This window comes from Muntiacus reevesi, chromosome 2 (assembly GCF_963930625.1).
Source record: "Muntiacus reevesi chromosome 2, mMunRee1.1, whole genome shotgun sequence".
NCBI lineage: Eukaryota > Metazoa > Chordata > Mammalia > Artiodactyla > Cervidae > Muntiacus > Muntiacus reevesi.
Window position 1 is genome coordinate 181,147,186 of NC_089250.1, and position 66,523 is coordinate 181,213,708.

Below are 66,523 nucleotides of genomic sequence, written 5' to 3' on the forward strand. Positions count from 1 at the left end.
ACAACCAAAAATAAATAAATGATCTAAATTATATTTGAAACTACCAATAGCCATTAAGTCTGTGTTTTCACAGATGTTCTCCTTTCTAATGAGCTAAGCAAAAAAAAAAGGGGGGGGGGGCATTGAAAAAGGACTGAAGGGAATTCCCTGGCAGTCCAGCAGTTAGAACTACAAGACTTCCTTGCCAAGGGTGTGGGTTTAATCCCTGGTTGGGGAGCAAAGATCCCACAAGATGCACCTGCGGCCAAAACAAACAAAAACTCTTTAAAACAAAAAAAAGGACTGAAGTGGCAAAAAAAAAAAAAGGAAAAAAAAAGAATGCAACTTAAATAATTCTCAACGTGGGATTGGTTAAGTAAATATAAGTACATCCGAGGACTGGAGATTAGCTGCCATCATGGAGGGTGATGGATTTCCCTGGTGGCTCTCGGCAAAAGATCTGTCTGCCAATGTAGGAGATGCAGGATTGACCCCTAGGTCAGGAAGATCCCCTGGATCTTCCAGGGGATACTGGCAACCCACTCCAGTATCCTTGCCTGGAGAATTCCGTGGACAGAGGAGCCTGGTGGGCTACAGTGCATGGGGTTGCAAAGAGTCCAACCCGACTTAGCAACTAACACTTTCACTTTCACTTTGGAGGATGATGGAGTTTTTGTCAGGGTCTGGCCATAGAGAGGCTGGTGTTGACTATCAAACACACAGTGTGCAGCTGGAGCCCATGTGAGGGCAGGCTGGGAAAGGAGGCCACCTGGGGGAAGGGAGACTTTGGGGAAGGGAGAAGTCTTGCCCTGGCCACTCTGCCTTCCAGGAACTTCAGGCCCATCCACTCCTGTGTCCGCTGCCTGCCTAGGCTTCAGCTGAAGTGGGGCCCAGAGCTGACCCGGTCGGGTTTCCCTTTCTGACCCCCAGGGAGTAACTAGGCAGGAGCCCTGGCCTGTTGCTGAGAACTCTGTCGAACAGGCTCTGGAGCACGGAGCATGGCAGGTTGTCGGTCTCCTCTGGGCCAACTCCTTCTCATGTCCACCCACACCCAGGCTGTGCTCTGTCTTTGAAGTCCGCCCCCATTCCATTCCTCTGGGGGTCTCCCTCTACCTCTCTGCTGCTGGCTTTCCCATCACTCCCCAGAACATCTTCAAGAGAAGTGTCCTGGTCCTTTCTTCCCGGGTGCTTCCCAGATGCCTCCTGCAGCAGAAGCACCCACCTGCTCCTCCTCCTGTTTGTCCCTCTCAGAGACGTCTTTCTTCCTTGCCCAGCAGTCAGAAGGATCCTTCTGAAACACTGTCACTCCCTCTGCTTAAACCCCTGCAATGGTAAGCAAGCCCTTTGCAGAAAGCAGCCCCATTGTTACCTTGGCCTGACCTCTGGGGATCTAACCTGTGTCTCACACATCCCAGCTCCTGCCAGGTGAAGAAGGGTCCTCTGTTCCTTAGCTGGGCAGCCTCAGAATGGAGATGTCTCTGCTGGTGCCCTTCCTGGGGCAGAGCTGCCCACTCTCTGCCCGGGCCCTTGTGTCTGTGCTTGGTTTTCCCCAGAGACTGGCATTCCTGGAGGGAATGGGGTCTGACTCACCTGAGTCTCGAATCCAGCACTGAGCTGAGCCATGGAGAATAACTAAGCTGAGAGGACACACCCTCTGAGTTTCTAGCCCATGACTCTGGACAGACCTCTGGCCAGCAGTTGGGCAAGTGTTCCATCAGTTCTGCGCCTTAGTTTCTTCATCTTCAAAATGGGGATGATTGGTATCTTCAATGAGAAAATCCTGTAAAACACTTAGCTTCAAAAAACTAAATACTACCTTAAAAAGAATTTTAAAAACATGTATACTTATGTTCACAGCAGCACCATTTACAGTCATAGAAAAGGTGGAAACAACCCAAATAGGCAAAATGAAAATTGGTCTATTCATATAATGGAGTATTATTCACCCATCAAAAGAAACAAGTACTGCTGCATGCTACAACCTGAATGAACCTCAAAAACATCATGCTAAGTAAAGGCCACCGGATGCAAAAGATTACCATATGTAAAATTCCAATTACACGAAATGTCCAGAAAATGCAAATCCACAGAGAAAGAGGTTTGCTAAGGACTGAGGGAAGTGACAATGAGGGGTGACTGCCAGTGGGTACAGCTTTTCTTTTGGAATAAAGACACCGTTCTGGAACTACATGTTGGTGATAGTTGCACAACATTGTGAAGGTACTGTCACTAACGGTAAATTTTATGTGTACTTATCACAACTTGAAAACTATACAAATGAATGAAAGAGTTAGTGAAGCTATCACCAATTCGGGTTTTGAACTTGGGCTGAGTCAACCAGTAAGGGAGGCTCTGGCATCCGAGAAGGTCGGAGGCGGGCAGCGAGCACCACTCTACCGGTCCGATCTGGGGCAGTGTCCCGGCAGCGGCTCTCTAGAGCTCGAATCCCGGCCGCGGAACGCGCTCAGGGCCGAGCAGGACGCGCCGCCAGCCAAACTGGCCGTCTCAGGCTCTAGCGCCTAAACGCCGCTGGCGGACCGCAGCCCCAGCATGTCAATCCTCAGGCGTGGCCCCGCCCCTCCGCCTGTCAGTCCTCTGCACCGTAACCACACCTCTCCCGGCAGTTCCGCCCGCTGTTCTGTCTCAGAGCGCGGTCCCGCCTCTGCGCCTCTAGGCCACACCCTCGCACGGCGCCCCGCCGCCTGCCCGTCAAACCCGTCCTGGCCCCGCCCCGTCGTCCTCCTCTCGTCTTCTCGCTCGCTCGCCTTGGCGCGGCCCGTTGTTATGACGACACGGTCGTAAATCCGCCATCTTCCTGCGGCGCGTTGCGACATGGAGGGCGCGATGGCAGTGCGGGTGACGGCCGCGCATACGGCAGAAGCCCGGGCCGAAGCCGGGCGGGAAGCGGGTGAGGGCGGGGTCGCGGCGGCGGCGGCGGCCTTGGCTCCTGGTGGCTTTCTCGGCCTCCCGGCGCCCTTCAGCGAGGAAGGTAACAGGGCCGCACGGGGCTGGGCGCGGCCGGGGTGGGGGCGGCTCAGCCTGGCTGGTGGAGGCCCCGACGGCCTGAGCTGCGGGCGCGACACATCCACCCGGACCAACTTCCTTGCAGACCTCGTGGGTCTCCGCGGGACGCCTCAGAGCTTTCCACGAGCCCTCTGGTTTTCTCAGGGCTCCTGCGCCCACCGCGGATACTCACTGGTGTCCGAGCCACACGGGGTGTCCGTGGAGACTTTGGCAATCGACTCCACCGCCTGCCGGTCCCGCTCTGTCTCTGCGTCTAGACAGGGCCCTACCCTCCGCTGCGCCCCCTCCCACCTCACCTGACAGGCCACCAGGGCCCTGACCGGGGTGTGGCTGAGGCTCCAGGAGGGCGGGGCCTCGGGTCTCTCCCGCACCCACAGGGAGGTGGCAGAGCCCAGTGCTGCAAAGCAGCAGGCCGCCCTGCCCCAGCCCTGCCACGTTCTAGCTGTTTGATCCTGCGCAGATGACCACATACCTCTCTGAGCCTCCATTTCCGCTTACAGAATGGAGATACCGGTGTTGATAATGTATGGAGCACTCATCATACCTCAGCCTTTTTCATTCTCAAGCCAGCCCTAGATGCCGTTATTGTTATTGTTGTTATTCCCATTTCGTGGATGAGGAAAATTGAGGTTCAAAGATGTGAAAGTGACCAGGCCACCCAGTTATTTAATACCAAGTATTATTTTGATGCCAGGATTATGTGACCCCTCAACACACTCCCTTAAATTCTGGGACTCTGTCTTCTGGTAGGATGGTGGTGAGACTCAAAGGAGAGCATGCACGTGCATCTCTGAGAGCAGTTCTGGGGACCCATGAGGGCTGCATTCACAGGGGCGCTGATGACTTTTGGAGCCAGAACTCTGGTCTCTGCCCTCTGAGCCTGTCCCAGGAGACTCTAGACTGGGCCAGGCAGGCGTGGGTGGGATGGTGATACTGGGATGGTGGTCTTTGCTCCCACAGGGTTTGTATTCTCAGTATGTCTTTCCTTGCTCCTTCTTATTCCAGCGTGCGTAGGGGCAGTACCACCCACCCACGGGTCTCTTTGGAGGTTGCTGTGCCCTGCTGGACTTGCCCAGGGCTTTCTCTCAGGGTTTCAGGGCTGGGAGTGTTCCCCTTTGCGGTGGGGATTTCTTTAATGGCAACACGCTGGTGCCGAGTCAGACTCGGTGAGTGGGCTGGGAGGATTAGGAGGGTGGAGGCACCTCAGTGCTTGGCCAGTGACTGTGTGCCATCTGGGGGTGACCGCCCTTGCCAGGTGGCCTTCTGTGTGCGAGTCTTGGCTGTGGTTTGGCCCTTTGTTCATTAATCCAGTAGGCATCAGCTGGGCTCCTTCTGTGCTCCAGCCTGGGTTTGACCTTGATGTGGGATTGCACATGAGGTGGTGGGAATGGACAGACTCTTACAAAAGCAGAAGGAACATCTCCCATTCCTTGGTGCAAACAGCAGGGTGTCTGGGGTAGACCCTCAGGTTTATGTTCTGGCCCCAACACTCACCAGCAGGGTAGCCTTGATCTCAACTTGTTCTTCCGGAGTGGGAATAGTCATTTCCATTTCTTCAGGGTGCTGGTCGGATTGGGTGATATCCCCAGGGAGGTGCCTGGCACACTGTAGGGAACTCAGTGAGCCAGAAGTCCTGCAGGACCTGGGGCGGGGACTGGCTGGTCAGCTTAGATGGTGAGGGGCTCAGGGGCAATGGCCCCTGGCCCTGGAGTGTGGAGCCCCTCTGGGAAGCCCCACCAGGCGTCTTTACCAGGGTAGGGAGGTGTTGCCTGCTTGGAACCAGTGAAGCGTCAGGTCAGAGTGAGAAAAGAGTGAGCATGGGTCATGGGGCCTGACCTCTCCCATGTTTGCTGGGTGCTGGCCTCTCAGCTGGAACTGTACACACACCAAATCGGCCCATTTTACAGATGACGAAACAGACCCAGACATGGCTGCTGAGGTGCCCAAGGGCACATGTGAACCCCGGGTCCTCCTCAGTTCCCAAACCAGCATGGCTGAATCCCCCTGCCTCCCAGCTGCTCCCTGGGCCTCTCTGCCCTCCTCTCTGAAGTAGGGCCTTTGGACCCTGGTGCCAAAGTGGATGGTCAGGGCTGCCCCCTCCCGTGTGCACTTCTCCCTGGGGTGGGCATCTGGTTCTGATGCCACCCCTGGCTGGGTGTGCCTAGGACCAGAGCCCCCCCCCCAGTCCCCCTGACCGTGGGCTCCTTGCAGATGAGGACGACGTGCACAGATGTGGCCGCTGCCAGGCAGAGTTCACCGCCCTGGAGGACTTTGTTCAGCATAAGCTCCAAAAAGCCTGCCAGCGGGCGCCTCAGGAGGCCCTGCCCGCCACCCCAGCGGCCGCGCTGCTGGGTCGGGAGGTGAGCCCCCCCACCCCCCTGCATCGCACACAGGTGTGCACACACACGTCCCCGCCCCTCATCTGACAGCAGGATGAGGAGGTGGTGGCATGACAGGACACACCCGTGCAGCTGGGTCCTTCTAACACGGGGACAGGCAGAGGGTGGCATCCGGTCATGGGTGGGGGGTGCCCTGGGCTCCCTTGGTCGGCCTGGGATGCCAGCCTGCTCAGCAGCCTCTGTATGGAGCCTGCGCTTTGGGGCCTGGGGTCTCTCCTTCCTTGGGGCCCATCCTGACTGAGAGACGTCACGATGGCTATTGTTCTCTGTCTGCCCTCCTGGCCTATACATGAGGTTCCCGGGGATCCCACAGACGAAGTGTGGCTCTGTCATGAAAACGGCCACTTTTGTGCATAGCATGTGTACTGGAGCTGTGCACGGCACCCTCGTGGGCTTGGCACTTTCGACACCCTAAGCCTATGAAGTGGGCGAGGACACTCCGAGAGAAGTTGGTGCCTCCGGTCACCCCGGGGGGCCCGAGGACGGGGCCCAGAGTCATCTTGCTCTGCCCTGTGGTCTCTCCTGCCCCTCCCAGGGGTATCCTCATCTTCGGGAGGGCCCCCAGCCCCACATCCCTGGGAGCCCTTTTCCTGACCCCCTGGCTGGGCCAGTGGGTGAAGGTCCTCACTTCCTCTCTGTAGAGGCTGTGCTGGAGCTTCTGTTCACTTCATCCTGGAGTCCTTCCCGGGCTGCTCAGGGCTTTGCGTGGGGCCCTTGTGGCTGGAGGCATTGGAGTGATGGGGTTGACTGCTGGGCCCAGGGTGAGGGGTTCAGGCTGGGAGCAGACTGGGAGCAGTGCTCTGCGGGGGAGATGCGAGCCCTCGGGTGGAATCACAGCTGAGCCCCAGAGCCCTGAAGATGGGTCTCCTCCATCCCCCCGCCCCATGGCAGGTGGCAGCAGGAGTGGCGGGCTCAGAGGAGCCCATCACTGTGGCCCACATCGTGGTGGAGGCGGCGGCACTCGCGGGAGACATCAGCCACTCGCCTGACATAGTTGGTAAGCCGGTCTGGCCCCCCGTGGCTGTGCACGCGCAGCTTTCTCAGCACTGACCTGGTAGTCGTCCGTGGGCAGGGCTGGGACCTCTGCTGCCCGTGGCCGCCTGCTGTCCCGGGAGCAGGGCCTGGCCGAGGAGGGGCTGGGGCCCTGTGTGCGCCTTCCCAGGGCAGTGCCTGCTGGAGGAGCGAGCATTGGGCACCAGGCCCCGCCATGCCCAGAAAGGGGGAGCCAGAGTCTGGCAGCCCAGGGGGATTGCTGGGCCTCGGGGCATCTTCGCTTTGTGCACAGACCACGAGCTGGCTGCTCTCCCCTGCTGTATCCCCAGATTCTCTGCCCTGATTCTTCTCGAATCTTCCCCACTTTTCTCCCAGCCCCCACCCTGGCCCCGGTTCCTACTCCCCACCCACCGTTGGCTCTGGAGGATCGACTGGGGTGCGTGTGGGCGCCCTGGCTCAGCCCCAACCTGCTACCTGACCCTGGCCGTCACCTCCCCAGCGCTCCATCCCTCCGGCAATTCCTACCCTGATTCCCACAAGGCTATGGCTTTTAAGAGCGTGCAACGCCAAGTCAGGCTCTTTGATGGCTTTTTTAAAGCTGAAGTGCCTCATTGATGTGCAGGAGGAGAGGGGGCGTTGAGAGGTCTGGATGGGGTCACGTGCCCCTTTACAGGGGACAGTGAGCGTGCCGCTGGGCCATTGAAAGGGGCCTGGTGGCTGGGTGTGAGCGTGGCAGCGGAGAGGCTGGGTTGGCCTGATGCCATTGGAGGTGGGGAAGGGAACCGGTAGGGGCTGCGGCAGGGATGCAAGTTGGTAGCTGGCCAGGAAGGTTTGGGTGACAGGGAGAACTTGGCCTTGGGAAGCCCTGGGGACCAGCTGGGGCAGGAAGAGGGGTGGAGGTGGCCTGGGGGATGGGGACCTCAGAGTAGGCAACCTCCCTCTCCCCAGGGAGGCCGTGGGACCCGTCCCTGTCTCCACGCCGCCTTTCCCCCAACCTTCCTGTGGACGAGGACGCTTGCCTGCCCCTCCTCCAGGACAGGAGTGTGGATGTGTTGGGCAGGGCTGCGCTCCAGCTCTGATGTGGCATTTGGTTTCTGGGTGGGAGGGTGTCATGTGGAGAAACGCATGCCCTAGATTCAGGTAGCACCTCCAGGCTCTAGCACCCTGGAGGCCCTGCCTGCCACCCAGCCTCCAGCTAGCCCACCCTATGCTCCAGAGGCTCCTCTCTGGGCACCCCCTGCCTCTCTTGCCCCCTGGGAGTTTCCCTTCTGCAGACGTCCTGGGTGGCCCAGATGTCCCCCTGGCTCAGTGATCTGGAGCCCAGGCCAGAGTCCTGAACCGCCAGCTGCTGGCATCATGCCAGGATGGTTCTCAGCCCTCGCAGGGCCGGTGCACAATTCACAGGGACCACACAGGTTCCACCAGATACCCACTCCAGGCCCCCTGCCTCTTCCCTGAGACCAAACTTGCTTTTCATCTCTGGCCCTGGGGCAACCGTGATCCCTTCTCTCCAACCCTTCCGTCTGCTGTGTGACACTCAGACTCGGGTCAGAGCCCGGTGGAAGGCCTTGTTCTTTTAGGAATTCGCATCTGGGGTGGAGGGAGGCTGTCAGTCCCGCAGGAGCGACAGATGCCTTAATTGTTTCTGAGTCACAGAGCTTCCATTCTGTTTTGGAAGAATGGCTTGTCAAAACACGACGCTGGCCTGAATGAGATGGTTTCTAAGAAGCGCCTCATAGCCGTTTTCCACACGTCATCTTCATGAGCAGAAATAGTGAAGTGTGTTTACAGCTTAGTTTTGCACATTGTCACATTTCTTCAACACCCACAAGAGCTGCAAAAGCCCAGCTTCCTCACCCTGACTGTCCCAGGCATGTCTGGAGCGATCGCTCTCCAGGCGGGTCCCTGGCCTGCCTGCCTCGAAACCCATGCTGGTGGGCAGTCCCAGGGGCATTTCCTCTTCACGTTAGCAGGAGCCAGGGTGGCAGGCTGGCCTGTCCACTGCCTCTGCACCGGCAGATGGCCGCCCTTGGGGACGGCAGGAAGCCTGTGCAAATCTTGCCCTGCGTGCCTCTTGGCTGGGGGCAGAGCGTCTGTGTTCACATCCTGGCTAACTGTTTCTGGAGGCCTGGAGCTCCTCTTGGCTGCCCCGTGGAGTCGGAGCACCCCTTCCCACCATCCCTTCTGGCCAAGCAGGTGCCGCATGCCAGGTTGGGGTCGGTCGAGATGACCCCCCCTGGCCCCAGCAGGGTCCTTGGGCTCCATCCGAGTGTGGCAGGGCCAGTGGATCCCAGGGTTCAGGCCGCTCTCCCTCTCCTCAGGAGGCGGACACATCAAAGAGGTCATCGTGGCCTCAGAGGCGGAGCCGGGGGACAGCGAGGTGGCTGAGGACCCAGGCAGCCCCAGCCGGCGGGGACCCGGGCTCTCTGCGGAGGGTGAACAGCCCCAGGTCAAGCTGCTGGTGAACAAGGACGGCCGCTACGTGTGCATGCTCTGCCACAAGACCTTCAAGACGGTGAGGCCCCGGGCCTGGGGGCGCCGGTGGGGAGCCGGGCCTCCAGCCCCTCCCTCGCTGGGCGGTGCTGAGCCTCGCCGCCCCTCCCTCACAGGGTAGCATCCTCAAGGCCCACATGGTCACGCACAGCAGCCGCAAAGACCACGAGTGCAAACTGTGCGGGGCCTCCTTCCGCACCAAAGGCTCGCTCATCCGGCACCACCGGAGGCACACAGGTGAGCCGGCCCCAGTGCCCTGCCGCTGGCCCCGGGGCTCAGCTCCTGGGCTTTGTGGCCCCCGACTCCTGGAGGTGTGAAGCCGGGCCTGACACCGTTCTCTCCGCAGACGAGCGCCCCTATAAGTGTGCCAAGTGTGGGAAGAGCTTCCGGGAGTCGGGGGCACTAACCCGGCACCTGAAGTCTCTCACTCCATGTACAGAAAAAATCCGCTTCAGCATGAGCAAAGACATGGTTGTCGGCAAAGAGGACGTGCCTGCAGGTCAGCCGGGGGCTCCCCAGCCGGCCTTGGTTGCTCTCGGTACCACCCTCCTCCGTGTGTCCTCACGGGCTCTCTTGGTTCTGCCTTAAAGGGTCCAGCGCCTCCACTGTGGGGGCTGTTACCCCATCATCGGTGGCAGGCGAGCCCATGGAGACGTCGCCAGTGATTCACCTAGTGACAGATGCCAAGGGCACCGTCATCCATGAAGTCCACGTCCAGATGCAAGAGCTTCCCCTGGACATGAAGGCCCTCGCCCCGGAGGTGGGGGCAGGTCAGGGGTGGTCCTTGTCTGCTCAGTCCAGGCCCTGTTCTGGGCTCCGGCTCTGCTGGGAGTGGGACTGACCTGGGCCTGCCTTCCTGGCGCTCTGTCTGGTTGCGGGGGAAGGGAGATGAGAGACCAAGGTCATAGCAGGGAGGGGTGAGGGGGAGTGGGCTGGGGACGAGGGCAGGTGCGGGGGGGCCTTCCTGAGTGTGCACAGGGCCCAGGGAGAGCCCGCTGTGGAGCTAGCAGGTGTTGTCGAGTGTTGGACCGCCTGGCCAGCCCCCTCCCTCTGCCTCCCCTGCAGCCCCCTGGCCCCCAGGAGCTTCCCTGCTCCAGTGAGGGCGGCCGCGAGAACCTTCTGCACCAGGCCATGCAGAACTCCGGCATCGTGCTCGAGCGGGCCCCCGGGGAGGAGGGGACCCTGGGGCCAGCCACCCCCACCGTGTCCAGTCCCCAGCCGCCTGGAGACACTGCCCCGGAACTGCCACTGCTGGAGGTGGAGCAGGTGGAGACAGTAGGTCCCTGCCCCACGGTGGGCTCCTTCTGGGAGGCTGGACCTGGGGTGCCAAGTCACACGCTAATCCAGCCGCTGCTGGCTGCCTGGCCATCCCTGGCGGTGGGAAGCTCCTCACCGTGTGCAGTGACTCATCCCCTGACCTGCTTACTGCCTCCCAGGGTGGGGGTGCCTTGGTGTGGCTCCAGCCCTGCTGATGGGGTACAGCCACGATAGGTGCTGGAGGGGTGCTGTGGTCCCCCAGCAGGTGGCTGGCGAGGCCTCGTCTGTGCCCAGGACCCACCCGTGCCCTCAGTGCAGTGAGACCTTCCCAACGGCGGCCACCCTGGAGGCCCACAAAAGAGGCCATGCAGGTGGGTGGCAGGGGTGCCGGTCCTGGACAGCTGTGGGCAGCCAGGATGGGCCTCTGGGTGGGCGGCAGGCAGCCAGGGTGGCCAGTGGCTAGGGTGGGGCCCTCGGGTGGTTGTCCCAGCCTGATGTGGAGCATGGCCGTAGGGCCGAGGCCCTTCACCTGCCCGCAGTGCGGCAAGGCCTTCCCCAAGGCCTACCTGCTCAAGAAGCACCAGGAGGTCCATGTGCATGAGCGCCGCTTCCGCTGCGGGGACTGTGGGAAGCTCTACAAGACCATCGCCCATGTCCGTGGCCACCGGCGTGTCCACTCGGACGAGCGGCCCTACCCCTGTCCTGAGTGTGGCAAGCGCTACAAGACCAAGGTGGGCCCTGGACCCCTGCCTGTGCTCCCTGAGCCCGCTCTGTCCCTGGTTTCCTGCCCCCTCGCCCTGGCCTGGGCCCTCAGGGGGCTGGCTGAGCCGAGGCCAGGCCAGCCCTGATGGGGGGCGGTCTTCGCAGAATGCCCAGCAGGTGCACTTCCGGACGCACCTGGAAGAGAAGCCGCACGTGTGCCCGTTCTGCAGCCGCGGCTTCCGGGAGAAGGGCTCACTGGTGCGGCACGTGCGGCACCACACTGGCGAGAAGCCCTTCAAGTGCTACAAGTGTGGCCGTGGTTTCGCTGAGCACGGCACGCTCAACCGCCACCTGCGGACCAAGGGTAGGGCTGGGAGCTGGCAGGTGGGGTTGGCGGGGGGGTCCATAACCAGCGCTGACTGAGCTCCCCGTCGCAGGGGGCTGCCTGCTGGAGGTGGAGGAGCTGCTGGTGTCTGAGGAGAGCCCCGCTGCGGCTGCCGCCGTCCTGACCGAGGACCCGCATACCGTGTTGGTCGAGTTCTCGTCCGTGGTAGCTGACACGCAGGAGTACATCATCGAGGTGGGCGGGGGCCCGCTGGGCTGGGGTGAGGACTGGGGTGGGCAGGGCTGACCTCTGACCCCCATCCAGGCCACCGCAGATGATGCAGAGACCAGTGAAGCCACAGAGATCATCGAGGGCACCCAGACGGAGGTGAGAGGCTGGGGGACGGGCGGAGGGGCGGCCTGGCATGCTCACTGGACTCGGGCTGAGCCGTGGGCCGCCCGCAGGTGGACAGTCACATCATGAAGGTGGTGCAGCAGATAGTGCACCAGGCCAGCGCTGGGCACCAAATCATCGTGCAGAATGTGACCATGGACCAGGAGGCGCGGCTGGGCCCGGAGGCGGCGGCGGCTGACACCATCACCATCGCCACCCCCGAGAGCCTTACGGAGCAGGTGGCCATGACGCTGGCCTCGGCCATCAGCGAGGGCACTGTGCTCACTGCCCGCTCGGGCACCAGTGGCGCTGAGCAGGCCACTGTGACCATGGTTTCGTCGGAGGACATTGAGATCCTGGAGCATGCCGGCGAGCTGGTTATCGCCTCCCCGGAGGGCCAGCTTGAGGTGCAGACGGTCATTGTCTAAGCACGGCCACCTGCAGAGGCTGGCGGGCCGGTCTGGGGCAGGAGCTGAGGATCTTGGGTTCCCTGCCCATGCTTGCCTGGCTGAGTACAGGCAAGAGGGGCTTAGAACTCAGACTTTGAGAGGCGACGTGGGAGTGTAAATAGAATTTTTGGTTGCTTTACAATAAAATGTGAAAATCCGCCGCTTGTGATGTTGCGGCATTAGCAGCCTCAGGGACTGGTGTCTGGCAGTGCCCCTCTGGGGCAGTCCCCGCCTGCCCAGGCCACCCTCGAGGCTCTGGTGCCTGGCCGGTCCACCCAGGGCTCCCACGGGGCTGGCGGCACCTTGGTGATGTGTGGGTGTCATTGGCATGTGGACAGGCAACCTCCTGCCTCTGCCCTGCTCAGCTGGAGCCGTGACCCCCGCTTCCTGTGGCCCGTCAAAGTGGGTGGGTGGGGGTGCTGTTTGCCAGCTTCTGATCCTGGGGCTGGGAAATGAGGCCGGGAGAGCCAGGAGTCTCGGCTTTGTCCTTGAAGTGATGACGTGGAGAAGCAGCAGAAGATGCTGGGCTGTAAACAGGGCTGGTCTTTCCTGATTGGGTGGCCTTAGTTTCCCTGCAGGGATGCAGCTTGAGGGAGATTCTGGGTGACCTAGTTTCTCGGGGGTGGGGACAAGAACAAGCCCTGGACTGTGGGCATGGCTGGCCCTCTTCCAGTCTCGATGCAGCTCTTGGGCTGGCAGAGCCGTCTAAGCCCCTGTTCTGATAGGTATGGGGGCCCCAGATCAGTTTCAGGGTGGTCGTCCTGCCTCCCTGTCCCCACCACCCCTGTGTGTGGGGGGAGGTCCTCTGTAGGATGAGAGGTGAGAGCCAGGAGTACAGCCACCAGCTTCATGGATGGGGCGGGACGCAGCGCAGTCTGGCCCCTCCCTGGGCCAGGGCTACAAATACCCCTGGAGCCAGGGCGCCAGCGCTGCTGTTGCACCAGCCCTTGCAGTCTGTCTCACAGGCACACCCCCAGCCTGGACCTCAGACCTCTACTGGGACGCAGATCCTGAGCCTATCCACACCCCTCAGGTGCGTTCAGTGTGGGAGTGATGAGTGGGGGCTGGATGGGAATGGACTCTCAATATTTGGGCCTCAGTTTCGCCATGGAGGAGGAGAATGGACAAGGCTGTGAGCCCAGCAGCAACCTGGAAAAGCAGTAGGGGGCGGAGGTGCCTAGCGGCCGGCAGACTGTGGGAGGCAGGACCTGCCCGGCCCTGGGTCCCCGCGGCCAAGATGAAGAGTGGGCTGGTGTGTCCCACTTCAGGTCCGCGCTCACGCCTGGCCGTGTTTGTCCCTCTACGATCGTCCACTCCACGCCATGGGCGGGCCCCTGACATTATTGGCCGCGCTCTGGGCGCTGGGGGTTGCCGGAGCCCAGGCGCTGCGCATCGGAGCTTTCAACATCCAGAGCTTCGGCGACAGCAAAGTGTCAGACCCGGGCTGCGGCGGCCTCATCGCGCAAGTGAGGTTGGGGGCCCGGGGCGGGGTCGCGGCTGGGCTCCTGGGCTGATCTGCGGCGCGCCTGACCCTGCACTCGCTGGCTCCTCCCCCAGATCCTGGCTGGCTATGACATCATGCTCGTGCAGGAGGTGCGAGACCCCGACCTGAGCGCCGTGTCTGCGCTCATGGAGCAGATCAACAGGTGCGGCTGGCAGGGTCCAGCGTGGGAAGCCCCGGCCCGGACCCCAGGTCTCGGAGCGATGCCTTGACCCCAGGCCCGGCCCGTATCTCCGCAGTGTGTCCAGGCACGAGTACAGCTTCGTGAGCAGTGAGCCCCTGGGTCGGGACCAGTATAAGGAAATGTACCTGTTCGTCTACAGGTGAGGGGAGGGGCCACGGGGCGCGCGGAGCAGGGGTCCCGCTCACGGCGCCCACCCGTCTTTTACCCCCTGCCTCCAGGAAGGACACGGTGTCGGTCGTGGACACGTACCAGTACCCGGACACCGAGGACGCCTTCAGCCGGGAGCCGTTCGTGGTCAAGTTCTCGGCACCCGGCTGCGGTGAGGCCCCGCGCCCCGCCCCCGCCGCCGGCCCCGCCCCTGCCGCCGGCCCCTGACACCCAGCCCCTCTTGCAGCAGCCAAGGAGTTGGTGTTGATTCCGCTGCACGCTACTCCGCACCACGCTGTGACCGAGATCGACGCGCTCTACGACGTGTACCTGGACGTGATTGACAAGTGGGGCACCGATGTAAGTGCCCCCTGTTCGGAAGGCCCCTCCCCGCCCCCACGACCCCCCCGGGAGGCGTGCTCCTGGGTCGGCCACAAAGCCTCAGTCCCGGCCCCGCCGTGACCCACAGGACATCCTGTTTCTGGGCGACTTCAATGCCGACTGCAAATACGTGCGGGCACAGGACTGGCCGGCCATTCGCCTGCGCAGCAGCGAAGTCTTCAAATGGCTCATCCCAGACAGCGCTGACACCACGGTGGGCAACTCGGACTGCGCCTACGACCGCATCGTGGTCTGTGGCTCCCGCCTGCGCAAGAGCCTGAAGCATCAGTCAGCCACTGTGCACGACTTCCAGGAGGAATTCGGCCTGGACCAGACTCAGGCAAGTGCTGAGGCCGGGGTGGGGCCAGGGGCGAGGGGAGTGCTGGACCCAGATCCCAACCTCAGGGAACCAGGCACTTCCCTCTTTGCACTAGTGTTTCTAGAAAAGGCCCTTAGAGGTTCAGGTCTGGCCGAATGGAACAAACCTGGGGTGGCAGTACAGGAAGCTCTCTACACTGCTGGAGTGGGGTCCTGAGGACTGTGCTCCCAGCCCACCCACAGGCCACAGCTGGCATAGACGCCAACGCCTCCCCCCAGGTGCAGCGGTTTGTTTGGACCCCCAGTGGGCCCCTCCCTGGGTGGGGGGCAGTTTCCCGGGGTGGCTGCTCAGCAGGGTCTCAGGCTGGCCCCTTCTCCCTCCAGGCCCTGGCCATCAGTGACCATTTTCCTGTGGAGGTGACCCTCAAGTCCCACTGACAGCCCCGGGCCCTGGCTGGGGCAGAGCCTACAGACTCTGGCGACAGGAGCAAGCCCCACAGGACTCCTCCAGTGTGGCCAGCCAACCCCCAGCGAGGCTGCAGGGCATGGGCAGCTGGGCCTGGACAAGTGATGGGACCACTCAGAGCCCGTTTCCCCATCTGTGAAATGGGCTGCCACCACCTACCTCATAAGGTTGTGAGAAACACCTTCCAGTATGCTGGGCACGCAGCTGAGCTCAATAAATAGCACACACTCAGCCAGGGCCCCACACACATGTGGGCTTTGACTCCTCCAGGTCCCTTCTTAGGGCTCAGCCCTTCTGGGACACAGAACTTGGTCCGGCCACCCAGCAGATCCCTGGTCCCAGCCCACCTAGGGGACAAGGACAGCCTGGCCTGCCCACACCAGGGAACTGGTGTTCTTTTCTGCTGGGAACCAACCATGTCCAGACTGGGCTGGCTCCAGAAGACAGTGCCTGTGCTCACTGGCAGAAGCTTCTTGCTCTTTGTGTAAACTAAGTGCTTCCAAGCACCTGAACTGAGTGCACATGGGGTAAGTGCTCTCACACACACGCTGTGTGGATGTGCAAGGCCAACCTCCCAATCCTCAGTGATCCTCCTCCAGCCCTAGTTCCCAGGTCTGCAGGCCTCTAGCAGCACTTGTGGGTATGAGGGTCCTGTCCCACCCAGCACTGCAGTTGGTGGGGGGAGGTCAGGAAGGTTGTTCCCCTGTCCCAAGCTGGTTGGCAGCCCTAGGACTTGTGGAGAGCCCCTCACTGGTGAGCAGGCAGGTTGGGTGAGGGTTCCACCCATAGAACCCCAACAACTCACTGTGGTACAGCCCCTTCAAAGGTGCCTTCCTGGTAGCTTCCTCCTCAGGAGCCCTGTGCTGGGCAAAGGCTCGCCAGGGAGGGCACTGGTCTGCGCCTCGGGTAAGCCCATCCCAAGGGTGGGGGACACGCAGAACTGGGGTACACAGTGTAACTGACAGGGACCCGATGAGGTTGCTGATTTTCGAAGCATCTCACCTTTGGCAGGATTTAATTGGCCTGAATTATACTGAAGGGTAAAACCTTTGTTTCAAAGAGTCTGGACTTTTTCTTGCTAGATCTTTCTAAAATAAGATATAGGACACTTGCAATGTAAAATGCCTCCCTTCTTCCTCTCCAAGTTACCCAGTTTCTCTGAAATTTGTACAGGTTTTCTATCCAAACAAACATGGTGGCCCAAGGTCTTTTCCCATTTCCTTCTCTTGTGGGGCTCGTCAGGACCCACCAACTACCTGGCCTTATGCCTCTAGCAATCAAGCGTCCCACCAGCCAGGAACGGGAAACTTGAGGATTTTATTCTGCTCTGGGAAAAAACAGCACATGCACTCAATGGTGATGTTGCCAAGGTCCAGGAGGGGCCCACCTGCCAGTTTATTATCCCCAGTCAAGACACTGCTTGCCAGCTGTGCCCCTGCCCGCCCGCCAGGCACAAAGGGTACTCGGGAGTGGCAGCAGGCCTCAGGACTATGGCTGTGAGGATCAGGGCCTTCTAGGGAGATGGGTAAAACAAAGAGCTGGAAGTAATTTTAAATTGGAAAAGACCGGACTTAAGTCCTCTAGAGCCACGGTGCCCGTTAGGGTGGGTTCGGCTAGAACCCTGGTGGGCAGCCCTGCCCTCAACCTTTCCTCTGTTGGAGCTTCTCCAAGTACACCTGCAGCGACTTCTGGATGGAGTCTCTGCAGATGAAGCTGACGAAGTTCTGAATGTCAGTGTCCCGCTGCCTCAGCAGGCGGTCTGCCGTGGCCTTTCGCATCATGTTCTTGGTCAGCTGGCGCGTGTGATCTGAAGAAGACAGGGCCCGCCTGTGAGGACCTGGGCTCTGCGCTGGGACAGTGGTATTGCCGATCTGCCCCAGATGGTTCCAGCCGAAACTCCGGCAGAAAACTCAAGTGAGCAAAGGGAAGAAAAGGAAAACCACCCGTCCCCTGCTGTCCACGGACTGCTTTTAAAACCTTACAGGATGATACTGTGAAAACTGCCTTGTCAGCTCGTTATTTTCCCTCAGCTATATCGTCAGGAACATCTTCTATATCGCTAACTATTCCTTTACCACCTCACTAACGGCTGGCTGTGCGGTATTCGGGCATCAGCAAACTTGGCCCCCCACAGCTCAAGAGCTGAGAATGGTGGTTGCATTTTTATATATGGTGGCAAAAAAATTTTAAAGGCTAGTATTTTGTCACATGTAAAAATCACCTGAAATTCAGAATTCAGTGGCTTGGTGTTCCAATAACACTAGATACACTTCCTAGTTCACACACCCTGAGGCTGCCCTCACTCCAGTGCTGTGGTTATGGCAGTGACCGTGTGACCAGCAAAGCCGGACATCTCCCTGGCCCTTTAGAGTCTGCTGACCCCTGGTTTCTACTGTCGTTGACATAAGCACTCCTATTGCCAGATGTAGAACCTGCAAGCTGTTTCCAGTTGTCTGTGTAGTGGGTTGAATAGTGGACGCTGGAAAGGTATGTGTAAGTGGCCTGTTAAGAAAGAGGTTTTTGCAGAGGTAACTAAGATGAGATCATCTTGGATTTAGGGCGGGCCCTAAATCCAGGGAGGGCTTCCCTGCTGGCTCAGTTGGTAAAGAATCCGCCTACAATGCAGGAGACCCAGGTAGGATCCCTAGGAAGATTTCCCCCGGAGAAGAAAATGGCAACCCACTCCAGTATTCTTGACTAGGAAATCCCATGGACAGAGGAGCACGTAAAGTCGGGCACGACTTAGCAACTAAACCACCATAACCACTGCCTGAATCCAGGGACAGGTGTCCTTAGAAGGAACAGGAAGTCTGAGATATAGAAACATGTAGAAGAGAAGGTGTGTGAAGACACAGGCAGGGGCTGGAGTGATGCAGCCACAGCCCAGGAATATCTGGAGCCCCTGAAGATGCAAGAGGCAGGAAGGCATCTCCCCAGGGCCTCTGCAGGGAGCAAGGCCCTGCTCACACCCTGATTTTACTCTGGCCTCCAGACTGTGCAAGAATGCATTTCCGTTGTTTTAAGCACCTAAGCGCCCTCACCCCTCAATTCCCCGTCTTGTCACTTGTTACACCAGTCTCAGGACACGAGGTCAGTCTGCTACTGTGAGCAGCTCATCTGTGTATGGCTTGAGAACTCTGGGGAGGGGGCCCTGCTGGCCCACCGGTACCCACAGCTGCTCCCCCAGCCCCACTCGCCCCTCACCTGGAATGGTCAGCCACCGGGCCATCGCCGAGAGCGCCACACTCAGCACCTGGTCCTCCGGCACCACCTGGTCCACCAGGCCCACCTGGAGAGCCTCTGCTGGCGGGAAGAGCAATCCCAGCTGCAGGGCCTGCTCCGAGGCACGGTGCCCGATGGTGTTCACACATGTGTCTTTGAGCCTGGAAACAGACACCCGACTCGGAGTCGGGACTCGGGGCTCCAGGCCAGGGGGTGGGAGCGGTGGGCCTGGTCCCCGGCCTTACCAGAAGGGGGCGACGATGCCCAGCAAGGTCTAGTTCAGCCCTATGTGGTACTTGGGGTTGTCAGCCAGAACCCGGCAGTCACAGGCAGGGCGATGACACAGCCCCCCGCGGGGCAGGCTCCCTGCAGGGAGAGCCAGACCGCTGGTCCCTGTAGCGTTCTGGAGGGCCGGGCCCAGGCACGCCCCGGGGCGGCGGTGAGCTCCAGGGTGCCTCTCCACGCCGCCCCCCCCCCCCCCCCGCCAGCCTGGTGCTGCACCAACCCCATCTGGGGAGTGTGCGCAGCAGGACCCGCACACCCGTCTTCCCTCAGGCTCACATCGGGCCACGAGCAGCTTCTCTCTCGGCTCTTGTCTGGTCCCTCAGACGCCAATCGCCCATCGGGCCTGGGCTGTTACCTCACGTCCTGCCCCAGACAGCCTGGGGCCACCCCTGTTCTCACCTCCTGCACCCACTGTCCCCTTGGAGGTGGCCGGCCGCCCAGCCCCACGCATCCTCCCAAGCCCGGCCCCCCTCCTCTCCAGCCGGCTCAGGCCCCTGGCCTCCGCCCCACCCTTGCCTTAGGCCAGAGCAATGTCCCCTAGAGGTGACCACAGGCCCTGGCTTCCGTCCCCACACACAGCCCCACCACATGGCCCTCTCTTCTCACCTCGTCTGTAAAGGCAAGCTGACCTCTGTGGGTCTCCCTGACTGCCCCCTTCCTTTCTGAGGGATTTCTAATGGAGGGCTATGTCCACCCACCCCAAGGTCTGGCCCACAGTGAGCAACCCAGGCGGCCCCCGGGGAGGAACACGCACGTTGATGGCGGCAACCAGCACCAGGCTGGACAGGTATGTCCGCAGCCACAGCTCCTGCATGGCCTTCCAGTACTCAGCGTAGTGAGCCGGGTTCCTCCCACACATCTCTGTCAGGTCCAGGTCCGCAGAGAAGACCCTGGGGCAGTCCTGGGGGGGCAGGGGCGCCGTCAGAGTCTGCCCTGGGGGCCTGGCAGTGCACAGGCGCTCAAGGGCCGGAGGAGCTGAGGTCATGCTCAGCAGCAGGATGGTGCCCCCAGGTGCCCTGAGCTGGGGGCTCCGGGGACTCAGCCAGGACCCCCTGGACTGTTCCCACTGCATTCTGCCATATTCTTTTCCTTCCAGCTTCAAATGGGAAAGGCAGGCGGCAGGGCCAGGTGCTCCCCAGGGACATAAAACACGGGCCCTTTTACATGTGCACACGGCCGGGGCAGAGGAGTCAGAGGCCGGGGAAGCTCCTGATGGCAGAGAGGACATGTGTTCTGGCTAACCCCAAAGGGCCAGCAAACCACAGACCCACCAGGGAAGGAGGGAGCGGCGAGCGGTCAAGAAGGCACCCCTCCCCTCCGCCCTGGGCCATCACTCGTGAGGCTGAAGGCTGGGGTGGGAGTGCAGACCAAGACAGAAGGGGACCAGTGCTCCCAGTGTGGACACCAGGTTCTGGGCGCTCAGTGAAGAACGCAGGCCGGGGCAGGAGGGGACCCCCGGCCGTCACATGGGAACCCTGCGCCCGGGTTTCCTGCAAGCCCTTGCTGGAGTGTGTCCGGTTCCCAAGGCTGCTGTGAGGTTGCTGACCATTAAACAGAACTGGCTACGGTCGCCATGGGCTGCTGCAGATGACAGCCACCCCCGCCCGCCCCCTAGTGTCCGTGAGGAGGGGTGGCCACACTCGACATGCCCTACATCCTCATACAAAGTGACTGAGGCCAAGTGCAGGGCAGGTGTAGATGCACCCCGTGCTTCTCACACACGCGGTGCATGTGTGCACAGCACCTGCAGACTGGCCTTGTTTGCTTGGAACGCGTTCCACTCTTGCCTCTAAAAAGCACCCCAGGGGATGGGAAGCTGGGCCGTCAGTATGCGTGTCCTACTGCCTCACTGGCTGGAATCTTGTGGGGGGTGGTGGTGAGCCGCCCTGCTCCGAGGACGTGGCAGGATAGTCGTCCAGCTTTCCAGCCTTCCTCCTTAACCTCTTCCCACCACCAGTGCCTGGCTGCTCCTCACCGCCGCCCCCCAAATTCAACACACTTTCTCAGCATAGAAGTGGACGGGCCGTCAGTGCAGCCCACGGTCCTGGTACCGGAGGGAAGCCAAGGCAGAGAGTTCTATTCTGGATGCGAGAGAAGCAACTGCATTGATGCCAGCCAGGGCGACTTCTGCCAGACAGAAGGCATGGGGGCTGGCCTGTTTCTGCGACTTCCGACCTCAGTGACTCTTGTGCAGTGGGTCGAGGTCAGGAGTGAGGGAGCAAGGGAACCTGCTGTCTGTTCTCCCTCCCTCCCCCGACCCTGCTGCAGCAGGGGCCCCAGTAAAGCCGTGCCTGAATTTCTTGTCGGGCCTCTAGTCAATTTCTATTGGATGAGCAAGGCCAAGAACCCTGGTCATTATCAGATTTATGGCCCCCAGCGTGTGGCTCGTCCCCTTCTGCGGAGGGGATCTGGGCACCTCTGGGATTCCCGAACGCAGCTTCCCAGTGGGCAGCAAGTGGCCACCTGAAGCCCTGCCTTCCTGACCCCGGGGGCTCAAGTCCCTCATCTAGGCAACACTGCCCCTGCCTCCTCGTCCTTCCCCCTCTCCTGCTGTCTCTCTACTACTCTCTGTCCTCTCCTCCCGTCTTCTCCTTTCCAGAGTGGATGTGGGGCAGCCACAGTCTCACTGCTCTTGGCTGGCTAGACCTTTGGCCGCCCACGGTGCACCTCGTCCGGAGGCCAGCAGAGGCCTGAGAGGCAAGCCTCACCCGTGCAGACCCTGGCCCAGTGGGCCATCCCTGCCTGGAGATTTACAGGAGCGACAGAGGTTCAGTCCCCATGTCGGGTAAGGGCTGGAAGACCGATCGTTCCCGCGTTGACTCACCTTTGTTTTTCTGTTCTCATTCTCTGTCCCTCCCCTGTTTTACCTCTCCCTTGATCCTTAGACCTGCACTCCCATCCTTTTTTATCTGGAATACTTGCCCATGTCTACAAGGTTTTGTCATTGGTAGCTTTGTCTTATGTCATTGTCTGTCCAGCTGCCCTGTTGATGTTGTGGGCACGGTGGAGGACTTAAACCTTGAAATACAAAGGCAGCCCTTGTATTCTATATCTCAAACACTGCTTGAGACTCCAACCTTGGGTTACTTGGTGGGATTTTAAAGAACAGAAAAGAAAGGAGCTTTCGTTTCTCACTCCTCTGCCTTTGCAACGGAACTGTTCTGACTGTGCTCAGAAATATCGGATTCATCCGTAGTCCCTCAGAATGAAGGAAAAAAGTGTGAGGGGAGGGCATTTTAAAATTCGAGTGGGAAAACTATGAGGCCTCTGGCTCTGTCTTTATGTAAAAATTAACTTGTAAATGGGCTGTATTCAATTAGCTTAAAGGCAATTGAGCCCTTATATATTCTCAGAAACATAGAAGAGGCTCATCAGAATACATTTTGGGCTCCTGTGATCTGGGAAAATAGTCAATATTTAATTAATATCTGGTATTAGCGCTGGCTTAGACTTGTGGGTTTAATTAACACAGACCTGTACCCACATTAAATATAATACTTTCATTGTACCTAGGGTTACTGAAAGGAGGTGCATACTGTTCCTGTTATAAAATTTGTCACCAGGGAAACAACCTGACATGATGAAATTTTTAAGTAAATGTAAGTGGGATTAGAGCTTTTTGGTAAACTCTAGAGGAATAGCTTTGTGTTGAAAAAATCCATCTAAAGCAGTCCCTCCCAATGTTGGTAACTTAAAAACTAAGACAAAGTAAAATGAAAGGAATTCACTGGGTTCAAGGACCATTTCAAATAAGATGAAACAGAGAACACTGATGGCTAAACAGGTGTAAACTGACCTACTTTTGTCTTCTTGTCAGAGAGAAAAGAAGCTGTTTGGTGCTACCTTGAGATGACCTCTGCCAACCTAAAGAATGCCAGTGCAGAAGGCCCTTCATGGCGGCTTAAGGAAAGGTGGGTGTGTGTTTTCAGAAGGGTGTATGAGGAGTGGAAATACGTTTTGTTAAAGGAAAAAGAGTGATTCTGTCCTAAAGCTGGTTATTTCTCAATGGAAAGAGTAAGGGATAAAGTATGGCTAATAAAAGTTGCAGGTCTACAGAAGAGAAACATGGAGAACAGAGTTTTGTTTGTGGTCAGGACTTTCCAAGGTTGAAATCAATTTAATTGGGTAAAGGGTTTTATTCAGAGTAGGCTGATGCAAGACGTGATTTGGTTTCTGTCTCTCATAAGAGAACAAAGTTTTCCTGGAATGCCGCTTTTGACATCAGATTGTGTGAGCTTCTGTGCCTTTAAGCCTTTAAGTGACCTTTGAAATCTTTTTGTTTTCCACCTTAGCTCAAGAAATAATTGTTTCACAGTGACCTTGATTGTATCGACTTACGATTCTATCTATTCTATCTAAAACATTGCGATATTTTGGGTGGACTTCCCAAATATCAAATTGTAACTAAAGTTCTTTTGACATCCAGCTAACTTTGAAACTGATGTCCCCAAAGGAGATGCAAAACTAACTGGGTTCACTGGGTGTGTTAAATTTCATGGGAAACACTGTCCAAACTCACTGTTACTGGTCTCGGATGGGACCATCAGGCTCTCCCCAGTTTTATCGCGACCACCAAGCAGATGGGGAGGGGGCTTGGGGTGCTTCCGCTGTCCAGTCTCTCCCCTTACTCTGTGTCCAAAAACCCCGTGGGAACACTCCCAGTTCGAGGCCCTCAGGTCCTGGCCCCGTGACATTTCCCATTGTGCCCAGCTCCAGTTCCTCCAGGATCTCTTTCCCTCCAGACCCTAGCAGTCCAGACACTGTGACTACCTACTGGGCCGGCCACTTCCAAGCAGCCCACTTCCTAGGCTTTACGAATGCACAATCTCAAGCAGGTCACCCCACATCGGGGACACTGTTACGTACATAATAAGACGTGAGCGTCAGAGACAGCAGACCCCCCTCCGGAGAGCCCTGGCGGCACACTGGCACCAGTTCAGAGGGCCCCTAAGGTGAAGCCCTCGCGCGAGGGACTGACGACCTGAGACGCTGGCTAGGTGTCGACGGGAGAGCAGAGGACGCTCAAAACCCCAGTAGGTGAGAAGGGCATTCGGAGGACCCTCGAGCCCCTTCTGACAAAAGCCTCCTGGTGAAATGCCTCTGGGACCCGGGACTTCATTTCTAGGAGCGCTCTTGGCCGAAGGTTTCCCAACATGGGAGGATCCTTTTCTAAGCCAGAAGAAACACCTCTGGACTGTATCCTTAAAAACTGGAAATCTAAAAAAACAGATGGGCTGCAAAGGGAAAACCTTAAACTGTACTCTAACACTGCCTGGCCTTTATATAAGTTGGGGGAATGGAGAAAAACTGTGAAGGAAGAATTATAAACATATGTACAAACTCAAAATATGCCTTCCTTGTTTTACATGCCCATGCAGCTATCTGGAAAGAAAGGAGACTTTTACGGTACTTTTTCAGAAAGAGGACTTTTAAATGCAAAAGATTCCCTGTGAAACGTGGGGCTGAGATTTTACATCTCATAGAAGCAGCTCAAAACCCTAAATGAGGCTAGATTCCCTGGCCAAGATTGTACCTGATAAGGGTTGATTCAGTTCAGTTACTCAGTCGTGTCCAACTCTTTGCGGCCCCATGGACTGCAGCACGACAGGCCTCCCTGTCCATCACCAACTCCCGGATTTACTCAAACTCATGTCCAAGTTGGTGATGTCATCCAACCATCTCATCCTCTGTCGTCCCCTTCTCCTCCTGCCCTCAATCTTGCCCAGCATCAGAGTCTTTTTCAATGAGTCAGTTCTTCACATCAGGTACCCAAAGTACTGGAGTTTCAGCTTTAACATCAGTCCTTCCAATGAATAATCAAGACTGACTTCCTTTAGCATTGATTGGTTGGATCTCCTTGCAGTCCAAGGGACTCTCAAGAGTCTTCTCCATCACCACAGTTCAAAAGCATCAATTCTTCGGTGCTCAGTTTTCTTTACAGTCCAACTCTCACATCCATACATGACCACTGGAAAAACCATAGCTTTAACTAGATGGATTTTTGTTGGCAAAGTAATGTCTCTGTTTTTTAATAGGCTGTCTAGGTTGGTCCTAACTTTTCTTCCAAGGAGCAAGCATCTTTTAATTTCATGGCTACAGTCACCATCTGCAGTGATTTTGGAGCCCCCAAAAATATAGTTTCTCACTGTTTCCATTTTTTCCCCATCTATTTGCCATGGGGTGATGGGACCGGATGCCATGATCTTAGTTTTCTGAATGTTTAGCAGAAAAGGAGTGGTTTGTGCAACTGCCAATACTTTTTGTTGCATATGAAGTTAACACCTCCTTCCAGGTAGAAACCAACACCAAGAAAATCTGTCAACAAGCCATTTGACTTCCAGAGACAATCTACTAATCCTTGCCATTCAGTGTGGGCAAGGAAATGAAAACTGGCTCTCCGGCTCATTCTCTTGGATCCCACAAGGCATAAAAAGTCTTCTGACAAGAGGTTTTCATTTTCTTATAACTCTTTTCTTTTCAGTCACACTGACTTTTGCTGCATTTTGTCTGGTGCTCTGTTGTCCGCCTACTGTTGTAAACCTGCGACTAAGACTTTTTGGTCCAAGGATAATTCAGAAGGAAAAAGCCTGCCCTCTGAGACCTCGGCTCTAGGACCTGCCCGGAGAGGGATGGGGAGCACCGCTCCTGGAACGAGCACAGTCTTGGGGGCCACCCTGGGCTCCAGGGAGCTGCTGAAAACCAAGTCTGCACTGGGTCCAGAGTTCGTGAAGTTGCGTGGTTTCAAGGTCACCCCTGCCCAAAGGAACCCACTCTCACCTACATCCAGGCCTGGGTATGGAGCACCGAGGCCTTCCCCAGGGCCTGGCCCCACAACTGCGTGGGTCTGGGAGGCAGCCCGGGACAGAGGCATCAGCCGCCTGCGGGCAAACCAGGTGCCCACAGCCCGGCTCCCTCGAGTCACACCCAGGACTATGACCCCTGAAGGCCTGTGATTGCACCCGCACTTGGGCCGCGTGGATTTTCTCCAGCCTGCGATGTGTGTGGAGGGCTTTCTGAGCTCGGGGCCTTGGGGGGAGCTTAGGAGCACTCACGGAAGTTAGGATGACGCCACGGAAGGTCTTGTCATTCTCCAGCTTCTCCAGGCTGATGACCAGCTCCGTCAGCAGCTCCAGGCTCAGGGAGTTCACGGGGGGATTCCTGAACTTCATCACGGCTACCCCTAGTTTGAAAACAAAGAGGACAAAGCTCGTGCCAGCATGAGAAAGGTGCCCCCAGTCACCTACGGGAAGGCCATGGGAATACACACAACTGTTGGCTTTTTAAACTGAGGTGAGATTCATGTATCTTATAATAAAGGGAACCCTGTACACATCGACAGTTACCATTCCTCCTGTTCCAGCCCCTGTGCGTGTGTACTAAGTCACTTCAGTCGTGTCCCACTCTTTGAGACCCTACGGACCAAAGTCCACCAGGCTCCTCTGTCCATAGGATTCTCCAGGCAAGAATACTGGAGTGGGTTGCCATGCCCTCCTCCAGGGATCTTCCTGACCCAGGGATCACTAATCACTGATTTCCTTCTTGTTCCTATGGACTTTCCAACTGTGGACATTTTATGGAAGCGGAATCATAGGAAATATGTGACCTTTTGTGTCTGTCTGCTTTCACTGAATGTTTCCAAGGTTCATCCATGAAGTAACATGTGTCAGTGCTTCGTTCCTTCTTTTTTTTTTTAAACAGTCCAGAGTTGCCTTTAATTTTTTTTTTTTTAAACAGGCTTCGTTCCTTCTTAAAGTCAAGTAACTTTCCACAATCTGTGTAAGCATGTTCTGCTTATCCATTCACCGACCAGTAGACACTTGAGTTAGTTCCACCTTTTGGCTATTTAGAGTAATGCTGCTGGGAGCACTCACATACACATTTTTGTTGATCTTTTTTTTTTTTTTGAGTTTAAATGCATTTTACTTTTAGACAACCTACATGACACTTTTTTTCCCTCACAATGCCTCTGCTCCAAATAAATCAATGTTCAAAACAAATGAAGTGCTCATGATGATATCAGTCCAATTTTCTCCCAGATACCAAGTCTGACATCCTCCTGGGAGTAGACAGCCTTATTGTAAGTGAGCAACTCTAAGAACTAGATGTGCGAGGAGGAATTCCAGTGGGGGGTTCTGGTTCACACTTGTTTAAAGATCAAGGGTGTGAATATCAGGGGCCGGATGTTCTTAAAACTCTCAGTTTATACATTCATTCTGCCAGCAGCAGGAAAAATGGGAGTGAAAGGCCTGCCCCTGTAGACAGTGAGGCTGCTGGCTTGGCTGAGGCCATCTGTTCCCACTGTCTGGCCCAAGGGCAGACCCTAGGGGCTTCAGAAATGTCATCCTATGGAGAAAAATCAATCAGAACTTTTAGAGCTGAGCTCCCCAAACGTGGTTCGGAGGTAAGTTTCTGAAGCTGACTCTGGATCTTTGCTGTTTAGTGAGACAATATCTAAGAGTTTGGGGGAAAGGCAGAGGCCAAAGGTGAACAGATGAACTTGGACATCACCAGGTAAATAATCACACCCCTGGCATGGGGTGGGTACAAAATAAATGTTTCTTGAATGTTGAACAGGATTGAAAATCAGCTTTTTTTTAAAAAATCATTTTTAATTGGAGGATAATTGCTTTACAATATTGTGTTGGTTTCTGCCATACATCAACATGATAGCACTTTGGCACTTAAATGAAAACATTTTAAAAAGCACTTTTACTCCATTAATTCTTTTGAGTCTCAAGATGCCTGAAGGCCACCTGGGTCTGGCAATGAGGACAACCATGCTTGGCTTTGACCTCAAATTCAACCTCCTACCAGGATAAGCCGGCAATGTTTAGGAGGCTCGGAGCTGGGAGGCAGTAAGACAGCTTGTCCTAAAATGTGAATCTGTCTGTCTCTGCCCCCAAGTCAGCTAAGGTCCTAGCTCTGAAGGGCTCTCGGGTGGAGAAAGCACAGCTTTCTCTTTCAAAAGTGCTCTTTCTACCTCTTTTTTTTACCCCCCTTGGAGACTTTTAAGAGGTGTTCTGATGGGGGTGGGTAGGAGTGATTTTTACTTGTGGCTCCTGGTTGTAATTAAAAAAATATATATCTGCTGGGTTCTGTGCCACCTGGGAGTATTAACAAAAAGTTAAAAATGTTATTCCAAGATGCTTCCAATTATTTTCACTTCCCAAGTTAATAGCTTATATAAGGAGCACATACCCCAAACTTTAAAAACAGAAACATGTTTATCTTCATAATGAACTGGGTGGAGGGGTGGGGGTGGTGGTGGTCGTGGTGAAACAACTCGACTGGTGATGACCCTTAGCTTTGAACTTAACAGAAACTTACTTCAAAATCAGGCTTTATCTCGGGATTTTTAGAAATTCGAGCGCTTTCCCGGGTCCGGATTCTAGGTCTGGGTCCGGAGCCGGAGGCCACCGCGGAGCCCGCTCTGCTGCCGGCGGCGCCCCGTCTCCCCCCGCGGGGATGCCGGGCGCTCGGGGGCGCTTACCTGCGGCCGCGTCCGGCTCCACCAGCACCCGCTGGCTCCCGAAGCGCCGCTCGCCGTCCCCGCCGCCGCCGGCCGCCGGCTCTCTGCGCCCAAGGGTCGTGCTCCAGAGCGCCTCAGCGCTCCAGCGTGAGATCGGTTAGCCCCCGCGCCCCGCGCGGCAGGATCCTGGTCACGCACACGGACGGAGCAGGGCGCGCGCGGGGACCCGCACTCCCGATGCCAGCGCCATCTTGGCCGAGAATGGGCAGGTCGCGGCGCCGGGGTGTGATCTTGATGCCCGCCCCGCCCCTGGGGCCCGGGCCGCTCCTCCCGGGCGGAGCCTCGCGCTCCGTGGAGCAGGACGTCTGGGCCCGGCGGACTGGACTGCACGTAAGTCACGGGGCCAGGGGTTTGCGCTCAGCGGCGGCCAGGGGCTGCGGGGACCTGGCTCCGGCCATCCCGCAGGGCGTGGGTGCTCTGAGCGCCACTTCCTGCCGGCGAGGAACCAGACTTGCAGCTTAGCCTGGGACACAGCCTGGTGAGAGATCTGACCGTTCACCTTCTCAAGAAGCTGCTCACTCCACCCGGGCTCCTCCTGGGGGAGGGGGAGGCGACAGCTTCCCTTTGCCCTCAGTCCTGCTGAACACACATTGTGCTGGCATTCGGTTTGAAAACGCTCAACATCAGTAAGGGCCAAGGGATTATGTCATAAGCGTTCTTCCTTCTGGAACACACTCATTTTTGAGGTGGGAAGTTTTTCCATGGCCATCTAACACAGCAGGGAATGAGATCCACCTTTTTGGTCGGGCAGAATTCAAGGCTCCTGTAACACCCAGTTGATAACTCCCCTGGGACTGTGCTCCCAAGGCAGGAGGCAGAATCCTGGCCAGGGAACTAAGATAAACATTTTCAAAGTTTTCCTGGTTAAAGTGTTTTGCAGCTATGACTTTGGAAATGAAACCATTTATTTTAGGCAGTTGTGTTTAATTCCCTCACAACTGAAGCAGCCTTGGGGGGCAAGGACAGGAAGGAGGCAGTGAACCCGGCACACATTGCACTCTAATCCTAGGTTTATTCAACACAATTCTTTTACTCTACACAACAAAGTACAAACACAAGATCATCTAAAACGCTACAAAGTTACAAAACTCAAAACAAAATTTATAGTACTGACTGTACAATAAAAGCTGAAAAAGCAATGTACACGCTGCCAAGGTAACCAGTAAAACCACCAAGAATACCAACACAGTGGAGTTGGGGTGGGGGTGGGGGTTCTGTGATGACCTGGCAGAGCTGGCTCTTCAACGATTTCAGAAAGAGGAGTCTGTGTGTGTGTGTCCTTGCACACAACTACATGTGTAAAGAACCATTCTAGGCAGATGATGGTGGTGGGGGTGGTATTTGACCCTAGAGGTTAGAAGAGGACTCCGGCTGGGCCAGGCAAACAGGAGTAGCAGTTGCCTAAAAGCATGCCTTTCCTGTGGGACCCCCCAGACCGGCCCCAGGCCACCTGTGGAATGGGAAAATGGGCTCCCAGGCTGGGGCTGTCCCCACACCTGAAGCCCCTTGCTCACCCCTGCTGGCTCTGCCACTAAACTCTCAGGAACTAGAAACGTGGAATCGCTCTAGCTAGAAAACTGGAGGGCATCTTTACAAGCACGACCCCAGACCCACAACACTCCTGCCGCTGGAACCCCGCCGCCTGGGGAGACTGATCGCTGCCTCCACCTTGAAGCCTGCCCCGAGGGAGGGATTTCCTCCCTGTGACCCCTCTGGAAACGGAAAAGAGCGGTGGGAAGGAGTCGCAGGGGCGGAGCTCCGAGCCCCGCCTATCGGGAGGAGTTGGAGCTGGAGCGGCTGCGGTGACGGCGGCGGCCTGGAGAGCGGGAGCGACGGCGCGCGGGCGACCGACGGCGCGGGGAGCGAGACCTGCGGGGAGAGGAGACAGGGTGTCAGAAGGGAAACCCAAGCCTATGACCACAGGGGTGTAGCCGCCTTCACACAGAGCGGCGTGGCTCTAACTTGTCAGTCACACAGCTGGATCCCTCTGGGTGGCACCGACAGAAGCCCTGGGGAAGACGGAAACGTTCCAGAGACTAGGGTTCTGTCTCCGAGGGCCGTGCAGTGCAGCTGGCCAGCACAAGAGGAGGCATGGCTCAACCCCGGCCTCTGCCAAGGCTGTTCCCTACTCCTCTGACCCTTCCGGTCTTCTCACAGAGGGCGGGCAGCGGCTGCACCTCTGTGGGTCCCTCAATCGGCAGCTCTTCCCTTCCCCGGCTGGAAGGACCTCCAAAGACATCTGGGTAATGCTGCTTTCCCACCCCCATCAGGGGGCAGGCGGGGCTGGACAAGGTCCCAGAGTCATTGCCCCCTCACTTTGTTTTGTCAATAAAGGTCCTAATCAGCCCCCTATGAAACCCCAGAGTGACCCACCTTCTCCTCATCCGTGGGGGTGACCTGCGCCACATAGGAGGAGGTGGCAGCATCCTCCTGGGAGGGCTGAATCTCCGGGGGGGTGGCCGGGGCCAGGGGGCCAGCACAGCGGTGGCAGTGATCTCCTGGCCATCAATTTGACCTATTGAAAAAAGGATAGTCACAAAATACCTTTCTAACAAGCACGTACCCTGGTGGGTAAGACAGAAAGGAGCCTGGAGGGAACAACCGATTCTGGTCACAGAGAAAAAGCAGCTGATAATCACTATCACTGGAGGTTTCATCAGGAGACCCACTGGGGGCAGGCCCTAACTGAGGACTCCATCTTGGTGTGTTGGGATAGCCTCCTGGGGAAGCCCATTCAAGTCAGCACCTAAAGAACAGGCAGGAAATGGCTAAGTGAAGGGAAGGGCTGTGCCCCCACCCTGAGCTGGAAGCGGGTGCTGCACCTGAACGTCCTCCTTCAAAGCAAAGGAAAGGGGGCAGAAGAGAGGAGCAAGCAGACAGTCAGGGCTTCAGCAGGACAGAGATGGGGTGAAATATAAGAACTCAGGGGATGACAGGGAGGGACAATCCCAGGAGCCTGACCCAGGGTCAGGTGAAGGATGATTGGCACCAGGTGTCTGGATGAGCTGTGATTTGGGGGTGGAGGGGAGGGGGGAAGGGTTGCATCAGACAAAGAAGGAACTATTTTTGGGGTAGGGAACAAAGGACAGGATGTTCAGGAGACTTCAAGTCTGTCTAAAGAAAGTTTGCAACAAGTGCCTCAGGGGGGCGAGTCTGTGCAGCCAGTACAAAAGCCACACAAGTGAATGAAACCGCAGAACGGCGAGGGGAGGCAGCTCAGAATGGGGCATGAGGAACCTGCAGGGTCTCAGGGAGAGAGAGAATGAAGGAAACTGAGGCAGAGACCCAACAATCCCAGGGGACCAAGCACAGCCAGTGTGTTCCCAAAGGGTGGGTGACAGGCTCTTCTACCTTCTCAGCTTCTGCTTTCAAGAGAACTTCTGAGGTACTGACTCTATCAGTACAAATCCAAGATTTGAACCTATGTTCAGAACATACTTGAAAGGCCTAAGTAGATAGAGCCTAAGGTGGCCCTGGCCCGTGGCCAAAAGCTAGTCCTGGTTAGGTATAGTATGGGCACTGACTATGTAACAACAAAGAAGAAAAAAAACAAAGGGAAAAAAAAGGAGAAAAGCCATCCTCTAGCTGCTGCTGCTAAGTTGCTTCAGTCGTATCCGACTCTGTTCGACTCCACAGATGGCAGCCCACCAGGCTCCGCCGTCCCTGGGATTCTCCAGGCAAGAACACTGGAGTGGGTTGCCATTTCCTTCTCCAATGCATGAAAGTGAAAGTGAAGTTGCTCACTCCTATCCGAGTCATCGTGACCCCATGGACTGTAGCCTACCAGGCTCCTCCATCCATGCGATTTTCCAGGCAAGAGTACTGGAGTGGGTTGCCATTGCCTTCTCCCATCCTCTAGCTGGCTGCCAGTAAAAACCAAGTCCTTCCATTTCTTTCTGGAGACTGAGCGGTTCAATTCAGCACAATACAAAAAGACAGAGAAAAAGTCCTACCAGAATCTTAAGACAAGGTGGAATACTTATCATCACACACATCCTGAATGTGTCTAAGCCTCCTAAATTTCTAGCAAGTGCTTAGACTCCGTCAAACACAAGACTGACACTCTCTAAAACAAAGGCATGACTGACAAAGTTAAGAGCTGATGCCTGCAAAGTGACGGATCCCAGTTTATGCTGAACTCCTAAAAACACTCCAGGGGGGTTTAAGCAGATTGAAAGATTTAGGACCTAAGTACCAAGGAAAATTTTGTACTATACAAACTACCAGGGGTCAAGGGCAATTATCTTTCAAACATGTAACAGGGCCTCCAAGGATGCCAAGGTTCTCAGGGGTTCAGACTCTTCTCCCCACTCAGCCTGGCAACCCACATGGGGCTCGGGCAGTTCTGGCTCAGCTCCGCTGCCTGGAGGACAGAAGCAGCAAGCAGGCCCATCGAAACCCACACTCCTTAAAGTGCTGCCTATTCAAGATGCGAAACAACTGACAAATGTTCAAAGGTTGTCAAAGCCAATACAAAGTGGCTGTAAACGTCGTCAACAGTCAAGACGCATTTTAGGAGAGAGGTAAAATTTGTGGATTCAGAAAGTTATCCTAAAAATGCTGTTTTAGCAAGACAGAAAGTAACTCAGAGAGGATTAAAGAAAACATTCCCATATAAAAATGATGTTTCATTATAGTCAAATAACTTTGTGGGGGAAAAAAAAAAAAAGAATCCTTCATTTGATCCTTAAGTTTTAACAGACTGAAATATTCTTAAAATGCTAATATATTCATATTTGATGAATACCTTTTCAAGAATAATGCTCTGTAAAACATGTTTTTGGTAAACACACACCCACTGAGTAAGAACTGGAATCTTGACAGAGTTCCAAGGAAATTCCCACATGCAGCCAGACTGGAAACCAGTTCTCATCACACCAGGTATGGTGGGCAGCTGGTCTGGGACAGGTCAGAGCAGGGCTGGACTTACCTCCGTCCATGTGCTTCAGCGCCTTCTCAGCCTCGTCTGGATTCTCAAACTCCACATAGGCGTAGCCTTTAGACAAATGGGGGTGCATCCTTTCTACAGGCATGTCAATCATTTTAATTTTCCCATAGGTGGAGAATATCTCCATGATGTGATCCTAGGGAGGAAGAAGGGTCACTTAGGCTCACCCTCCCATCACTTGTGTAAAAGTCAGAGAACTCGCCACACAATGACCACACTCTCAGCACACACACAAAATATATTCCGTTAAAATGAAGTAACCAGTGCTCTACTTGGTCACATGCCACCAACTCAGCCCTCAGAAATGCTGCATTTTATGATTACCTTCTGGCAGAGGTGGGCTTCTCATTTTCCATTTTAAACATCTGCAAGAATCACCCCAGTGTCCACTGGACAGAGCAGGACTCCTCACCTTGGTCACATTCCTGGTGAGCCGGCCGATGTGCACTTTGGTGGGTTTCGGGGAAGGGCTCCGCCTCTTCCTTTCCTTCTCGTCTCTCTTCGGTGGCTTGGACCTAATTGAAAAACACAAAATCCTATCAAGACAGTGAAACTCCTTTTTTGGTCTACTTTGGTAATAACTATGATAACCTTATAGCCCCAGTCTGTAAATTTAGGTCCCAGATAACTTGAGTTTTAGAGGCGATCCCCCGAACCGACCAGTCCCCCGTGGAGAAGAGGGGCTGGAAAGGGGCTCACTTTGAGCGGGAACGCCGCCTGTTGTCGTGTCTGCGCCGAGAAGGGCTCGGGGAGCCGGAGGAGCTGCTGGAGCTGGAGCTGCGCGATGTGCTGGAACTTCCCGAGCGGCTCGAAGCTGAAGACGAGCTGGAGCCGCTGCTGGAGCCCGTGCTGGTGCTAGAGCCTGAGCTGGAGGTAGAGCTGGACCGGGACCTGAGGGGCAAGAGGGAGGGGTCATGGGCGGGAGCAGTGCTTCCTCACTCCAGACAAGAGGAACTGCTGGGCTCATATTCTCAAGCCTCATGGCTTTCCCCAGCACCCACAGACACCCTCCAGCCCCGTCCTAACAAAGTCCTTGCAGGGACAGAAACAGCATTTGTACCGTGCAGTGACAGGACTGCTTCCTACCTACACAGAAGCCTTGCCTACTGGGAGAAAAAGGAGCAGTCTGGCAAGTCAGAGCCCCGGCTCAGCTTGGAAGGCAGCTACTGACTGACAAAGGCTGGTTTTCAACAGAAGGAAAAGAAAAGAGCCAGGCTAGGGTGATCCAACCACAACTCCAAATCAAAAGCATGCAAGAGAAAAGCATAACCCAAGATGTTGCATTCCTAATGCCTCCAAAAAAGGGGAAAAAAAAAAAAAACACACAACCAACACCGTCCTCTGTATGATTAGAGCAAAGCCCAAACCAGTCTGCCATAAATTAGTCATCTGAGTCCTTTCTTTATCAATAAAAAGACAGAACACTCTGCAAGCTCTTTGGGAAGGAAGAGGGCCGTGGCCCTGGCAAAGCCCTGACCCGCCAGCCCCACCTGGTGCTGCTGCTCCCGCTGGAAGCGCTGCGCCTCTTCCGAGTCTTATCCCTGCCGCGATCCTTCTCACTCGACTCCTTGGTGGCCCCTTTATCTTTAGAGCGGTCCTTGGACTTCTCATCAGAGCGGTCTTTGCGTTTGGTGGGAGAAGGCGCCCTGGACAGTGAGGGAGAGTGTGAGACAACATGCCCCTTGGGCTGAACCCTGAAACCACAGCACAACCCAAAAGGGGATGCAAAGGGCTACAGAAACCCCAGACCACCACAGAGCAAAACGGTCTGTGGCTTAGGACACTTTCACTGTAAAATTCAAGATATTTCCAATGTCCCCCTTTCTGAGGGTCCCTAGCAACAAGCACCCCGAAAGTAGCACTAGAAAAATCTGACAGAAGGATTACCTAGTGCTGGACTTTTTATTATTTTCTTTGACTCCTAGCAAGCTCTTCTTTTTCACTCCTGATAAATCCATTCTCCCCTTCTGAGGTGTTCAAAGCAGCAATGGCGGCCTCACTTATCTGAACTCTCACGTCTAACTTGAGTCTGAGAAACGATCCCTAATCGATTGCAATTTACGCCAAAGTGCAGCCTAATAACAAGATAAAAGGATTCAGAGTAAATTGGCAAGGCAACAAATCTACTTTGCAGTCAAAAGCTGAGCACAGGAGCAGGCAACAAGGAACACAGTCAGCAGTGATTATCTACCAAGCCAGGAACACCGGGCTGGGCCATTTCCTCAGGGGATCCCGCCCCCACAGGAGGCACTCAAGAAGAACCGTCAGCTCAGCTTGTCTTTTTCTTAAGCAATGGTGTGGGTGGTGGTGTCCTGTTCAATGGGTAGTACAATGCCCATTTCTCACCAGTTTGACGGTGAGCCCTCTACAGTCCTTTAGAGACACTACAGGAGCACACGGGCAGGCAGAGCAGAGAAAACCCTAAGTGACGGGATTCGACCTCTCTTCACTGCTGGAATCTTTGCAGGATACATTGGATAGATAGTATGACTGGAAGCAAAAACCATTTCAAGTGACTGGTACCAGTATCAAAACATTTAATAACCAAACAAATGAAACGTCCCCCATGAACATTTAAAAAGTAGTAAAGTGAGACAAAACACAACAGAAATGTAGCCTGTAGAATCTAGGTAGTGGTTCTGTGACTATTCGGTGCACTAAATTTTTTTCAACTTTTCTATATGTTCACATTTTTGGAAATGGATGCATTCACCACATGTAAGGGTTTAGCTAAGTTCCAGAGCTGGAGCATGTACTCAATAAAAGGTCATCAGTAATACTACGCAAGAACAAATTATTACTTCATTATTCGCTCTGTTTCCTGGGGCTGTTGCCTTTAAGTATTTCCAGTGAGGTTTTGTGTAATTTGCTTGAGTTGCAGAAGCAAGATCTCAGGATGTTAGCCTCAACTACTCGTATCTCACCTTCCTGTAAGTTACCTGGACACAGCCCACCAATCAGGATCCTGTTCCCATGTGTGCAGTGCTGCCAAAATGCTGGATAAACATTCTGACTCAAGAAAGAGTGCCCAGCGGTGGACAAGCAAATGAGATTGCAAAAGAGAGTATTACCTGTGCTGTTCTTTTCCAGAGCTATAACGTCTTTTTAGACATTATGTCTCAAAATGAGAGGGCATACACACAAAAAAGAGCCAAAATTAAAAAAATAATAATAATAAATAAGGCACTACAGACACTCAGCAGGCAAACTGTTTACAGTTAGTGTGCTTGCTTGGACAATCAGTGAGTATAATTCAGTGCTTAAAGAGTCTGAAGTCCTCCTGTTTGGGTTTGATTCAAAGCTTTGTTGTGTCTTTGTATCAATCCCTTAATCATTCTGAGCCTCAATTTCTCATCAGCATTAAGGAGAGACAGAGTTCCTAAGTTTCATAACTGTCAAGAATATAAACCAAATTAACCATTAAAAGAGTCTTGGGGATCTAGTTAAGGCTCAACAAATGTTAGCTAATATTAGGAGAAAGGCTTTGGAGGCTTTTCTCTGAGGCAAACTCTTGGCTCTGAAGTCACACAACCCCTGAGTGAACAGCAGGGGTCCCTGGACTGCCCCTATTACGATCACCAGGAGTAGTATTGTCCAATAGAAAGAGAACCAGCTACAAGAGTACTCTAAAATTTTCTTGGAATTACGTTGCAAAAAAGCATTAGTTAACAGATGAATAACTTAAGTAATGTATTTATCTGACACACTACACCCCAAACATAATCTTTTCACTAATCAGCATACAAAATGATTAATAAAATATCCATGCTTTCCCATGCTAAGCTTTTTAAACACATCAATTTCAACTAGGTACCTTTCAAGTACTCAGTAGCCACGTGTGGTCAGAGGCTACCTTATTACACAGATGACCTAGAATACATATTCTAGGGCCCCACCCCAGTCCTAAAGATCTGCTCTTTGTGAAAACAAGCACCACCGTTTATTCTTAAAACTCAATTAAGAACACAGTAAGGGAAGGCTTCTCTGGGTGTGGCCAGAGGGCTAGAAAGCAAAGGTTGATTCTGTTCACACAAGTTCAGGTAACAGTACCGTGGTTACCTCCCCCATCCTCTGGAAAGGTGCGCGTCCAACAGCCAAAAATAGGAGAGAACAATTAGTTATATCTCGAGTAGATGGCGTTTCAGCTCACATCTTTGGAGCACCTTCTCCATTTAAAAGTACATTTCAGGCACAATTCATGCGAGATTGGAAAAGGTCACGCCTCTGCTCCGTCGATTTTAACCTTCCTGTATTCTCTTTTGGGGTTACCCGTCAAACTGGGCTCCAAGACATTATGGGCCGTATCCCCAGGGGCTAGCACCGGGAACCGCACAGAGGAACCCCGCAGAGGTTCGTGGAGTCGATGTTTGAAATTAGTGGCTTCAAAGGGAGGGTAAGTCGGTCAACCAGGGCATCCCAAAAAGCATCTCGTACCCACCGGCCCCGGCCCCGCACGCGACCTCGGCGCCCCGCGTCCGCGTTCACTCACAACTCCCCAGTCCAGGAGCCGGGCCGCGGGCGCTTCCAGGGCAGGGCCCGGCGTTGCGGGCCTGGGTCTCCAGCCCGGTGAGAGAGCCCGGACGGCGGAAGCCGAGTTCCCGGTCGCTCCGAATCCCGCGGGCCTCACTGGTCCCGCTGCAGAGCCGAGGAAACGAGGGCGCCCTTCCGCCCGCCGCGGCCCCGACCACTTCCGGGCCGCGGCTTCGGCACCTCCCACTCAGCCCGCCCCGGGCCACACTCTTTCTTCTCAAACCCGGAGCGACGCCACTGGCCCTGCCGTCACCACCGCATGGCCAGGGAGCGGGCCGGCTCCACGATGCGCCCCGCCGAACCTGGCGGGCGGGCCTCAAAGCTCGGATGGGGTCGGATTCCCCCTACTTACATCTTCCCGCCGCCGCGACCTCCTCCCGCTCTTCTCAGCCTCAGAGGGCGGCGCGGCTCTGGCGTCAGGATTAGGGAGCGGGAAGACGCGGTAGTCCGGCGCGCAGCGATGACGTCGAGCGCCTCGGCCAATGGGCGCGAGCGAGAGTGTTAAAGGGTCAAGGCCTGTTTGGGGAAGAGACGCGACTGGGCGCTTACTTTGGAGGGTCGACCGGTGATTCCCCGGGCGTGCTGCATGCCTCGTGGGGCCGTCAAGCTGGCAGCTATCGGGCTGGGAGGGCAACTTCGTGCGGACAGCTCACTGGCTGGCGCGGAGCGGGTTAAGGCGGCCGCGGGCCCGCCCCTCTCCGTGCGCGTGCGCACCGGGCGCGCTGCGGGCCTGGCAGCGTCCCGGGTCGCTGGGCTCCGGACCCCGCCGCTTCGTGGAGGGTCTCGGGAGGCCTGTCGGCGGGGTTGGAGGACGTGTGCGCAGGCGCTGCACGCTCTGGCGGCTGGCCGTGGGCACCCGTAGGGCAGAGGCGGCTTCGCGAGCAGGGCAGTTGAGGGGATGGGTTCTGTGCAATTACCGCGCATGGCGTGAGGGGTTATCCTGTAGGCGCAGATTCTGTGCCGGCGGAATTGTATAGGGAGGACAAGGCAGGGGGTAGTGCAGCTAGAACAAGCGGACTGCAGAAGGCAGGGTGGAAGACAGTGTGCAGAAGGGAACGCGCCTCCGAGGAGCTGACCCTGCCGCTGAGGCCTGCAGTAGAAGGGCATGCCCAGCAGAGGGAACAAAAGGTGCGAAGGCTCCCTGGAAGAAACCGGTGCTAGGAAGGTGGAGTTTAGCGTTTGGAGGAACAGAGAACTTGTGCAACATACGGCGCCAAGGCTTCATCCTGCACTGTCAGAGCGTTCTGGCAAAGGCAGGAAGCTGAGGGTTAGAGGCCCAGGACCAGGCAGGAGGCTGTCGGAGTAAAACGGCGCTGAGCGGGCCAGGGCTTGCGGGTTTTTTTATTTTACCGCTGTGTCCCTCCCCTCTCCGAGCTGCGCCTGGCAAGCAGTCAACGTTTCGTGACTGTTAGTGGGGAGAGAGAAGGTGCGCTCCCACCCTAGACGGGCGTGTGAACAGGTAGGTGCCGCAAGGAAGAGAGGGGAACAGAGTCAAGGCCCTTTTTGGGGGGAAGGAATCTGTGTAGCTTGGAAATGGGTCAAATATCAGGGGAAAGGACAGGACAGACCAGCATGGGGCTTGGTGGCTGCGGATGGATGGATGGATCTGTGATTGAAGTCTTCAAATCATTGCTTTCCTCTCCATGTGGTTTTCCGAGCCAGTGGATGGTGGCCTCTTTCCTTCAACCAGTTCCTCTGGCCCTGTCCAAGGTGTCAAGTGTGCCCCTAAAACTAGCCTGGGCTAAGGGGCATCTGAGGAGTTGGGGACGGAAGACAGTTCTGGGGGCGGAGGGGTGGGCACCCTGCCTTTTGTGTCTTCTGCCTTGGCACCAGCACACCTGGGAGGTGGGGGTTGGCAGTCAGCCTGGGTCCCTGTTCCCCTCTGCTTTTAAACACATTTTATATTAAATGTAAAAGCATGATTTATTCACTTACGAATTTAATCCAATTTGTTTCTAAATATTGTTGATTTCATTATCAAGTGTGTTACCAGCTGTTGAGCTTTAAAATTTTGAGCATCTTGGCTTTTGCCATTTTGAGACTCAGCAGGGTGTGTTTGGAAGGAACATGAGAAAATAAAACTCTGGAGGTCCCCCAGCCCCAACCTTCCAGGAGTCCTGGGTTCCTTTCCACCCAGCCCCCAGTGCCAACTTGCTGAGGCCATGGAGATTGAGGGCCCGGGAGCTATGGCCTTTGGGGACCTCAGGAGGTGGTTGGTGTAAGTTTGATGGATGGGGTGGGGCAGGGCTTTCCTGGACAGGGCCCTGGGCAGCTAGCCCCAGGCCCGGAGCTCCAGACTGGAGGCATCCTGTGGCCCTGGCCAGTGTCCTGAGCCCCTCTCCCTTAACCCCTGGGATCGAGGTCCACCTGCTGATAATGTAGGGCTGCACTCACTTTGAGAAGCATGCCCCCATCAAGGCATACTGTCCTCCTGCCTTTATCTGCTATGGGCCTGGTGGCCTCTGCAGTGCCTGCCCTTGCAGGCTGGTACCCTGCACACTGAAAGGGCCAGGGAGTGCCTGCGCTGAGTTGCTCATGAGGGCCACACAGGAGCTTTGAGCGGGCATTTGCATCCACTTGTGAAGCATGTCTGCCCACTGCTGACTGACTATGCCAAGGGCAGGCATGGTCCAGCCAAGTGGAAGAAAGGGGTTTGGGTGGGGTCAGGGCGGTTGTAATGTATCGGTGACCCTGGGAGAAGCATTAGAGGAGGAGGTGGGTCGAGGGGGACTGACTCCTGTCTGTAGGGGTGAATGCCTGCAACCCCCGAAGGAGCCTTGGAGGAGGAGGCGCCCAAGGGGAGGTGCTGGCCTGTCCGTCTTGGGAGCCAGGCTGGATCTGAAAGGACTTGCCAGCTGTGAGGGTGTGCAGTTGTAGGGAGGCCTCCCTGGCTCTGTGTCTCCGCAGTGTGGGGGCTTCAGGTCCTGAGCACCTCCCCCAGCCCCGAGAGGCACAGACTGCCCAAAGGAGGGACTGCAGGACTGGGGGCCACTGAGCAATGGGTTTGGGGGCTTGTGCTGGTTTTCATGCCTAACGCTGACCTTGGTGTTGGGGGTGCCTCGTGGCGCCCCTGTGGGTCTTCTTGATGCAGAAGTGGGTGGAGTTTAGCCTTTCAAGCCAGGATGGCCCGTCTGCAGGTGTAGCTTGGACCCCTAGCACAGACAGCGGGGTGTGGATGAGGGTGGGTGGCACTCACCTTCACACTGACCCATCTGTGTGGGCATGGGGGTCCCAGGGGGCCTTGCTAGCTCATGCCACAAGCATCGCACTGGTCCCCAGAGGTGAACTGAACAGCAGCTGGTGTGGGGTGTCCCTCAGATGAAGCTGCAGGAGATGACTGCTCCGGCTGGCAGTCTAGCCATGGGTCAGACTTTTGGAACCCTCCCCTCAGCATTCCCAGGCTCTGGTCCCACAAGGGTCAAGTCTGAGTGCCCTGGGGCCTTAGGACACCACCATCTCTGTGTTGGAGGACCGGGACTGAGTTCAGCAGAGCTGGGGGTGAGTCCAGCCCAGGCAGGTGGGGCCGGTCCCTCCTCCACCTGCCTGTGTGGTCCTTCCCAGTCTGTGAGCGCTGGGAACCTGCCTTCCAGCCTTCCCCTGGAGGTGCTGACCTTGGCTCCCTCCCCCATTTTGCTGGGCTTTCTCTGCCTCAGTCTTTCTGCTGCTTTGTGAGTCTGGGCCCAGGGGTCCCCCAAGGTCACCAGACTGGGGTGACCTTGGCTTCCTCTCAAGTGCCGGGCTAAAGATTTGGGGTCGGGATTTGCTCAGAAACTGTCAAGTTTGTTTCGCTTTTCTGAGCCGCTGCAGCCCCAGGGCTAGGGCCCTCTGGCGGGGGTGGGGTGGGGAAATGGACCCTGGGGTTTGGCCACAGACCAGCAGAGAGGCCACACCCGGGTCTTCCTGGCTGAGGCGGGGTCTCATCAGTCCAGGTGGACAGTGAAGGTTCACTTCCTCTATGAGGCAGCCTGCCCAGCACAGTCACCATGAAGACTGTGGTTGTCTCCTGGTATCAGGAGTTCTTTAGGCGGGGGTATGCCTGACTAAATAAAAGACTGTGTGTCCCAGCTTCCTGCATCTGGTTTGGCCGTGGGCCTGCGTTCTGGATGATGACAGGGACATATAGCATGTAACAGTCAGGAGCTGTGCCCTTCTGCTCCGCCCCCTGCTTCCTCCTCAGTCATCCGGGATTTCGGTGGCACCTTGGACCCTGGAAAGTGACCTTGAGAAGGGAGGTTTATACCTCGATGGAGCAGGCAGGTGAGTCTGGCTCCCTGAGACCTTGACCACCGGTGACGGAACACCTGCCTTCTCTGGACTTTGTAACTCAGCAGAGAAATAAACTCTTGTCCTTTGTAAACCCCTGCGGTGTGGTTTTCTGGTGTGTGCAGCAGACTCGGTGCACGTCTACCGTCTTCCCCTCGGTGAAGGCAGAGGAGGGGCTCGGCCTCAGGCCTGCCCCCCGCCCTTGGGCATCACCACCCCCCTCCCTTCCTGAGGGCCTTCGGTTCTGGGTGCAGCCGTTAGGCTGAAGGATGGCCCCCGTGTCCACCGACTGTCAGCAGAGCCACACCGTGGGCAGGACTCTTTCACAGGCCTGGCTCTCAGCCCTATCGTGATCTCTAGCCCTTGGGAGCTGGGACCAGGCCGTGCAGGCAAGGAAGGCATGACCTCGGCCCCGGTGGGCGTGGCAGCCATTTGGGGCCAGCATCTCTAGGGACTGTCTGGCCTGGGAGGTCTGAGTAGAGTGGACAATGCTGGGGGTGGGGGTGGGGGGAACAGGCTGACCCTCCTATTGGAGAGCCTGCGGGTCCTGCCGCCAACCCTGGGATTGAAGCTGCCACAGCTCAAAGCAAACGACCAGGGCTGCGGTGTGGGCTTCTAAGGCCCGAATCCTGGCTTCTGGTGGACATGTGACTCCAACGCTGGGTTCCCAGTAGCCTTGCAGATAATCTGGGGGTGCCACGTGGACCCTAACAGTGGCACCCATCTGTGGCTCTTGGGGTGTCTCCTAAGCGACTCCCCTACATTGCCAAGAGCTCTGTGCAGCGTGGCTCATCTCCCACCTGCCGTGTGCCTCCCCTCTGGTCCCCACTGCTGCAGCTAGGCTGTGCCTACACCCTCCTTTCCACGCCTGCCGACAGGGTTTCGGATCACCAGAGCCCCGCTTTCATCCTGCCAGTCTCCTCCTCACGTCTCCACCTCATCTCCCGCCAGCGTACTCACCTCTTCCCGGGACTGTGCTGTCTGATCTCGGCATGCGTGCCTCACACATGCTGTCCTTCAATCCTGAGCACCTTTCCTCACACCGTGTTTTGTGGCATTGAAGGGAAAAATGATGAATTTCTAAATTTTATCGTAGGGGTTAAAAACAAGGCCAGGATGCCCTGCAAGAGGGCTGCTGGGAGACACGCAGCCCAGCCCTGCTGGCCTCTGTCCTCCTTGCAGAACCAGCAAACCCAACCCGGCCGCAGCAGCCACGCACCCGCAGACAAGCCGCAGCCCACCTCTCAGACGTTTGCTGTTCGGCAATGTTCAGGGCCGCAACCAGTCCTGTGTTTATTTTTTTTATAACATGTAACTAAATGAGAATGTTTTGAAGATCCTTAAAGGGAGTGACAGCTACTGGAAACTATTTTCAGCATTCATAAGCTTTGAGAGACTTAATAAAAATGCAAAGTTGAAACTGTACCAAAGGAATCGAAAACAAACCCTTTTCTAAGCCCATGAATTCTAAGGGACTGTAAAAGGTTCAGAGATTCAAATCACAGGAATTTAGAAAGCTGTAAGAAGTAACGATGCACCCATCAAAAGGGAGCTGACACTGAAGAAGACATTTCTGGAAAATGGTGTTGCTCCTACAAGAGGCCTTGGAGCCAGAGGCCCCAGGCTCACCCAGACCTGCACCCTCCACCAACCCGGCCTTCCTCTTCCCTCACCCTGGATGGAGGGTCTCTCGAGGGGCCATTTATCTAACCTGCTTTTGTACTTGCACTTTAGGCTTCTTCCGCAGCAGTGAGTTCTATAAACTTACTGCAACTTGAGAAAAATGAACTCTCGCTTTCATCTGTTTGTTCTTTTTTTTTTTTTTTGGCCATGCCTTGCAGCATGTGAGATCTTAGTTCCCCAACCAGGGGTCAAACCTGAGCCCCCCTGCATTGGGAATATGGAGTCTTAACCGCTGGACCACCAGGAAGTCCCCCTGCTCTCATCTGGAACTCTATAACAAGAGGCTTGTCTGGGGCCGGGTGCGTGTCAGGGCCGTGGGCTCCATCTCGTGACTCACAGACCATGGTTACCTTCCCTCCCAGCCTTTATTTTCCAGATAATCACTGCACATTAGGTGCGCCCTCCACGGACGGCCGCTCGGCCCCAGGTGGTCCCCGACTGGCTTCCCGGCCCGTGGCGTCCCCCTGGAAGACGCTGGTGGGATGACGCCGGGTGCAGGGCTGGCTCTGTCTAGTGCAGTGTCCACGGTCTCCGGAGAGGGGCTCCCAGGACACACGATCGTGCTGGGAGCCAAGACCTCAGTGTCTAGTCTGGCCATGTGGCCCCTGGGGATGGCGACGGGCACCCCTCTGTCCATACCCAGGCAGCCCATGAGCTGGCTGTCCCGGCCTGCCGGCCTCCCGCTTCACCAGGTGTGAACGTGGGGGTGTGGCTGTGCCCTCCGCCCAGACCCGCGGCCTGCCCACACAGACGATCGGATCGTGATTCTGGAGAGCAGGCTCAGGACCACCTGAGACGCGGGCCCGCCTGGGCTGCTTCTTGGCTTGAGGGCAACGACACACCGGGTCCATGCTGTGCCTTGATTCTCATCTCCATCATAGAGAACAGTGATCAGAAGAGAGGTGCGGGGCGGGGTGGGTGCAGAGGGAGAGGACGCCCACTGAGTGCCCGGCTCCTCACGGACCCACGTCCTCGGCGGATGGTTGCAGGTGGGCGAAGCTCAGGAAGACCTGCTCCAGAGAGGTCTGGCTCACGGAGTAGTCGTCCACCCCGTACTTCTCCTTGGCCTTCTCCAGAACGCCAAATACCTGGGGGAGTGGAAAAGCGGCTGTCAGCCAGCCAGGGCCAGGAGCCTCGGTGGGTCTGGGAGTCCTCTGGCCACAGTGGGTGAGAAAGGCACCGGAAATTCCACCCCTGCCTGGGGTGAGCAGGCCTGGGTGCCACACCCCACCCTGACTCTTCTCATTCGATTTTTTCCCCCCTATTTCAGATATTTTGGCTATAAATACCCCAAACCTAGTAGGTCCTGGGGTGAGTGAGAAACAGTTTCAGTGAGAAACTGAAAGCGATTGTTCCTTGGAAAAAGCTGACTGGAGAAGGAGTGACTGCTAGGGGCCCGCTGGGGCCCAAGCTCACCTTCGCCCAGCTGAGGTCATCGCCAGGCAGGTGGTAATGGACCATCCCTTGGTGCTCATCCTCCAGGACGCTGCCTGCACAAAGGAGAGACCATGTCCCCCTGAGGGCCATGCTGGATGGTCAGGGGAGGGTGGTCTTGGCCCCGGAATCATGACTCTCGTCCCAGTGCTCAGGGATGCACGGACGCACAGCGCCCTCTGCGGCACATACCTGGGAAGGTCAGGCCCACGAACGCCTTGAACTCCTCCAGTGTCTCCTGCTGCCCGTCACTCCGGATCTTGGCCCTTAGGGAGTAGCCGCTGCCAAACTTGCTCTTGAGGTGCTGTGGGCTGCCCAGGCACTTGAACTGACCCTGCACCATGATGGCCAGCCGGGTGCACAAGGCTTCACACTCCTCCATGCTGGGGAGAGGGGGCGGAGCCTGATATAGCATTGGGGAATGCTGATGCCCGCCCTCCATGTCAAAACCGTGCACCTGGGAGAGTGCTGACGCCCAGATCAAGCTGTTCCTGATTCCCACACTCAGGGTGTGGCCCACTCGCCTCACAGACTCTTCACCAGAGGCTGACAGATCTTCTGTCCACCCAGCCCCTCCCGTCCCACCCATCCCACAGCCCCTATCCTGGCTGGACCTGTGGGAGGTGATGACGATGGCCTTGCCAGACTCTCGGGCCCGTGCCACGGTGTCCCAGAGCAGACGCCGGGCCACAGGGTCCATGCCAGTGGATGGCTCGTCCAGGAAGATGACTGCGGGCTCTCCCAGAAGGGCAATGCCAGTGCTGAGCTTGCGCTTGTTGCCACCGCTGGGGCCGAGGAGGCGCGTGGGGGAAGGCGAGGCTGACAATTAGTGTGGGCTCCCAAGTTCCAGCAGAGGACAGAGCCCAGGGATGGCAGAGCCCCCGGAAAGGGGAACAAGGTGAATGTGCCTGGAAGGCCCACCTCACAGAGCAGGAGGCCCTCAAGAGCTGTGCCCAGGGGATCGGCCTGCAGCCCACAGAGAGCAGTACCACTGCCTGTCTGCACCCAAGGGGGCCTGACTGGGGGCCTGGCTAGGCCTCCAGAGGGGTACCTGCAGGGTAGCCCTTCTCATCTAGCTCTGCCTGGGCCTTGCTGCCATATCCCTGTTGATCCTGGGACAATGGGTGGGAGCCCCTGACCCGTGTGCCCCCTGATCTATGGTAAGGGATACCCCAACCCCACCCTGGGAAGGTCTGGGGTCACTGAGTTGCGATTGAGGCACACCTGTACGTCCTGACCAGCTTGTTGGCATGTGGCTCCAAAAGCAGACCCCGCAGCGTGTTCTCTACACATGCGCCAATGTGGCGCTCGGGGATGCCCCGGAGCCGGGCGAACATGACCAGTGTCTCCCAGCCTGTCATGTGGTCCAGCAGGGCATCGAACTGGGGACAGTAGCCGATTCGCTGCCGCACCTGGGGTTGGAGCACAGCAGGGAGTTGGCAGGTCAGAAGCCTTCTCTCAGGAGATCTCCTCAAGGTGGTCCCTCAGCTGGTGCTCCGGCCCTGGCGGCTACCCTCTGCCAAAACTTGCCAAGTGGCACTTCGGTGGGGACACTGGAGAGGCGTGCCTGGCTCAGTGAGGGCCAGGGGCACTAGGAGCCAGACTGCCCCCAACCAGGGGTCAGAGACCGGCCAAAGCCCAGTCTACCCTGGGCAGCAAGGGGGCGGACAGCGACAGAAATGCCTTGATTGTACAAAGTGACCATGTCTATACAATGCTTTACAGCTGAGAGATATCCACTCTTTAGTTCATCGGATGTTTAACAAAAACCTAACGTGTGCTGGGACCTTCCCTTTCTCCCTCTATTAAGACATGTCTGTTGGCTACACCTTTGGGGTGGGGTGCAGCCTAGGCAGACGGTACGGCAGCTGGTCTCCGGTGAGTGGCCACGTTCGGCAAAGCCAGAACGCCGCGTGGCTGGCCTCCAGCTCCAGCCACATTCGGCAGCTGGTGGGCACAAGCATGCCTGGGTTCTGTGGATTTGAGATGGGGTTTCTTTTTCTTTAATCTCCTCTGGGTTCTCAGGCTTCCAGGATCTGGTCTTAACTGGCTTGGAGACCTTCTTGGCTGTGACCATGGCACTTACTATCTCTCCTCTATTCTCTCCCTTTCAACTGGAGCGCAAAGTAAATGTGTCTCAGGCTTCTCACCCTGGCTTGCATTTCCTGGACCATTTATAGATCCCTCTTCCTTGCATTTCTTTTCAATCTTGTTTATTTCTCTGAACACAGGAAACACGGTTGTTTTATAATCTGGGTCTGGTAAATGCAAATCCAAAGTGGTGGGCTTGATCCCCTACAGAGCCCTGGTGTCTGTGGGCTCCAGCCACTGCATGGGGTCTCCTCTGTCTGCTTTGTTTGTGTGCTGTTCACAGGCCTTGAAATATTACGTGAGGGGTTCTTGGAGATCGAGGATGAAAGCCTTCCTGCAGACAGGGTGCTCTGTGTGCTGCGGTCGGGCATGGTTGACTGGGAGCCCGATGCCAGTTCAGTAGATGGTGTCACTCATGGGCACAGGCCCTTCTCTGCTCCTTCTGCAGCCATGCTCAGCACATGGGGAACTGGATAGCCCGCTTCATGCTAACCCAGAGGGGCGGCCCTTCATTTCTGCCCCCTACACACAATAAGGTCCTTAACCCACGCTCGAGTCTCAGGGGACAGAGTATCCTCTGTGCCAGGTGGCTCCTGCCTGTAGACTCCAGCTGGGGGTCATCACTAAGCCTCTCCCTCTTCCATGATTTCAACCACGTGGTTTAAGGTTATCCTTTCATCCAGCTCCTGGTTCTTGGTTTGAATGGCCCAGGGCACCATTGCCATCACTGTGCACACAGACCGGAGTCCTTTTGAGAGGGCGGAGTTCTGTGGGTGCCTCTCTGGGCCCAGGTCCAGAGATGTCACTAGGCCTGGGTTGGGGGTGACCCAGTCTCAGCCTGCCTGCCTGCCGAGCCTGGTCCCTTCCGGCACCGGGCGCTCTGATACAGCCTCACCCCTCTCTCCACCACTTGCTTAGCTCTGGCCGCGGCCACTGCCTTGTCTTGCTGTCCCCGAGCTGCGAGCCAGAGGCCAGCCTCATCGCTGCCTCCCTGGCCACACCCACCTTCCCGATGTCAGAGCTGATGCTGTAGCCCCCAACAAAGGCGTCCCCACAGGTGATGGTCTCCTCCCCGGTCAGCATTTTGAAAGTCGTGGTTTTCCCGGCTCCGTTGAAGCCCAGCAAACCGAAGCACTCCCCTTTCTGGACCGCGAGGGACACCTTGTCCACGGCGAGGAGCGGAGCCCGGTGCTCGTACACCTGTGCGTGTGCGGAGAACACAGCCGTGCGGAGGCGGGGGCAGCTGGCCCGGAGCAGGGAAGTCTGGGTGGGGCCAATCGGGGGCAGGACCAGCCGGAGCCGGGGTGGGGCCGTGGCGCGGGCCACCTCACCTTGGAGAGCTCCTTGATGATCAGAGGCGTGTCCAGCACGGAGTCCAGGCTGGGGGACAGCACCCGGTTCCTTTCGTCCATCACATCCTGGTCTTCAGGGAGCGCCGCCGTCCGGGTGTACACTTCTGTCTAGTTGTTTGGAAAAGAGATGCTGGGGTGAGCTCCCCCGAGGGGTCCGTTCCCGTGGCAGGAAGAGCTAAATTAAACTAACTAAGGTCTCCCAGGCCGCTCATCCCAGCCCAACCCCACGCGGGTCGACTCAGGTCTCCCACAAAGAGAGCTGGGCGGCCATCAGGGTTGACAGTTGCCCCGAGGAGACACACACCCCTTCCCTTAGAAAAGCCTAGTGTCTTCGCCCCATCAGCCCTGGGGACACCTGTCCTGCAAGTGCTGTCTTGGCAGGTTTTGTTTGGGGAGGAAATGTATGTGACAAACATGAGGGTGCCGCGGCCCCCAGGTCTCCTGGGAGACTGAGATCCCCGAGGCCCCAGGCTCCCTCGACCCATGGCTTCAGAGAACCCCAGGGGACGCTGTGAGCGCTGCCGGTGAACTCCTTGCACAGTGGCCCCAAGGAAGGCCGACCTCGGTGTCAGGGTGCCCCCCCGCAGAGCAACTGGAGGCCCAACAGGTACCAGGAGCCACTCACCAGCGCCCGCCTCCTCCGGAAGGCACACAGGCAAGTCTTCAGCCTCCATAGCAGGTCGGCCTCCACGAGGAAGAGCAGGGTGAGGTAGGCAAACCCTGAAGCGGCCATGGAGGTCACGAACCTGCCGACCCCCGGGGTGCTCCACGCGTAGAAGTTCTCCTGGTACTGGATGTCTGTGCAACACGGGACAGAGTGCTGCACCCGTGGCCTGGAGCGCCCCTCCCCTCCGGGGGTCCCAGCCCCTCCAGCCCTCTCTCTGCGACCCCAAAGTGCCTGCACCCAACCCCTGGGTGAAGGCTGCACAGGTGGGGCCCATTGGGCCTCTGAGGGCGTGTCACAGCCACACGGGGACCCAAGAACTGCCCGCGTTTTGGCGGCTTCATCTTCGAGGTGGCCCTTGTGCCTGTGAAGGGTTCAGCCGTCCGGAGTAAGGCCTGGACACTCACTGTATTTCCGGCAGTAGTGGGCTGCCACGTCGGAGGAGGTGCAGTACCGCCTGGTCTCGTAGTTCTGGTAGAAGTTGCTCACCGCCATCCCCAAGCAGTGGTTGGGAAGCACCAGGAACACGCGGTCCAGGGTTCTGGAAAGTTCTTCTAACTTGACTGCTGTGGGGAGGAAGCACAGGCCAGTCAGCGCGGGAGGACACACTGCACCTGCACGTGCGGTGCAGGAAGAGCTGGTGTCTGGAGTTCCCCATGAAGCCCAGCCGCGACTGCCCCAGGGATCTGGCACCGGGCCTGCTCTCCTGCTGGTGCGGGTTCACGGGTGCCGTGGGGCAGGGCTGCCTGGGCACAGGGGCTGCAGCACAGCTGACAGGCTGGTCGAGCAGCTCTGCGGGTCACGGAGTGGGTGAGGGGGTGGGCTCCTGGCACCCACCTGGGATGCGCATGATGGTGACAACGAGGAAGGTGGCGATGCCCGACAGGATGTTGAATATGGTCAGCCGCGTGTAGGCGGTGGCCGCCCCGGAGAAAAAGAAGCTCATCAGGTACATGAGGGGGATGATGGCCCAACCGTAGAGCGTGAGCAGCAGCAGGGCGTCGGCCACGTGTCCGTCCAGCGTGAAGGCATGTACGTCGAAGGCCTTGAACACTACCTGCAGTGGCAGGGACAGGGTTTGTGAGTTCCGGCCCAGCAGCCCCCAGGCCCCACCTCCCAAAGGGGCAGAGGTCGGGGGGCGGGGCCTGAAGTCAGGAGGGGGCGGGGCGCGAAGAAGGGAGGAGGCGGGGCTCGAAGCAGGGATGGGGCGCGGCCGAAGACGGGAGGGGCGGGGCTGGAGAAGGGAGGGGCGGGGCGTAAAGACAGGCGGGGCTGCCAGGGCCTTCCCACCCTCCTCCCGCAGCAGGGGCGGAGCCGCCAGCACCCGCGGGGAGCCCAGGGTGATTCTGCAGGCTCCCCCCAGCCCTAGATGCGCGGGGAAAGGCCCAAGCGCTACTCAGCTCACCAGCAGCAGCAGACTGGGGACGAGGAAGGACAGGAGGTCCCACAGCAGAGCCGAGAGCCAGAAAGTAGCCACGTGGACGCCGCTCACGAACTGCACATGCTTGGCTTGGACGGCCCTCTCGCTGACTGCTAGGATGGAGAACGTGCTGGCCAGGAATGACATGGCGAACAGCAAGTTGAGGGCGATGTCGAAGCCTTTCCGGCCCCTGTGGTGGGAGGCGGGGAGGGCACAGGACAGGTCAGGGATAGAGCAGAGCACGTCTGGGCAGCTTGGCCATCCAGTGCTGGGTCACTACTGTCCAAAGCGGCTGATGAAGTGACTCAGTCGCTAAAGGGGGTTAAGGAAGAATCCAGAGCCTCAGGGAGCTCTGCACCAGGAAAACTGCACCCCTTACCCCGCCCAGGAACAGCCCCTCTTCTGGGCATCCAATCCGCAGTGATGGCACTGCCACCCTCCCAGTGGCTTTCCATCTGTTCCCTGTGCACCCACTCCCCACAGACACTCAGGCTGGATCTAACACTTCCACCTGGCTCTCTGCGGCGGCCCGGGTCAGACCCGCCATTGGGCGTGGCACTGGGGTGGTGGCAGTCTCCCCACTCTCATTCTCGAGTGGGCAGGACCTTCAGGTGCCAGCAACACCTTTCAGAAACCAGCGCCAACAGCGTCATTCTGTAGCTTAAACTGCCCCTGCCCCACCCCCTGAATGTTTCAACAAGCGGTGCTGGGGCGGGGAATGCTCTGAACTAATGAAGTGCTGGCACACATGGATGAGTCTTGAGAGTGAAAGTCAGTCACTCAAGGCCACACAGTGTCTGATTCCACCTATGGGAAATGTCCAGGACAGGCAAATCACAGGGACAGAGAGCCGACTCCCGGCTGCTTAGAGGTGGAGGGGAGACGAACGGGGAGTGACAGTCACAGTGCCACAGTTCCTTGAAGATAATGAAAACATTCAATAAAACTATATTGTGGTGATAGCTCCACGACTCAATGTACTAGAAACCATTTGCTTGTGCACTGTGAACAGACGAACCATATGACAGGTGGGTCATATCTCCTAGAGCTGTTCCAGCAAAAGAAAAACTCCCGCTCTTGTCCACTTTCACTGTGCTAAGCCTGACCCCTGGCGCAGCGAGAACAGAGGACTGCTGCCCACTCTCTGCTTTCACAGTGGGGTTGAGAGGGGGCAGAGGGGAGGTGGGCACCAAAGGGCCAGGAGGCAGTCAAAAATGGGAGGTGGCGATGAAAAACCCCCCATCAATGAGCTGCCCTGAGGTGGGTGACTGTTCTGCAATGGACAGACTTTTCCGGCTTCATCTGGACAGTCCCCAGAGGTCTAGGGGCTCTACAACCAGGAAGAGGAGAGTCCTACACACACGAAGGTGACAAGGCCGAGGACAGAGATGCCTGAGGAGGTCCCAGACTTGAGGCCACTGAGGGGCAGTGACACACACACACGCTGGACACTGAAGGCCGCACCCCCAGGACATAGATCGGCAAGAGCCAGGTGCAGATTCAGGAAGAGGGTGCAGCACCCTCCAAATCCACAGGAGTCTCCAGTGGGCCCCAGGTGTGTGTGTGGGCTGGGGTCTCCCCAAAGTCTCCGCTGTCCCAGGAAAGGTTGTGTGTGGAAGGCTGGGGAGGGTGTGGGGTTGGGGTCCCGAGAACCGGGAGCTTCCTGGGAGCAGAAACAATGCCGTGTCTGTTGCTGCAGCTCTGAAGGTGTGTGGGGGGGAGCCCAGCAGTGCCTCAGGTGCATAGGCGGTCAGTGTGCTAGGAGCAGGTCCTCAGCACATGGGGACGGGGTCCTGGGCAGGGGGGACAGGGCACATACTCATTGAACTGGTCCTTGGCAGCCTGCAGGGCGCTCCGGGGCTGGGGGAAGTTGGACACCGTGATGGAGGCCCGGGGGCCGCACAGCAGCTTGAACAGGAGGTTGTCCACGACAGCCAGCGCGGTGGCGGGGGAGTGGTACGCCTGGTTGTTGAACAGGGCAGTGACAACTGTGTGCTCGCCCGTGTCTCTGAAGGATGCTGCCACCAGGCACCGTTCGTTGAAGCCGCCGCCCTCCACTGAGGCCCTGAAAATCAGGAACTCCTCCAGGTCACCTGTGTGGTGGCAGCAGGGGCAACGGCAGGGTCAGCAGTGTGGACGACTGGCTACGGGACCCACCAAGGCTCCGCTCTGAGTGCCTGTTCTGAAGGGCCGCAGGAACCACAGAAAGGACACATCACCTTCCACCCACACGCTGTCCAGGGGCTGTGGGGCCATGGGGTGGGAGCCATAGGACCCAAGGCTGCAGGCCTGGGGGGGCACCCCCATAGCCACAGGCTCTTCCTTCTGCACCCCCAACATGGGTGAGAAGTGGGTCCTGCCAGCACAAGCCACGCCCCCGAGCCCCCCGGGACACCCCCGAGATGCCCCTTACCTAGCACCTCTCGAGGCTCCTGGCCCTCAGCCTGCAGCATGTCTTTCAGATGCTCCGACAGCTGCTGATCCAGCCGAGAGGTCCCGGGGACCGAGAAGGGCACGACAGTGCGGCCGTACTCGCCCAGGGTCAGCTTCAGCAGGGGGTCGTCGAAGATCTCGGAGGAGTAGTTGATGGCCAGGAGGGCCAGGGTGAGGCACGTCACAGGCACCAGGACCTGAGCCACCACCACCTTCCACTCGCGCCAGCTGTAGGTGGCCTTCTTCAGGAACATGGCCCAGAACTGCTGGCAGTGGAGGGCCAGCTGCGACAGAGGGGGACAGGGGTGACATGGCCGCCAGCCTGGGCCAGCCCTGCTCCTGCCCCCGGCAGCATGCGTGGTGCCCACGTGGGCCTAGAGGCCTCCGGCTGACAGTGGCGCGCTAGGTCCCGGGGCTTCCCCCAGGGCCTGGGCCCTGACATGGAGGACCCATGAGAACACCTCCCTGTAGGTGTCCCCTGAGCCTTGGGGCCTCACACCAGCTGTGGTGGCAGGGCAGGCGCTGTTCCATCATCCAAGGATGTCAGAGGACCCTGTGCTAACCCAGAGAGGAGCCAAGGCCTCGGAGGACTCTGGCCACGCTCACAGCAGAGCAGATGGACAAACCTCCCGCTGCCTGTATTCCTCATGCCCTGTCCTTCACTGTGGAGGTCAGGCCAGCAGGGACTGAAGCCCAGCTCCGCTGTGAGCTGCACAGGCGACCTCGGCCCAGGCCTCAGCTTCCTGTCTGTAAAATGGGCCCACGGCTGCCTCTGTCTCGCCGGGTACAGGGTACATGAACACAGGGCGCTGTCAGCCTTATGAGTGGCATTTGCCCTTATTCGTGAGTGGCCAAGTTAGAACAAGAAGAAGTGGCGGTGCTCAGTTTAAACGCTCCGGGATTTCCTTCTCTGGGCCAGCCCTCAGGCGCACGAGCTGCGACCTGTCCTCCTCCCAGGACCCTGCTGATGTCCGCATCTGCCCTCACAGCCTCTGACGCTCTCACGCTCTCACCCCGGTGTTGAGCCTGACGGCGGTGCACTCCTCCTCAATCAGCGTGCCAACGCCATCGGTCGGGTCCATGGTCCCACACAGGTGGCCGTCCACAGCCCAGTCGCTGGCCCGTCTCTCGTGCTGGTACTGCAGGGCAGGGAGCTGGATGGCCTGGATGTCCATGCTGGTGTCCACCAGCTTGCCAACCCTGGCCGAGACACGGAGGCCGGGTCAGAACAGGCTCCTCGGGAAGGGAGGGGGCAGCAGAGGTGGAAAGCCAGGGGCACGAAGGCAGACAGCCATCTGTTCTGCCAGCTGGGCCTTCGTGTGCCCATGCACTCATTCATCCCTGCCTATCTCCAGGACGCCCACTGCAGAGACCAGGCAAAGCCCAGGAGAGAGGGACAACCAGGCAGGCCCTGATCCTGAGGGCCCTGGTCTCCCGGGCAGACCGACCACAGTCAGTATTTATGCCCCAGATTGTCCAGAGGGACAGGATGGGGCGCAGAGCACAATGGCAGTGCCGGGAGGGCTCGTCACAGTGTGGAGACCTGCGGGTTGGGGCTCACTGCACGCCGAGACCAGGAGGCAGAAGAGTGTATCTTGGGAGGGGCCACCTCGGGGCAGGCATGATGGTGCATGTGGGGGGCGATCCCATGGACTGTAGCCCGCCAGGCTCCTCTGTCCATGGAATTCTCCAGGCAAGAGTACTGGAGTGGGTTGCCATTTCCTTCTCCAGCATACTTCCTGACCCAGGGATCGAACCCGGGTCTCTTGCATTGTAGGCAGATTCTTTACCAACTGAGCTACTCAGAAGTACATGTGGGGGTGCGTGGGTGGGGGCAAAGCTGGCAGGTCCTCGGGTGGCAGAGCCCAGAGTCACGGCCTTGAGCTGTGTGGGGGGCTGCACTGAGGCTGGGAGCCACCCAACCTGTGCAGCTGTGTATTTATATTCACTGACGCTGTTGCCTCCTTTAGGCTGTGTAAGCCCCAAAGAAAAAAATCTCCATAACATTTATTTTTGTATTTCTTGTTCTTAGCACTGTATCTGCTGAAAAAAGGATTCAAGAAATGCTTGACCAATGTGTTAATTGTCTGGAGCCCACACCACAGTTCTGAGGGGTGAAGGCTAAATTTTGCATCTTCATTACAGAAGGAGACAGGCCTAGGGATGATCACCTGAACTCTAGAAGAGTTCCCGGGAGGGGACGACACACATGGTGGGAGTGGAGCGTCCGGGCATCAGAGTTCAATTGCTCTGCGGTCTGAGTCACCTGTGTGTTGGGAACCCGGCCAGGACTGTGCCGGTGTTATTAACAGGGCCCTGCGGATGGGAGCTCAGGCCCTGAGAGCCAGCCTGCTGCCCTCCTGCCACCCTGGGCTGCGGGTCCACCTCGGATGGGTGTTCCAGATGATAGTCAAGGGCAGTGCTTTGTCATTACCCTTTAGAAAAGCCACTGCCGGACACAGACGCATGGGTACTGACCGGAGGAAGACCTCCTCCATGGTGGTGACGGAGGCCCCGAAGCTGGCAATGCCCAACTCCTTCTGCTTCTTCTCCAGTTTAGCAAAAAGACTTTCAAACCTGAAAAAAAAAAAAAAAAAAAAAAAGAGAGACCAGGGTGATAAGTTGCTTCTCAGTGACTTTCTAGATGATCTGTTCCTAAATAATCACCTCCGTGCAGTGTGGGAGAGAGGCAAAGGAAGTTGAGCTCCTGGAGATGGTGTCTCAGTAAAAAAGTTCAGCTTTGTCTTCCCCTGTCCCCCTTCCTCCCCCAATACAGCATTTTTAAAAAAATAATCTTCTTTTTTTTTTTTTTTGCCATGCTGTGTGACTTGTGGGATTTCAGTTGCCTGACCAGGGACTGAACCGGCAGAGAAAGCGCTGAATCCCAACCATCAAATCACCAGGGACGTCCCCACACAACCTCTTTTGGGTACTTGGGCCTGTAAGGGACTCTTTGATGACACACACCTACGTGAAGTCACAAACCAAGCCAAAAGAAACTGGGGAATATTCATGGACTTGTAGGACACAGAAGTCCTTTCTAAGGAGAAATCACAAAGGAAAAGATAGAACCCATTTGATGTAAAATATCTCTCACAAAATTAGAAGGCAGCAATGAATTGGAAAAAAGGTCCAGCAGAAATGGTTGATGTTAATACTGAATACCCAGGACTGGGACATCCAATGGCCAGAAGAAGTGACGCTTAGCACCCAGTAAGCACTGGAAGTGGTCAATCTCCTGTCAGCAGGAGTGGAAGAAACACAAGATGATAACTACGCAGTGTGAGCCATTTCCACCCATGAGATACACAAGTAATAAAGAGAAGTCCAACTCAAAGCTGGCATCTGTAAAATGAACCCTCCCCCATCCTGCTGCTGGGAAAGTCAAACTCAACACCTGTCCAGGGCGGAGTCTGGTAACATGTACCCCACTGCTGGGGCTCTACCCTAAGGGGTTACTGGAGACCTCAACAGAGTTTGCTAGAAAGATGTGCATTAACATATTTGCGTATGTGCATCTGTAAAACATGAATATGTGATGATAGAGTAGGTGTTAAATTATAGTCAGGGAATATTGTCGTGATTAAAACCACATTTCTCAATCAGGCTTGGAGCAAGATTAATGCACCTGTAAGTTTTCTATTCCAAAGTTTCTGCATGTGAATGAGAAGTTTCGTTTTTACCTGCCCACATGGGGAGTCTGCTCTGCTTATGAGGCATGTGTCCACAGCTCGGACCATGAGACCAAGAAGATATGTGAATTCACAGCTACACACCAACCCTGAGTGGCTACGGTGTGAGGAGAGCACCAGTGCACCCAGCGCCCTGTGATGACCACCCTTCTCCTTCTCGGGCGCGGCCCTGATGCACAGGGAGGCCTGGCACCCCGGGCCCAGCAAGTAGACTTACCAGGTGCCAACCATCACCAGCTCAGGAGCCAGGAGGGACCCTGGCCAAGCCCACAGGTGCAGGGCGCGCGTCTCACACACAGGCCCCTTAAGTCCCACTGAGTCCCCTTCTCAGATCTGTGCCTATGTGTGTACCTCTGTGTGCTCTCTCTAGGATGTGTGCCCATGTGTGCTGTGGGACACATACGTGCCTGTGCGTGCTCTGGGACATGTATGTACCTGTCTGTGCTCTGGGACACACACATGCCCGTGTGTGCTCTGGGACACGTATGTCCCTGTGCATGCTATGGGACACACACGTGCCCATGCCTGCTCTGAGACACGTACGTACTTGTGCATGCTGTCTCTAGAATGTGTGCCTATGCGTGCTCTGGGACACAGACATGCCTGTGTGTGCTCTGGGACACATATGTACCTGTGCATGCTCTCTAGGATGTGTGCCTGTGCATGCTCTGGGACATGTATGTACCTATGCGTGCTCTGGGACATGTATGTACCCACGCGTGCTTTGGGACACACATGTACCCCCGTGTGCTCTGGGACACACATGTACCTGTGTGTGTTCTGGGGCACATGTATGTACCTGTGTGTACTATGGGACACACACATGCCCATGCATGCTCTGGCACACATATGTACCTGTGTGTGCTCTCCTTGGGAAGAATGAACGACAGCTCTGCCCCGGCGCTGCTCTCCAGGGTGGCGTTGGGGACGTGGTGTTGGACCAGCCGGGAGATGCCCTCAGGGTTGCAGTGAGGCTCCTTCACCAGCGTCATGTGGTAGCCTGCGCCTGAACACCCCAGAGTGTTCAGTGCTCACCCAGTGAGCCCAGTGGGGTTCACCCAGGGCCCCGGGCTCACTGGGGAGGGGGCAGGCTCCTGGGGAAGGGGCTGCAGAGCGGGGGCAAGTGAAGTGGAATCGATGCCCCTCAGGGTGCCTCAGGGCAGTCACGAGGGGCTCAGCTCCCCTCCCCGCACCCTCGCTGGGGAGAAATGCTGGAGGACCCGGGGTGCTGAGCACAAGGAGGTGAGACAGAGCTGGACTTCAGACTGCGAGCGGCAGAGGCTGGGTCCAAACCGCCCCCAAGACCTCTTCTCCCTGCTTTCTTGGTAGCAGAGCCTCAAGACAAAGGCCGTCCTCTCCAGCACTCCCCCAGCCTGATGGTGCCACGCGGGGTAGCCTGCCACTTGTGGGGCTGTGTGTTGGCTGCGGGAAGTTCAGGGTACAACTCCTGGGGTGTCTGGGGGGAGGGGCGCTGCTCTTCTGCCTTTGCTTCTTCTGCCGGTGGGACGTGGAGCCAACCTGGCCTGCCAGGACCATGTCGGACGGCGAGCAGTCCTCCAGAAGGGAAGCTGCACTCACACAGCAAAGAGGGGGCTGACTGCACCCACTGCCCACCCACCCTGGGCAGTGCCGTGGGCCCCCGCCTGTTTGGGAGCTGTGATGCTGGCGAGCAGACTTGGCCCCTCCAATGGCACCCCTGCTCTTGGCAGGCCCAGAGTTGACTGCTAGTCCACCGGTCAAGGCCAAACAACGCTCCAAATTAAGACTTTCCACTCTCCTCCTCCTCATTCTCACAGCCCCTCCACCTGGGCCTCGGATCTCCACCCACAGGGAACAGACAGGCCGTCTAGAGAAGGCCACTCCCCGCCTGACCTCAGGGGCCCTCAGGGAACGTGACCAGTGGACATTTTCTCCTGCACCTGGACCAGCCACGCGGATCCTGTGCGGAATGGACTTTCGGCTGCCCGCCCACCCCGTTCACCGTATTTCTCCTTGAGGAACAGCGATGACCCGCAGCACTGCAGCTCCCCCTTGGCCATGATAGCGATGCGGTCCCCCAGCAGGTCGGCCTCATCCATGAAGTGGGTGGTCAGCAGGATGGTGCGGTCGCTCTTGTGCTGCTGCAGAAGGTCCCAGATGGCCCTCCTGGAGATGGCGTCCACGCCCGAGGTGGGCTCGTCCAGCATCAGCACCTGGAGGGCGGAGGGGCAGCATCGTAAGGATGGCAGAGCCCCGCCCAGGCTGCAGGCCGTGCCACAGGCCCCCCGGGCCTACCTTGGAGCCTGCGATGAGGGCAATGCCGATGGAGAGCTTGCGCCGCATCCCGCCGCTCAGAAACTTGCTCCGGGAGTCCCGCTTCTCCTCTAGCCCGAGCACATGCAGCATGCGTTTGACCTCCTCAGGGCACTTCTGACGTGGCAAGCCTTTCAGCTGAAACGGTGGGGATGGAGATCCGGCCCGTCCAGGCAGCACTGGCCTTCGTGCTGTTCCTATCTCTTCCCGTGCTGGACCTCACACCCTGACCACCCCACAGTCTGCTGACAGCTCCCTAGAGCAGGTTCAGTTTGCTGGGAGGCTAAGGGCTCCCGAGGCTGCCTCGTGGGTGATGGGACCACAGCGGCAGTCCGTGAACCCTGTCCCCGTGCCGGCTCACCTGAGCATAGAAGTACAGGTGCTCGGCGATGGTCAGGTTGTCAAACAAGACGTCGTGCTGTGGGCACAGGCCCAGGCTCTTCCGGATCTGATCCATGTCCTGCGAGACTTCGTACCCGCTGATGTACGCTCGTCCACTGGTCGGGGGGAAGAGACCTAAGGCCGCGCAAAAGACCCCGGGGCCTGAGGTCAGTGCAAACATCCTCCAGGAGCAGGAGGAGGGCTGAGCCTCCCTGGTTCGCATGATGAGCACCCCGCCCCACCGAGTGGGCCTCCAGAGACAAAGAAGGGTCATCAGCACCGGGTGCTGATGGGACCCTGAGCCCTCGGGCAGAGACGGAGTGGCTGGTACCTGGGGGAGCAGGTTGGAGGGCAGTCCCAGGAACCCAGGAGAAGCGAGGCCCGGAGGATGGTCACTGCCCCATGACCTCCTGACCCTGCGGCCCGGTCCCCACAGGACTGGCACCTTGGACACGCGCTTGATCTTGATCCCGGCCACCGCGGTTTGTTAGGGATGAGGTAGCATGTCCCCCACACCCTCGGAGCCCAGGTCCCAACTCGAGCCTGCGCTCAGGGAGGACAGGGCGACCACCAGAGCTGGGCCGGCGTGTCCAGGACAGCTTTTAGGAGAGTGGGTTTGCGACCCCCATCAGTGCAGGTGGAGCCCTTCCCTGTGGCCTGAGGGGCTCCCGCCCTGTCCCAGGGCCCCTGCAGCTCCACAGCTCTCAGCACGGACAGGACAGCCACCTGAGGGCACGCGGGCGGGCGGTCAGGGCTGGGGAGGGGGCGTGGAGGCTGGGCCCTCACCCGTGAGCATGGAGAGCGTGGTGGTCTTCCCCGCACCGTTGTGGCCCAGCAGGATGGTGATCTGGCCTTCATACAGGTTCAAGTTCAGGTCTCTGACAGCCGCCTTGCCCTTGTTCCCCACTCTAAACACCTGCGGGAGAGGCAGGGCCGGGCCTGGGCATCAGGAGCCCCCCGGGCCCTCACTGCAGAGGCCCTCCGTCCTACTCCCCCGGGAATCTCCGTCCACCCGAGGGTGCTGGGAGGAAATGATGCCCAGGGCACTGAGAGGCTGCAGTACTGATGGAAGGCCCCCTCCTTCCTGCGCTCCCCACCTGCCCCTCCCCAGGCCCCCAGCACCCGGCGTCTCGGCGGGACTAGAAGGTCCGGAAAACTCAGGCATTGCATATAGCGAGCCCAGAGAGTGTCCACTGCCAAGCTGGTCAGAGGTTAAGGGGGGCAACAGCGGGTCCTGACTCTATCCTGAGCCTCCACACTGGGCCCTGGGGCAGAGCCGGGGTGGCCGGGGCATGGGGGAGCCGGTCCGAGGGCAGCCCCAGGAACCCAGGAGAAGTGAGGCCTGGAGGAAGGTCCTTGCCCTGTGACCCCGCGGTCTAGTCCCAACAGGCGTGGCACCTTGGTCACGTGCTTGATCTTGATCCCGGCCACCAGGTCCTCGGGCTCAGCTTCAAAGTACTCAGTCCTGAGCACCTTCTCAGGGTCATCGTCCTCCTCCTCTTTCCCGAGCGCCGTCCTCGGGCGTCCGCACCAGTACGAAGGCTAGAACAGAAATCTCGATCGGCCCATCACGCCAGCTCATTTTTTTCTTTGCCACAAACAGAGCAGCCACTGACCGACACGCTGGAGCTGCGAGCCTGCCAGCCCCGGGCCTACCGGGCAAGGCGCTGCTGCAGAGAACGCACTGCCGAGAGTCCTGGGGTCAGACGAGATCCCGGGGACCTCCGCGCCCATTGCCCCGGGAAGTGCTGAGTCTGTTCCCTGTTCTGCCACAAGGGCTCACTGTGCAAAGAGCTCAGAGGTGATAGGAGGGAAAGTAAATGAAGAAACTGAATACAAAGCCAGGTCAGGAAGCAGTCCTGCCCAGGGTGATGTGGGGAGGCCCGGCTGCATCCTCTCCCAGGTGCTCGTGAAACAAACAAGAGATGCGCGAGGGCTGGCCTCCCTCCCACGGTCTGGGGTCACTCTAGGGAGGCACACTGTTGGCACAGTGGTGTGGGCGGGGTCACAGGAGAGGTGAGCACAGGGCCCTGGAAGAAGCCCCCTAGGGGAAGCCCTGCGGGGGGGAGAAGGTGTCACCCACAGCTCCAGCCTCGCTCCCTGTGTACCCCCACAGCCAATGGGGTGGTTCCAATGCGTCACATTCCATTGGTTTGGGGGGACACCTGTCTCCCGTTTTAAGTGACTTTGAAATCAGAATGTGTCTTACAAATTACGGAGACCGCCACACAGAACAATGGTCAGTATTTTTCTTTCTTGGTGACAAAGTGATGGTGCCTCTAAGAATCAGGACCATCTTAGATTTGATGAAATAATGAGTGGACCCTGATTCTGGGAAAGACTGAAGGCAAATGGAGAAGAGGGCAGCAGAGGATAGATGGTTGGATAGCATCACTGATTCAATGGACATGAACTTGGGCAAACTCTAGGAGATAGTGAAGGACAGGGAGGTCTGGCGTGCTGCAGTCCATGGGGTCGCAAAGAGCCGGACACAACTTAGCGACTGAACAACGACGACAAAGTGGATGGACACTTGATAAATATTAGTTGAACCAAAGATAAACAATGAAGTGGCTCCTGGCTAACCGAGCTAATCAACATGGAATTAGTTAACAATTCAGTGGTACACGCATCAGTACTGTGTAGTCGTTAAAAAGTGAAGCTGGTTGAGAAAAACACATGTTTAAATAGAAATATATTTACAAATACATTTTAAAAATTATAAATATGCACAGATAAAATCTAAAAGTGTATTTGTAAATAGACCCATATGTACATGTACTTAAAATACCTAAGATGTAGGGCTTCCCTGGTGGCTCAGATGGTAAAGAATCCACCTGTAATGCAGGAGACCTGGGTTTGATCCCTGGGTGGGGAAGATCCCCTGGAGAAGGGAATGGTTTCCACTCCAGTATTCTGGCCTGGACAATTCCATAGACAGAGGAGCCTAGGGGACTAAAGTCCATGGGGTCGCAAAGAGTCGGACATGACTGAGCAACTAAGACTTTATAAAATGTACCTAGAAAAAAAGAGCAAGTCTCAAGCATTTTTACAAGATCCCCTTTTCTAAGAACAAACGTATACATGTCAGATAACATACACGCGTGCTGCACACGCAGAGGAAACCATCTGAAGAACGTCACCCAGGGTGTTAGCGGTGTTCCTCCCTGGGTGGTGCGACTGTGCTGTTCACTCTAGAAATGTGATCAGTTGTGCAAGAAGCTCTGTTACTTTGTGTGCAGAAAACCCAACCAGACATTTTTTGAGTAAGGAGGCTTGGGTGGGGCCAGCTGGCCAGTGCCAGCTCCTCCTCTCGGACCTGGGCATTGTAGGTCAGGGGATGGAAGGGATTGGGGCACGCAGGTGGCCATCAGAACTCACCAGGATGAAGAAGTACCAGGGCTGGGGCACGCCGAACTGGCCTGGGAGCACAGCCTCCACGTACCAGGTGACCAGCCCGTACAGGACGGAGTCCAGCAGCAGCATGCCCAGCACCTGCCCGAAGGTGAAGTCATCGTCCACGTTGACGGGGCTCAGGAGGTCTCTCCACTGGATGCCTGTGCCTGGAAGACATGCCAGGAGATGGGCCTGACGCGGACCCGCAGGGAAGTCAGTGTGACAGCTCCCTCCTCCCAGCAAACCTGACAGCTCTCCCCCGGCCTTTCAGACCAGAGCAGGTCACCGGATCGGTGTCGCAGAACCAGCAAAGCTCATGAACTGACGAGAGGGGCTCACGTTTGATTTGTGACATATACGTGTGCAAACACGAGTCCATCTACACACACATCTGTGTGTGTATGAGGTCTGGGTAAGGACAGCCCTGGAACAGGCTGCCTCTAATACAGGTCTTTTCAGAGAAGGGAAACATGTCAGCACACATAGAGTTCTGTTTAGCGGTGCTCGTGGTGCTCTCTCTTCTCACGGGTTTGTTGCATCACCGTCCAAAGGATGCCTGGGGGTTTCCGTGTGGCTGACTCCAGGGCCCCTGGTAGAAATGGCTGGTCTCCAGCCTTGGTCTCTGTTCACTTCCAAACAACTACAAATTTGTCTGTTTTAGGAAAATTCAGAGAATTTTGAAAACTGGGAGGTGCCATCTAGTTTGACTTCTCTTTGTAAATGGCTACTTTAAAGAGCATCTGAACCCTGGAAGGTACTGTGCATTAAAAGAAAAACAACTATAGTTTATCACACACTACTGAACACAGAGAGACACATATATTTAAAAGTCCCAGTGTCAGCTGAAGAAAAAAAATTCTACTGGAGGATAAAGCCACACTGAAGGTTCTCATGGACACCCATGCCCTCCCTCCTTAGACCACAGCCAGGAAACCATGAGAAGTAGGGGTTGAGGCCTGGAAGAAATGCAGGCTTTGTGCCTGAAAGAGAACATCTGCGCGGGGCAGGGCTGAGAAGCGGGGCTACATTTCCCCTCCCGCGAGCAGAGCAGCGCCAGGTCTCCCATGAAGGACGCCAGCACAACACCGGCCATGTGGAAACCCATTCTGTCCCTCCTGCCTCTGCTTAGAGCCGAGGAAGCGAGAAGGCGGGCCACGTCTGGGTCCATGCACCTCTTCAAGCCCTTCCGTGAGAGGGTCTGAGTGATCGGAATGATCAGGGCTGTCTCCTAAGAGGTGAGTGCTCTGCCACTGGAGATCTAGCAGGTGTGGGGCGAAGGGTTAAACCAGGTGCACTTTCAACCCTTCAGAGGAGCCTTGATTCCATCGTCAAGTGAAATGTGAGCAAAAACGGGAGCCCCCAGGCCAGCATCAGTCCAACAGTGTTGATATGACCCCCAAGACATTTTACACCTAAGCCTAGTGGCACAGAGTGTAAAGAATCTGCTTGCAATGCAGGAGGCCAGGGTTCGATCCCTAAGTCAGGAAGGTCCCCTGGAGAAGGAAATGGCAACCCGCTCCAGTATTCTTGCCTAGAGAATTCCATGGACAGAGGGCCTCGAGGGCTACAGTCCATGGTGTCGCAGAGTCAGACACGACTGAGCAAATTACACATGACATTTTACAAGTTAGGAAATGTCACAAAACCCAAGAAAGCCATGTCCCGCTGTGTCCCTTGTCCCTCTCTCAGGTTCTGTCTTCACTGCCAATCTCTGCAGGAAGTATCAGGGAAACGGGGAAGGGGAGACGCTAATTCCACCGCTTTACCAAGAGCTGGGAGCTATCGAGCCCACAGACTGAGACCCCAGGCCTAGGAACCCTAAAGCTCCGAGGCAGGCGGAGACTCAGAGGTGACCAGCTTGAGCCCCACCACCGGCAGATGCAGACTCTCATGTCCAGTGTCTTCCAGCAGTGACAGCTGGCCCCAGGCAGGGCTTCGTGGGGAGCTCAGAGCAGGGACTGGGGGTGGCCGATGTCGCAGTGGACACCCTGACTCTCTGTCCAGTCCGCCACGTGTCTCTGACCTGCCTCCCCTGTGACTCCGGCCCCTGCTCCCCATCATAAGGACTTGCCTTCCGGGTGCTTGGCTCGTGAAGCTGCATTGACGTGACTGGAGCGAGCATCTCGGGGCTGGAGGGCCCACTGCTCAGACCCTCTCGGGGCAACTGCACCAGCAAGGGCAGCTGTAAAAAGGGAAATGACTCACCTTTGGCTTCAAATTTCCCTATGAGCTGGGCTCCCATCGCCATGGCAACGTTGGACAGGAGGCAGGAGAAGAGCTTCTGGCTCAGCGTCATCCAGTTGTAGCGAGGAGCGACGAAGAAGTAGGGGATGTAGGAGAAGAAGTAGAGGAAACCGCCGATGGCCGCTGCCATGTTGGCTGTGGACGGAGAGAGGGTGAGGCGGGCGTGCGCACCCCCGGCCCCCGGGCACCAAGGGCCCAGCCCTCGGGCGAACTTCCCGACCCCGGCCTGACATTGGCTGGGGGGCCCCCACTCAGTCCACAGCCTCTTCCCAGGCTGGGCTGCCGATGCCGCAGGGAACATCACCCCACCTGGGGTGGCACGTACCTGCCCCATCCCAGGGACCCCACCGTGACTGCTCCACCCTCTCCGACAGACCCACCTCCAGCTGCGTTCTCCTGACGTGACCAACACTGAGCTCTGACCGCCCACTGAGCACCCCCAGCCCTGCCCCGTCTCCTTTGCTCGTTCACTCTCGTTGGACCCACTCTGTGCCAGGCCCTGGTCCAGGCACCAGGGGGGCAAGACCCTCCACTTGGGGAGACTAGGACCAGTGCAGACGCAGCTGGTGGAACTGGGGGAGCCTGGGACCAGCATGGACACAGCTGGTGGAACTCGGGGAGTCTAGGACCAGCATGGACACAGCTGGTAGACAAGAGAGCCAGCAAGGCAGGGATGCCAGGTGAGCACAGTCTGTGAGGGGCAGCAAGCCGCTGACCCGGGACGAGAGGCACCCTGGGCTGCGGGCTGTGACTGTAACCAGGGGACCAAGGGAGGCTTAGATGGGAGGGTGACACATGGGAAAGACCTGAAAGAGGCGAGTGTCCACGGGTGCTGGAGGTGTGGAAGACAGGGGGTTTTAGTCCATGCAGTGACCCCCACTGGCTCCAGCCTGAAGACTTCTTTATGCCCTAAAGATCTGTTGAGGATATCAGGGGCTTCCCTGGTGGTCCAGTGGTTAGGAATCTGCCTGCAGGGGACGCGGGTTCGATCCCTGGCCCAAGAAGATCCCACATGCCTTGGGGTAACTAACCCCGCCCACCACAGCAGCTGAGCCTGAGCTCTGGAGCTGCCACAAGGAGAAGCCTGCTCACAACTAGAGAAAGGCCTCGTGGAGCAGTGAAAAACCCAGTGCAACCAGAAACAAACAAACAAAATTGGTTAAGGTGGTAAATTTATGTGTATTTTACCACAATAATTAAAAAAAAGAAGTTACGAGACACGAAGGGCAGACTGAGAGGTTCTGAGTCAGGTTTAATAGGAGAGATGGGGGAATAACATCTGACAGATGACGAGCTGAAATGAAGGTCTGAGATCCTCAGATCCAAACATCCACACAGAAAAACCAGACCTAGACCGTCAGTAGGCTTCTCCCCAGCAATAAGGGAAGCCCTGTGGCCACAAGCTAATGTTATTAGAGTGCCAAGGTGACGCTTACACTCAGCTAAAGCAGCCTTCGGAAGTGAAGGCAAAACAGAACCCTCTCGGGACACAAAGTCAAGGAGAATTTACCCCTTGCCGAGCTTCACTGAGAGAACTGTTCAAGGATGTACGCCAACACCTAGAAAGCTCAAGGCGGAGGACGCGCAGAGTAAAGAACACCTCAGCCCCTGGGTCGTTTCTGCTCAGATGCCCTCTGACCATGGAGCCTCACT

General features: G+C 57.0%; 5 protein-coding genes and 1 long non-coding RNA gene across 15 annotated transcripts in view; 2 read left to right on the top strand and 4 right to left on the bottom strand.

The window, feature by feature from the left end:
* Positions 1–1,878: 1,878 nt before the first annotated feature.
* On the bottom strand, positions 1,879–2,598 carry LOC136160439 (uncharacterized). Its single transcript, XR_010661619.1, has 2 exons — positions 2,461–2,598; positions 1,879–2,412 (listed from the first exon to the last, which is right to left on the bottom strand). It is a non-coding gene; the product is annotated as an uncharacterized lncRNA (long non-coding RNA).
* A 91-nt stretch (positions 2,599–2,689) lies between these two features.
* E4F1 (E4F transcription factor 1) lies at positions 2,690–11,999 on the top strand. 4 transcript variants are annotated; one of them, XM_065924071.1, is made up of 14 exons: positions 2,690–2,968; positions 5,215–5,363; positions 6,294–6,399; positions 8,717–8,910; positions 9,005–9,125; positions 9,235–9,387; positions 9,479–9,648; positions 9,954–10,163; positions 10,408–10,516; positions 10,659–10,876; positions 11,013–11,211; positions 11,285–11,427; positions 11,497–11,559; positions 11,637–11,999. In XM_065924071.1, the coding sequence occupies exons 1-14, from the start codon at positions 2,812–2,814 to the stop codon at positions 11,991–11,993; spliced, it is 2,349 nt and encodes a 782-aa protein (XP_065780143.1). In that variant the 5' UTR covers positions 2,690–2,811; the 3' UTR covers positions 11,994–11,999. The 4 variants fall into 4 exon arrangements, with proteins under 4 accessions (XP_065780143.1, XP_065780144.1, XP_065780145.1 ...); XM_065924072.1 differs by having other exon boundaries at positions 10,411–10,516; XM_065924073.1 differs by having other exon boundaries at positions 9,954–10,154.
* An 865-nt stretch (positions 12,000–12,864) lies between these two features.
* DNASE1L2 (deoxyribonuclease 1 like 2) lies at positions 12,865–16,123 on the top strand. 2 transcript variants are annotated; one of them, XM_065924075.1, is made up of 8 exons: positions 12,865–13,047; positions 13,283–13,480; positions 13,572–13,660; positions 13,755–13,838; positions 13,918–14,018; positions 14,094–14,206; positions 14,316–14,567; positions 14,930–16,123. In XM_065924075.1, exons 1-8 carry the CDS (start codon positions 12,868–12,870, stop codon positions 14,981–14,983), a joined length of 1,071 nt encoding a protein of 356 aa, XP_065780147.1. In that variant the 5' UTR covers positions 12,865–12,867; the 3' UTR covers positions 14,984–16,123. The 2 variants fall into 2 exon arrangements, with proteins under 2 accessions (XP_065780147.1, XP_065780148.1); XM_065924076.1 differs by having other exon boundaries at positions 14,097–14,206.
* Positions 16,124–16,585: 462 nt separating this feature from the next.
* ECI1 (enoyl-CoA delta isomerase 1) lies at positions 16,586–28,237 on the bottom strand. Its single transcript, XM_065919265.1, is given in 8 exon segments — positions 16,586–16,818; positions 18,216–18,394; positions 18,479–18,563; positions 18,566–18,599; positions 19,273–19,419; positions 25,571–25,698; positions 28,009–28,143; positions 28,186–28,237. Coding segments are annotated over 8 exon segments (927 nt in total). The 3' UTR covers positions 16,586–16,651.
* Positions 28,238–29,665: 1,428 nt separating this feature from the next.
* Positions 29,666–37,968, bottom strand: RNPS1 (RNA binding protein with serine rich domain 1). Its single transcript, XM_065924078.1, has 8 exons — positions 37,878–37,968; positions 34,883–35,070; positions 34,486–34,641; positions 33,695–33,886; positions 33,408–33,510; positions 32,978–33,131; positions 30,421–30,562; positions 29,666–29,916 (listed from the first exon to the last, which is right to left on the bottom strand). Exons 2-8 carry the CDS (start codon positions 34,951–34,953, stop codon positions 29,817–29,819), a joined length of 918 nt encoding a protein of 305 aa, XP_065780150.1. The 5' UTR covers positions 34,954–35,070; positions 37,878–37,968; the 3' UTR covers positions 29,666–29,816.
* A 5,849-nt stretch (positions 37,969–43,817) lies between these two features.
* Positions 43,818–66,523, bottom strand: part of ABCA3 (ATP binding cassette subfamily A member 3) — a 40,715-nt gene continuing 18,009 nt past the window's right edge. For 4 of the 6 annotated variants that reach the window (XM_065924080.1, XM_065924082.1, XM_065924079.1 and 1 more), the window contains exons 12-34: positions 64,832–65,005; positions 62,612–62,793; positions 60,629–60,772; positions 60,017–60,146; positions 59,211–59,365; positions 58,832–58,987; positions 58,539–58,749; positions 57,413–57,563; positions 55,344–55,442; positions 53,879–54,065; positions 52,846–53,149; positions 52,252–52,525; positions 50,418–50,622; positions 49,850–50,069; positions 49,420–49,578; positions 48,974–49,146; positions 48,328–48,456; positions 48,002–48,196; positions 46,130–46,317; positions 45,520–45,690; positions 45,098–45,288; positions 44,888–44,961; positions 43,818–44,559 (exon numbers count right to left, since the gene is read on the bottom strand). In XM_065924080.1, the coding sequence (XP_065780152.1) occupies positions 44,428–44,559; positions 44,888–44,961; positions 45,098–45,288; positions 45,520–45,690; positions 46,130–46,317; positions 48,002–48,196; positions 48,328–48,456; positions 48,974–49,146; positions 49,420–49,578; positions 49,850–50,069; positions 50,418–50,622; positions 52,252–52,525; positions 52,846–53,149; positions 53,879–54,065; positions 55,344–55,442; positions 57,413–57,563; positions 58,539–58,749; positions 58,832–58,987; positions 59,211–59,365; positions 60,017–60,146; positions 60,629–60,772; positions 62,612–62,793; positions 64,832–65,005 (4,004 nt within the window). In that variant the 3' untranslated portion in view covers positions 43,818–44,427. The remainder of the gene's footprint in view (positions 44,560–44,887; positions 44,962–45,097; positions 45,289–45,519; positions 45,691–46,129; positions 46,318–48,001; positions 48,197–48,327; positions 48,457–48,973; positions 49,147–49,419; positions 49,579–49,849; positions 50,070–50,417; positions 50,623–52,251; positions 52,526–52,845; positions 53,150–53,878; positions 54,066–55,343; positions 55,443–57,412; positions 57,564–58,538; positions 58,750–58,831; positions 58,988–59,210; positions 59,366–60,016; positions 60,147–60,628; positions 60,773–62,611; positions 62,794–64,831; positions 65,006–66,523) is intronic. The other 2 variants (XM_065924083.1, XM_065924084.1) reach the window with 2 other exon arrangements.

Coding starts and splice junctions, on each gene's coding strand:
- E4F1 (XM_065924071.1), top strand. CDS start 2,812: ATGGAGGGCGCGATGGCAGTGCGGGTGACGGCCGCGCATACGGCAGAA. Junction 9,649..9,953: donor TGAAGGCCCTCGCCCCGGAG/GTGGGGGCAGGT, acceptor CCTCCCCTGCAG/CCCCCTGGCCCCCAGGAGCT. Junction 10,517..10,658: donor CCACAAAAGAGGCCATGCAG/GTGGGTGGCAGG, acceptor GCATGGCCGTAG/GGCCGAGGCCCTTCACCTGC.
- DNASE1L2 (XM_065924075.1), top strand. CDS start 12,868: ATGGGGCGGGACGCAGCGCAGTCTGGCCCCTCCCTGGGCCAGGGCTAC. Junction 13,048..13,282: donor AGCCTATCCACACCCCTCAG/GTGCGTTCAGTG, acceptor GTCCCACTTCAG/GTCCGCGCTCACGCCTGGCC. Junction 13,481..13,571: donor GCGGCGGCCTCATCGCGCAA/GTGAGGTTGGGG, acceptor CTCCTCCCCCAG/ATCCTGGCTGGCTATGACAT.
- RNPS1 (XM_065924078.1), bottom strand. CDS start 34,953: ATGGATTTATCAGGAGTGAAAAAGAAGAGCTTGCTAGGAGTCAAAGAA. Junction 33,887..34,485: donor AGCGGGAGCAGCAGCACCAG/GTGGGGCTGGCG, acceptor CTTGCCCCTCAG/GTCCCGGTCCAGCTCTACCT. Junction 33,511..33,694: donor AGGCGGCGTTCCCGCTCAAA/GTGAGCCCCTTT, acceptor TTTTTCAATTAG/GTCCAAGCCACCGAAGAGAG.